The sequence below is a fragment of the Sorex fumeus genome, unplaced genomic scaffold (assembly GCF_029834395.1).
Source record: "Sorex fumeus unplaced genomic scaffold, SorFum_2.1 ptg000086l, whole genome shotgun sequence".
NCBI lineage: Eukaryota > Metazoa > Chordata > Mammalia > Eulipotyphla > Soricidae > Sorex > Sorex fumeus.
The window spans coordinates 6,615,633-6,687,721 of record NW_026606143.1 but is presented as its reverse complement, the minus strand read 5'-3'; the positions used below and the strand labels follow the sequence as shown (position 1 = coordinate 6,687,721).

The 72,089-nt window shown below is 42.5% G+C and overlaps 1 non-coding gene across 1 annotated transcript; it reads left to right on the top strand.

The window, feature by feature from the left end:
* The first annotated feature begins 18,359 nt into the window (after positions 1-18,359).
* LOC130039490 (U6 spliceosomal RNA) lies at positions 18,360-18,463 on the top strand. Its single transcript, XR_008794909.1, has one exon. It is a non-coding gene; the product is annotated as a U6 spliceosomal RNA (small nuclear RNA).
* Positions 18,464-72,089: the final 53,626 nt, after the last annotated feature.

Below are 72,089 nucleotides of genomic sequence, written 5' to 3'. Positions count from 1 at the left end.
CATAAATATGGCGGCATTAAGAAGAATGACGAAGGAGAGGCCAATAAAATCTAGGGCCGACCTAGGCTGCCAAAACGAAGAAGGACAAAAATGACTGTACTTTCAATGCACATATGCTGGCATCAGATGCATCCATTGAGGACCTGATGGTGCAAGCGCAAAAGATCAAGTATGACATCATTGGTTTAACTGAGATGAGAATATGTCAATCACATTACACCGTTTTCGACACTGGGGAGGAACTGTTCCTCGGAACATGTGACAAAAGAGGTGCGGGTGGTGTCAGTGTCCTTGTCAACACAAACTTGGTCATAAACATTGATTCATTTGAATGCCTAACAACCCGAATCGGATGATTACACTTGAATAGATGTGGCTCACTGCCGACAGTTTCTATCTTCATTGTCTATGCACCAACATCCAATTATGATGAAGGAGGAATTGAGAAGTTCTACATGGAGATGGAGAAGTTCTATAAAGAAGACCAAAACCTTCTACAAGATCATTGTCAGTGATTTTAATGCCAAGATAGGATGGAGAAGATCAGCCAAAGAAATCCACATTGGGCCCCATGGCCTAGAATGGAATGAACAGGGTGAGACACTGTCCGAGTTCATCATGTCAACTAAGACCATCCGTGGAAACACACAATTCTAGAAGGCCAAATATAAACGTTGGACATGGGAGTCTCCCGGTGGACGGTTCTACAACGAAATTGACCACATCATATTCAATCGACAGTTTTGCCTGACCAATGTTTCTGTTGTCCCAAAATTGCAAACGGGATCGGACCACTGTCTCCTTTGTGCAAAATTCTACCTCAAAGAGTGGGGAGAAAGAGTTTCAAAGGTTAAGAAGAGAACTGCCAGAATGACCACCAACTGGGAGCTCTTTGGCACTATTGCGGCAACATGGGAAGATGCCGTCATTGACAACATTGATGAGGAACACATTCGACTGGTTCAGCACCTCCATGATTGTGCGAAGAACGCTGAGAGTGATAGCCCAAAAAGACGACTGTCTTCGAAAACTCTGGAGCTCATTCGCCAACGTGGCTTGGCACAAGCCTCAGGCAACTTCAAGGGAACATCCAAGCGTGCAAAGCAGTGCAGAGAAGCGATAAAGGAAGACGTCAAAGAGAGAAGAGCAGCAGTGCTGGCAGATGTGGCAGAAGCTGGGAAAAGCATTCGCAATACCGCCTGTCCTTGGCCAACTACAAGATCAAAATGTCTGCCCTCCGACATCCTGATGCTATCACATCTTCTAGAAGGGAAATGGAGAAGATTATCCATGACTTTTACTTGAATCTTTTCAATAGCCACGTTCACCTGCCCACATAGCAAATTCCGCAGGATGGATATGTCAAAAGATCGCGTGGACACCCACCTACGAGATGGTCAGACTTCTTCATCAAGACCCTGAACAATCAGTTTGAGGGTCTTCATGTTCCTAGAATGAGCAGATGCCATTGGGCTATGTTAGCACGCAAAAGGAATGATTGGAGACGTTACTGGAGCCCGCTCAAGCAAATCAATGAGTAATACGATATCAAGTGATCAAGTGATCAGTTATATCTCAATAAAAATAAATTAAAGTGACCAGGAATTTTATTACAGCAATTAAACTATGTTTAGTCAACCTGAGAATATGCACACTACTATGAAATTTGCTTTTTGAAGCCAATTAAATAATTCATCCATGCCAAGTAGTAGAATAGGATGTTAAAGCTTCATTAGAAGAAAACTTTAGTTCAAATGAGGGAGATTTCACCTTCCCTTTGGGGTTACTATTTTCGTGGTTCATCATCTTTCAAAAGTGAATACACTCCGTGCCATATTCTCACATACAGATACCACCATGATTAGAAATACCAAAAAATTCTACCTGTAGATTCCTTTTCTAACACAGTTGTGCAGTTACTTCAAAAAGAGATATAACAACCCTGTGCCTTCACTTCATGTTCAAGGAACAAGAAATGTGATGATTCCATGCACAGAAAAATAACAGTAATATCTAAGTAAGAAATTTGCGTGGTTTCAGACCCATGGGACTCTTTTCTGCTGAGCACCACGTTGTTGCTGTGATATCAATAGAGGAGCTAGCAAAAATGTTCTTCACACACAATAGGGGTTCTATGCAGGCTAGCTCCCTGCCCTCTCTGAGGTTTGAGTGGAGAGCATTTTCTCAGAACAAGAGCACCAGACTCTTTTCTCTCTTCTATCAACAGAGTCAACAGGGGTTGTCTCAGCCTTAACTTCTGGGAAAATGGGACAGGCAAAATTGCAGTGAAGTTGCCACCATGTCTAGGCTTAAATACCCATTGGTCTGTCACAGGAAATAAAGTAAAGGAGGGCTCTCCTAAAAGCTAATTAACAGGCAACTATGCTCATCTGTGATTTGAAAGAATAAAAACAAAGCACAAGCTGCCATTGATCTTTTCCATCTTCTTTGAAACAATGCAGCAAAGAGGAGTCCATCTCTTTTTACTATTATGGAGGAAATGAAGCTTCAGCTAATTCATGTGGCTCACTCACAGCCACACCAAATGAATGCAGAACTAAGGCTATACCCCATAGATCCTGTTTAGCTTCTGTATCTACTTCATGAACTTGGGAGTTTTCTATCAGTTAAAGGGTTTCCCTTTCAAACATCTGGAAGCACTGTTGACAAAATTAATAATCACACCAAACTCTGTTGGGAATTTTTATAGAAAAATAGTATATTTCACAGAATCAAACGAATGGTTAACTGATCTGATGAGCTAGACCTGGAACACTTCAAGGGCCCTTGAGAACAGGCATTCATCTAGATTTCCCCTGAAAATCAATGATATCCAGGGACTTGAAGTCAATACCTCGCCAGTGTTATCTGCTCTGTGTTCTAAAGTCCAAATTGCTGAGAGAGAGAGACAGAGAGAGACTCGCCTACCCCAAATGGATTAGAGTTTGTGCCTTCCCAAAAGTCAGTCATGGCTGGGAACAAGGGCACAGAGTATAGATCTTGCTATGGAAGTCTCCCCCGAGGTTAAGGACAGCTCTCGTAAAAGGGTGTTCCTGGTATCCTGGAGAGAGCATGAGACTGAGCAGCATCTTGGCCCAGAGAGGCCACTGAGACCAATGACCCAGATAATTTGAAATAAATGCATCCTGGTTCCCATCAGAGAGTTGAGATACAGGGCTGATAGATAGACACAATGTATAGTGCTCTAGAAACTGGTTTTAGGTCCCTCATGAGCACGGAACTGTAATTAATGGGTGGTAAATGGTTAAGGATCATTCAGTGTGTCACAAATAGCATATGTTCAAGAGCTTCTTGCTGTCAGGCCAAGCACATGGAATTTGGGATTCGACAGAACAGAGAAAGGCAAGTTATAAAGAAACAGAAACAAATTCAATCAAAGCAGTATGGGATTTTGCGAAACATGTGGGAGCTTTGTGTCTCATAAATCAGTGTTCCTCAAGCTGTGCCATATCCTGCGGATATGTTGAGGTCAATTTTGATGTGAGCTTTGAAGGAGTTTCTTTTTAACTTATAATAATTTAAGTAGCAATGTTTAAGGATAGCTTCTTAAGTATAAAGAACAGATATGAATAAATATACATCCCCTCTAATAACACCAGGGTCACACACATTCTCTAGTGGGAGAGAAAGGCTTGGTGGTCACGCTCCCTTATAAGCCTGCGCAAGCCTGAAGGAGTATATCATACATGTGGCTGTCATATGATATGATTGTTTTACATGATGTAATTGCTAATCTACCAAGACTAAGGAAGTTTTAAAGTGTACAGGGACCTTTGTGCTGCTTCAGATTTTGCTTATTGTTCAGAAAAATGACACCAAACTGGGAACTAAAGCAAATAAACTATCAAATTTGCTTTTGAGGTCACGTCACCCTCCTCACCCAAGAATTATCTAATTGGACAGGACAATGGACTTTTTCTTGGAGCTGCATTTGAGGTCTCTGGTGGGAAAACAGAGACTGTGAGATTAGATGTTAATTCTCATATATTTGTCCAGTATAGAAAAGGACCCCATGTGCTCCAGTTATATCATCTCAGAAGACTGTAATTGCCAGTTTTGTCTTTATTGCAAATTCATTTCAGCATTACTTTGATTATATATAAATATCTGTTCTTTGAACTAGCCTAACTGCCTTGTTAGTTTCCTCAATAATAAATGAGATGAATAAATTTTTTAAGCAATGTTCATTCTAACTTGGGGGGATTCATTGTTGTTGCTGTGGTATTATTGCTGGGATTGAATCCAAGGCCCTACTTGCTCTATAAATGGCAAATGTTCTAGAGATGCATCACTTGATCACTTGACATCCCGTTACTTATCGATTTGCTGGAGCGGGTGCCAGTAATGTCTCCATTCATCCCTGTCACGTGCTAACCTAGCCCAATGGCATCTGCTCATTCTAGGAACACAAAGAGCCTCAAACTGATCGTTCAGGATCTTGACAAAGAAATCTGACCATCTCATAGGTGGGTGGCCACGTGATCTTTTGACGTCCTATGGAATCCAGTCAGGAATGGCTCTAGTCCAGTGGTCATCTCCAAATCTCATTACATGTCCAGACCATCTGATTTTTGATGCCTTGGTAAACAAGACAGAATCCCTGATTCTTGACTGTAAATGAAGGTTGGAACTCTGGATTCTTTCTCTCATTTGAGTGAACAGTGATACTCCAAGCATAGCTCTTTCAATTCCTCTTTGGGAGACCTGAATAGCGTTCTCATCTTGTTTTTGTAGGGCCCAAGTGTCTGAGGCATATGTTAATGCAGGAAGAACAGTGGAATTGAAGAGATGTGCATGGAGCCGGAGCTTCTTCGTCCTCTTGACTATTTCTTTGACGTTCTTGAAGGCGTTCCAAGCCACTCTCTTCCTCCTGACGCAACTCAGGTGTCAGGTCATTTGTCATGTTGACTTCTCGACATAGGTGTACATAACTGTTGCTTTCAGAGATGGTCATTCCGTTGAGAGCAAATGGAATGTCAGGAACAAGACTGTTTCTCATAAACATTGTCTTCATGAGATTCAGCTGTAGTTCGACCTTTCCACACTCACAGTCAAAGTCGTCAGCTTTTGTGCCGCTTGGCTGATGTTTGATGTTATAAGAACTATGTCATCAGCAAAGCGGAGGTGGTGTAGTTGCCAACCATCTGTCTTCACTCCCATTCCTTCCCATTCCAGTCATTGCATGATGTTCTCGAGTGTGGCACTGAGGAGTTTCGGAGAAATGGTATCACCCTGCCAATTCCCTCTCTCGACGTCAATGATCACCTCCCTGTAGAATCGTGAGATTCTGGTAGTAAATCCACAATATAGGCCACGGAGGATCCTGATGTATTGAGTTTGAATGCCCTCTTTGGCTAGGGCCTTGATGACCGCTTCTGACTCAACAGAATCAATGGCCTTCTTTAAATCAATGACAGAGCGGCATCTTGAACTCACAGGAAACCTCAATGAGCTTAGTTACCGTGTGGATATGGTCGATGGTGCTAAATTCTCTGCAGAAACCGGCTTGCTCGCATGGTTGTCCTTCATTTAGTGTTCTTGTGAATCCTGTTCAGGATGACTCGAGTGAACAGCTTGTAGATGACAGACAACAGGCAGATTGGGTGATAGTTGCCAATGTCGTGGATGTCTCTCTTCTTGTACAGTAGTATAATCCTGCTGGTTTTCCACTGGGACAGAATCTTGCAGTCATACAGGTAGCGTGTGAAGAGCTGAGCCAGTGTACTGATGAGTACTGATGGTAGGTTCTTCAGGTATTCAGGTCTGACCTTTCTGGGCCAGGTGATGTTCGCTTCTTTATCAACGAGATGGAATGACATATCCATCCTGCGGAATTTGGTATGTGGGCAAATGGACGTGGCTATTAAAGAGATCTGAGCACAAGTCATGAATAATCTCCATAACCCTTCTGGAAGATGTGATAGATCTATCAGGACGTCGAATGGCAGTCATCTTGGTATTGTAGTTGGTGAAGAACTGGAATACAGTGTTATATTAGTTTCAGGTATATATCAAAATAATTTGATATTTGCATATATTGCAAAATAATCATCATAATAATTTATTTCTTATCTCCTATATATTTTGTAACATAACCACAGCACTATAATGCTGTAGCACTGTCCTCCTGTTGTTCATTGATTTGCTCAAGCGGGCAAAAGTAACATCTCCATTGTGAGACTTCTTGTTACTGTTTTTGGCATATCAAATACGTCACGGGTGGCTTGTCAGGTTTTGCCATGTGGGCGGGATACGCTCAGTCGCTTGCCAGGCTCTCAGAGAAGGGTGGAGGAATAGAACCTGGGTTGGCCAAGTTAGCCACGTGCAAGGCAAATGCCCCACCAGCTGTGTTATTGCTTCAGCCCATAATAACAAATTTTCTTGTTATGAGGACTTACTCTTCTAGGAACTTACAAATATGCAATGCAATGTTATTAACAAAAAGGACCATGCTGGAGATTATATATCAGTTATTTACTTATAACTAGAAAATGATAACTTTGAATATCTCCCTTCATGTATTTTACCCCAACCTTAACACTTCTGTGGCCCTCATCCTCTGACAACCACCAATTTGTTATCTTCTGTCACTTGATCACTTGACTTCCCGTTAATCGTCGATTTGCCTGAGCGGGCGCCAGTAACGTCTCCATTTGTCCCTGTCGCCTGCTAGTCTGGCCCAGTGGCGTCTGTTCGCTCTAGGAATATGAAGAGCCTCAAACCGATCGTTCATGATCTTGATGAAGAAGTCTGACCATCTGGTAGGTGGGCGGTCACACGGTCTTTTGACATCCCGTGGAATCCAGTGAGTAACAGCTCTAGTCCAGCGATCATCTTTAAATCTCATTACATGACCAGCCCATCTGATTTTTGACACCTTGGCAAACAAGACAGCGTCCCTGATTCTGGATCGTCAACGGATGTCGGAACTCCGGATCCTTTCTCTCATTTGAGTGAAATGTGATATTCCAAGCATAGCTCTTTCAATTCCTCTTTGGGAGACCCGAGTAGCGTTCTCATCCTATTTACGTAGGGCCCAGGTCTCTGAGGCATATGTTAATGCAGGAAGAACAGTGGAATCAAAGAGATGTGCCCAGAGCCGGAGGTTGTTCGTCCTCTTAGCTATTTCTTCGATGCTCTTGAAGGCTTTCCAAGCCGCTCTCTTCCTCCTGCGCAGCTCGGGTGCCAGGAAATTTGTCATGTTGACTTCTCGACCGAGATATACATAGCTGTTGCATTTGGAGATGGGGGTTCCATTGAGAGCGAATGGGCCATCAGGAACGAGGCTGTTTCTCATAAACATTGTCTTCGTAAGATTCAGCTGTAGTCCGACCTTTCCACAGTCATGGTCGAAGTCGGCCAGCATTTGTGCCGTTTGGCTGATGTTTGGTGTTACTAAAACAATGTCATCAGCAAAGTGGAGGTGGTGTAGTTGCCGACCATTCTACACTCCCATTCCTTCCCATTCCAGTCATTGCGTGATGTTCTCAAGGGTGGCACTGAAGAGTTTCATTGAAATGGTATCACCCTGCCGAACCCCTCTCTTGACATCAATGATTACTTCTTTGTAGAATGGTGAGATCCTGGTAGTGAATCCGTAATACAGCTCATGGAGGATCCGATGTATTGAGCTTGAATGCCCTGATTGGCTAGGGCTTCAATGGCCGCTTCAGTCTCAACAGAATCAAAGGCCTTCTTTAAATCAATGAACGTTAGACAGAGCAGCATCTTGAACTCCCAAAAAAACTCAATGAGCTTGGTTATTGTGTGAATATGGTCGATGGTGCTGAATCCTTTGCAGAACCCGGCTTGCTCGCATGGTTGCCCTTCATCTAGTGTTCTGCCAGTCCTATTTAGGATGACTCGAGTGAACAACTTGTAGATGACAGACAATAGGCAGATCGGGCGATAGTTGCCAATGTCATGGATGTCTCCCTTCTTGAACAGTAGTACAGTCCTGCTGGTTTTTCACTGGGACAGAACCTTGCATTCAGCCAGGTAGCATGTGAAGAGCCGAGGCAGTGTAATGATGAGTACTGACGGCAGGTTCTTCAGGTGTTCAGGTCTGACCTTGTCTGGGCCGGGTGCTGTTCGTTTCTTTACTGACGAAATGTCGTGTCGGATTTTGGAAGGAAGAACATTGGAACGACATATCCATCCTGTGGAATTTGGTATGTCGGCAAGTGGACATGGCTAGCGAAGAGATTTGAGTAGAAGTCACGGATAATCTTCTCCATTGCCGTTCTGGAGGATGTGATAGATCCATCAGGAAGTCGGAGGGCAGTCATCTTGGTCTTGTAGTTGGCAAAGGATAGGCTGGCATTACGAATACTTTTCCCGGCTTCTGCCGCATCTACTAGCACTTTTGCTCTTCTCTCTTTGAGGTCTTCCTTGATCACATCTCTGCACTGCTTTGCGAGCTCGGACGTTAGCTTGCGGTTGCCTGAGGCATGCGCCAAACCACGTTGGTGAAAAAGCTCAAGAGTTTTCGAAGACAGGCATTTTTTTGTGGCTATCTCTCTCGGCGTTCCTCGCACAATCATGGAGGTGCTGAACCAGTCGATTGTATTCCACGTCAATGTTGTCAACAATGGCATCTCCCCATGTTGCCTCAATTGTGCCAAAGAGCTTCCAGTTGGTGGTCGTTCTGGGAGTTCACTTTCTAAACTTTGCAGCCCTTTCTCCCCGCTCTGTGAAGTAGAATTTTGCACGAAGGAGACGGTGGTCCAATCCCTTTTGGGACCAGATAAATACTACCCCTACCGGGACCAGATAAATACTTCACTGGCAGACCTTTACTACCAACACTACCTCCACTACCCAGCCACCGCCACACTCCAGGACGCTTTCTGGACCTGCGCGGATGCAAAGCGTCCACGCAACACATTATAAGACACTAAATAACCATCTTCCGGAATTGCCGTATCATATTTGATAGGGTTCAAATATAGTAACATCTACGAAGGCAATTAGAAGTCCCCCCAAAAGCCTTTAGCCCTCTCGGAAAGCCTGGAAAGCTACCGAGAGTATTCTGCCCACACGGCAGAGCCTGGCAAGCCATCCGTTTTGTATTCGATATGCCAAAATCAGTAATCACAATGGGTCTCATTCACCTGACCCTGAAGGCTTCACCAACATGGCAGCATTGAGAAGGATGAGAAAGGAGTGGCCGATAAAATCTCAAGGCTGAACTAGGCTGCTACAACGAATAAGACAAAAATGATTGTCTGTACTTTCAATGCACGTACGCTAGCATCAGATGAATCCATCGAGGACCTGATGGTACAAGCGTGAAAGATCAAGCACGACATCATTGGTCTGACCAAGACAAGAAGACACCAATCTCATGTTTTCGACACTGTAGAAGAACTGATCCTCGGAACATGCGATAAAAGAGGTGTCGGAGGCGTCGGTGTCCTTGTCAACACAAACTTGGCCAAGAGCATTGATTCATTCGAATGCCTAACAACCCGAATCGGATGTTTACATTTGAATAGATGTGGCTCACTGCTGACAGTTTCTATCTTTGTTGTCTACGCACCCACATCTAATTATGATGAAGGAGAAATTGAGAAGTTCTACATGGAGCTGGAGAAGTTCTATAAAGAAGACCACACCTTCTACAAGATCATTGTGGGTGATTTTAATGCCAAGATAGAACCGAGAAGATCAGCTGAAGAACTTCACATCGAGACCCATGGCCTAGAATGGAATGAACAGGGTCAGAGACTCTCTGAGTTCATCATGTCGACCAAGACCATCCATGGTAACTCACAGTTCCAGAAGGCCGAATCTAAACGTTGGACATGAGAGTCTCCCAGTGGACGATTCCACAACAAAATAGACCACATCATATTCAATCGACGGTTTTGCCTGACCCATGTCGCTGTTGTTATCTTCTGTAAGTTGTGTTTTTTGTTATTACTACACATTTTTTAGGTTCTTCATATAAGTGGAAGCTTACAGTTTATGTCTTTCTGACTTTTAAAAAACTGAGGCCTAAGCTCTTATGATTCATACATGTTGCTTCAAATGGGAATATTTTGTTATTTTATAGTAAATAATATTCTATTGCATGGATATACATGGCAACTTCTTAATTCATTGATTGATCAATGGATTCTTAGGTTGTGTCCCAATCTTGTCTATTTTAGATAATGCTGATGCAATGAACACTAAGAAGAGGCAACTAACATTTTCACTGTCATTTGTTAGTGTTTTCATTTCCTTTAGGTGAATATCAAGAAGAAAAATTACTGAATCTTCAGTTTTAAGTTTTGAGGAGAATTCCTATTGTTTCCATAGTGGTTGTACCAGTTTACATTGCCAGTAGCATCCCAAACAGTGCACAATTGTTTTTAGTTTCTCCATATCCTCCCACACTTCATTATCTTTGTCATTTTATAATAATCATTATAAAAGTGTGAAGTGATATGTCATTGTGATTATATTTGTATTTTTCTAATGATAAGAGATGAAGAATACCTTTTATTGTGTTGGCCATCTGTCTTCTTTGGGGAAATACCTATTTATAGCCTGTTAGAGCTGTCAAAGTACACAGTATATGTACCTGAAAGTTTTTTAGTATTATAAATATTATCTCAGGAAGAAAAATATAAACAGCTTTCAAATGAGGAAATATTGTTGAGATACATGAAGAGGTCGAGTGAGGATGGAATAAGATCTTGTGTTTTTGGCTTCTGACTACTCTGACTACTCTGTAGAGCCATTAAACCATCAAGAGGAACTTGAATCCAGGACTCTTGGGGTTCATGGCTTACAACATTCCACACTTTTTTCTATGTGGGAAAATTTGATTCTAAAACGAAGCTAGATCAGGGGCACGGGAAAAGTTCAGGATTCAGAGTCAGTTCCTAAATATGCCTGATGAGTGCATGTCTCTCTCTTCCATACTGCCACATATGCCTATTTCTTTGAGAACATGTATATAGATTTAAAGAGAATTCTACTAGGCTAAAAGAAATAATACAGTAATGTGAAAAGTATGCTTATTAGGAGATGTTAGTTCTGTAAGCAATTCTTTTCCTCTTACACTTTTTCTTGAAAAAATAAACCCATTGAAGTATAATTTGCATATAATAAAATGTATCCTTTTTTTAAATGTATCCATTTTAAGTTTGATTTGTTTTGACAAATGGATATATCTGTAACATTATCATAAACATCAAGTTAATAAGCATCCCAGAAAATTCTGTTAAACTCTTTTTGCCTCCCAACCCTTAGGTAAACACTGATCTGCCTTTTATCACTTGTAGACTCTGTTTTAGAATTTCATATCCCTGAAGCCATACAGTTCATACTCATTTGTTTTTTGTTTCTTTTACTAAGTTTCGAAAGTCATCCATGCTGTTTGGTGTTGTCAGTGGTTTATTCTATTATCTTTTTTTTTGCTTTTTGGGTCACACCTGGCGATGCAAAGGGGTTACTCCTGGCTCTGCACTCAGAAGTTATTCCTAGCGGTGCTCAAGGGACCATATGGGATGCTGGGAATCGAACCCAGGTCGGCCGCGTGCAAGGCAAACACCCTACCCACTGTGCTCTCTCTCCAGTCCCTCTATTCTCTTGTTGTCTAGTAAATCCTTGTATGGAGATGCATAGTTGTTTTGCCATTCACCCTGATGGGTAATACAGAACCATCTTAAATTTAAGCAACTGTGACATTCTCTCAGCTGTGGACCTTAAAGGAGCTTTCTCTGGGCTTCTTTCAGACTTCTTCTTCCTGAGGAGGGAAGTGGCCATCCAGAACCATTACATGGTTACTCAGAACTTAATCCCTTGCTGAAATGGCTCTGAGCATGCTCTGCACTGAATATACAACCCCTTGCTAATTTCTTTGTTGAAACTTCTTTAATGTCATTAGAGGTGGAGCCTTTGGGCAGCAATTAGGTCATAAGGGCAGAATCATCATGAATGAGACTAGTATCTTTATAAAAGAATCCCAGAGAATTCCTTCTCTCTTTTCTTCATGTGAGCATAGAGACAATTGTGTACAATTAGGAAAGAGGTCCCCACCAGATAATGAATCTGACAGAGACTTGCTCTCATATTTTCTAGTATCCAGTACTAGAGAAATACATTTGTGTTTTTTACAATCCACCCAATTTATAGTGTTTTGATTAGGCTACTCCTAATGCATTGAGGCAACAGTTTGAAGGATGGTGATCTGCAGACATCAGGGTGGGGAGTATGGGGGCTTCAGTGTGCAGGGAGATTACTTAGACCTTGTACATGAGGGTTGAGCTGCCCAGGCACACTGTTCATGAGTGCAAACGTACTTATGTAAAATGAAAAGAGGCTATTGCGGAGCAGAGTCTATTTATATTCATTCTGTAGCTCACAACTGATAGGAGCAGTTATAGCCTTGGGAGAAGGAGCACAAGCAAAAAGAGTCTTGCAAAGAATGAAAATTTGTAAGGGGACACCCCCTAATTTATTTTATTTATTCATTCATTTGGTTACATACATCAGTGTTCGGGGCCTAGTTCAGACTCTGTGCTCAGGGATTGCCCTGGTGGTTTACAGAGGATCATGTCGTGTTGGGGATCTAACATATGCCTTTCACCTGGAAAGCATTCACACTAGGTCTTTGAGTCATCTCTAAGGCACGTGGCCCCAATTATAGAGGTCACAGAATAAGAAGCTTTAGAATTGGAAGTTATTTTATTTTTAGTGTTCTTTCATTCTTTACTGTCACTGATGAGAAAACTGAGACCCAGAAAGGTTAAGTGACTGCTCTAAGGTGGCAGAGTCAAAATAAAAAGCGAGATTGTTGAGCTCTTAAGAACTCTTTCAAAAATATATGTATAAACAGTGATACTCAGATTCTTCTTGCATATCTCTTAAATTATTTTTGTTAAACTGAAATTCCCATTATATATCTTGAAGTTAACTTTGAAAATATTTAATCATAAACTTAAGTTGTGCAAATAGTTTAATTTCCAGTATATTCAAGCATTGTATTTGTAAAATAAAGCCATATATCCTCCTTCTTAAGTGGAATCTAAATGCCATAGCCATTTGCCACAAATTATCATGCATTACAAACATAGGCAAAACATCCTTCATTGATTACTTGATCACTTGACTTCCCGTTAATTGTCGATTTGCTTGAGCGGGCGCCAGTAACGTCTCCATTTGTCCCTGTCATGCGCTAGTCTAGCCCAATGGTGTCTGTTCACTCTAGGAACACGAAGAGGCTCAAACTGATCATTCATGATCTTGATGAAGAAGTCTGACCATCTGGTAGGTGGGCGGCCACGTGGTCTTTTGACACCCCGTGGAATCCAGTCAGTAACAACTCTAGTCCAGCGGTTGTCTTTAAATCTCATTATGTGACCAGCCCATCTGATTTTTGACACTTGGCAAATGAGACAGCGTCCCTGATTCTTGATCATTGACGGAGGTCGGAACTCCGGATTCTTTCTCTAATTTGAGTGAAATGTGATATTCCAAGCATAGCTCTTTCAATTCCTCTTTGGGAGACCCGAATAGTGTTCTCATCCTGTTTATGTAGGGCCCAGGTCTCTGAGGCGTATGTTAATGCAGGAAGAACAGTGGAATCAAAGAGATGTGCCCGGAGCCAGAGGTTCTTCGTCCTCTTAGCTATTTCTTCGACGCTCTTGAAGGCATTCCAAGCTGCTCTCTTCCTCCTGCGCAGCTCGGGTGCCAGGTCATTTGTCATGTTGACTTCTTGACCTAGGTACACATAGCTGTTGCGTTCGGAGATGGTCATTCCATTGAGAGTGAATGGGGCGTCAGGAACGAGGCTGTTTCTCATAAACATTGTCTTCGTAAGATTCAGCTGTAGAAGATTCGTAAGATTCCTTCCTTGATAGAAATTTGGTTTTCTCCTTGAACTTGAATTTTCCTCCCAGATTCCCTAAGGAATTGTGCCAGAAGATGTATTCTGGGATGATTTTTATTTATTATTCTGTTTTATTTATTATTCTGTTACAGTTTTATGCATATACACACATATACATATTACTTGATCACTTGACATCCCGTTACTCATCGACCCGCTTGAGCGAAAATGGCGTTACTCGTTGATCCATTCAAGTGTCGAAAACGGTGTGATATGATTGATGCCTTGTCTTATAGGTCAGACCATGATGTCGTACTTGATCTTTTGTGCTTGCACCATCAGGTCCTCGATGGATGCATCCAATGCCAGCATACATGCATTGAAAGTACAGACAGTCATTTTATTCCTTCTTCTTTTTGACAGCCTTGGTCAACTCTGAGATTTTATGAGCCTCTCCTTCCTCATCCTTCTTAACGCTGCCATATTGGTGGCTCTTTCAGGTCAGGGGAATGAGACCTATTGTATTTACTGGCTTTGACATATCGAATACACAATGGATAGCTCGCCAGGCTCTGCCGTGTGGGCGGAACACTCTCTCGGCAGCTTGTTAAGATCTCTGAGAGGGATAGAGGCTTTTAGGGCAACCTCTAATCATCCTTTCAGGTGTTCCCATGGTTCAAGCCATATTTGAAACCCGTATTACTGCAATGTGGTGTGGTAATCTTGTATTAAGTGTTTTATGATGTGTCGTAAAGCACACATGGAGTGTATCGACGGCTGGGTAGTGGAGGTAGTGGAGGTAATAGAGGTCTGCTGGGAGCAGGCAGACACATATACATATAGAAATTGGAATTCCACATTGTCATCTCTGTGTCTTAACATTAAAACATTAATTTATTAAACAAATATCTCCTGAATACTTAGATGTTCTTCTAGGTGAGGAAATAGACAAATACCTTTTGTCATGTAGGTCATTTTGTGGTGAGTAAGACATTCATGCACACGATGCATGAGAAAAATATACATGGATATTAAACAGTTCTGCAATACAAAGCAAAGAAAGGAGTTATGTAATGTTAGGTGGGAGGCAGTATTTTTGTATAGGGAGGCTTCTCTGGAAAGGTGGCTTTTGCAAAAGATTTGAAGGTTGTAAAAGACATGGGTAGTTGGGGAAAGAGCATGTTACTTAGAGGGTACAGTTAACACAAGTACTCTAAGACCAGATTATGCCTATCATGTTTAGAAGACAAGAAGGCTGGCATGACTGGCATGAATCGGAAAGACGGAGACCCTAGAGATGAGCACAGAGGTTATAGTTAGTCAGATTATGTAGAGCCTTGCAGGATATTTTAAGGATTTTGAGTTTTTACGTGGACTGATCATGGAGGGTTTTGTGCAAAGACATGATATCATCTGACTTAAGCTTTAACAAGATCTTTCTATCTGCCGGGTTGAAAATAGACTGCAAGGGGGTATCAGCCAAGGCAGAGTGAGCTGTTAGGCAGGGTGCTGGTTATTTTCATTTGCTCTTTAGAGTCACTCTTACTTTCCTCCACCCTGCTCAGTACCCCAGGAAGCTGACCTCTATGGATTACATCAGTGGGTTTCTTGCTCTCTGGCTTCCAATATATTCAATTAATAAGGTGAGAGGGAGAGGGGGGATGAGATGGGGACATTCATTCTACTTTTTTCCTTCTGGTTCCTTTCCTTCCAGCTGGGTCACTGTAGGTTGGCTGTGTCCCTTCACCTTAAGCCACAGCTCCTGTGAGGTACTATTCCCTTTACAGCTACCACCCCCACTTCCTTTTTTTTAATTCTGATAACTGCTCTCCTCTACTGCTCCTTTAACTCCTAGAGGTGGATGTAGCAGCCCATATTGTGTCTCTGATGTTTCCTCTTTTCTTGTTAGTTTCTATAACTCTGGTTATATCTTTGCAAATACAGTCCCTTAATTAAGTTCTCTCTGATTATTCTTCAGCATGACATATGTCTTCTGTGGGGATCCTGACTCTTTTTGGTTATTTCTTGCTATGTAATAAAACTTACTGCCTCAAACAAACCACAATTGTTCTTTAGCTCTAGATTTTATGATTTAGGCACAAACTCCCCTTAGCCTCATGTGGCATTAACTAGGGTGGCCAGGAATGGAAGATTCTCTTCAAAGATGGCTCACTTATGGCTGGCAAGTAGGTACTAGCTGTTGTCTGGGAGCTCAGCTGGGGCTTTCAGCTGAGGGTTTTGTTTCTCCTCCAAGTGGGCTGTTAGTGCTTCTACACAGCAGGGAGGCTGGCTTCCAAAAGGCAGGAAGAGAAGTTGCCAGTTCTCTTAATGCCTATGTCTGGAATTGTTACAGCATCTCTTTTTCATGCAATTGGCTAAAGCAGTCAGGGGCCAAGGCGAGATCCAAGGGATCTGAAAGGAGGGCAATGAATATATGGCCTTCTTTAATTCGCCATGCCAACTGAGACAGGGGGCTGTCGTCATAATCCTAGTGAGAAATAATCATGGATTGAATCAGGGTGATGGTGGTAAGAAGTTATTAGATCCTGGCAGAAGTTTGAAGAGAACTAATAGGGTTTTCCTTTTGGATATCAGGTTGAAAGGGAAGATTTAGACTAATCTGTGTCTCTTGAGGTGCAGATGCTCAGACAGAAATAAACATGTAAGGATTTCATTTGTCTTTTTTCCTTATGGAAGGTAATTAGAGAGAGGTCAGGAACTTTCTGGAAAACCATCAGGTCTAATGAAAATTTCACTCTGATTGAATGTGAGAGGCAAAAAGTGTGAGTGGGAGGGTTCAAGACCACCACGAAAGAAAGGCTTAGCAAAGTCCTTGGACAGTTCTTGGGCCAAAGTTGACCAGCAGAGTAGTCTCATGTCTTCCCAGAATAAAATGATCTTAGTATCCCTGGTACATTCACATGCACATGTTCATAGAAGAAGGAGCCTCAATGCAAATATGCTCATGAATTGCCAGCACAACAATAGGGCTTGGTCAGTTACACATCCTATATGTGAGGTCTGTGAGGAGTTTCTTAATGACTGCCTCAGCAGTTAAGGAAATTTATATTTTTGATCTGAGCACCTAAAGGAAGAAAGTACCTTTACTGATTTGTGGAAGCTAGCAGAAAGAGCTAATTTGAAGAATACCACCTGAAGTATGGTTTAAACCTACTAAGAAATACCTATTCTACATCTCTAGGGAAGTATTAAATAGGCAACTGGATAAACATGTCTGAATTTGGGGAGAGATATTCTAAGTGTAGATGATAGATTAGGGTAAAACAAAGTGTTTCTAAAAATATTTTTGATGAAGCTATATTTATTAATATTATTGGTACTGAATTAATCCAAATGGCATAAATATATCTCAAAATTGGGAAAAAGGTATTTCATTAAACATTAAAGTAAAATTATATTGGACATGCATCTCTTTACAAGATATAACTGTGGCTGATATCACTTATTTCTAGAAAGAAACAGAATTCAGGATTCGCTATATTTCCATTTTCATATTTATTGATTTAAATATCCTGAATTTTTACCCATAAATTTGCAAATTAGAGTAGAAAATATTAACATTAGTTGGTTCTTTAAACACCTTCTGCAAATGTGTGCCAGAGATCCTATAGTGGATTATCATTAAGCACATAAGATGTGAAGTGTCATTCACATCTCACCTCTTAATATGTGTACTTTCATTCCTTCATACTTTAATGTTGGGATGTGTGCTGGGGTTTTATCTCCACCCTGGAGAAAACCTGTATTCTCTCTTGCTCTTTTGAGTATGTTATTCTCTCTCTGTCTCTGTCTCTCTGTCTCTGTCTCTGTCTTTGTCTCTGTCTCTCTGCCTCTGTCTTTGTATCTATCTCTCTGTCTCTGTCTCTGTCTGTCTCTTTCTCTCTCTCCCTCCTTTTCCTCAGAACTTCCAAATAAGTTTTACTTATTCTTTATACTTAAAAATATCTTTAGGGAGTCAAAAAGATAGTACAGGATTTAAAGTGTTGGTCTTGTGTGTGGTTGATCTCAATTCGATCTTGGGTACCACATGGTTCCCGAGTAGTGCTAGCTGTGATCCCTGAACATAGAGTCAAGAGTTGCCTCTGAGCACCTCTAGGTATAGCCCTCACATCACCAATGTTTTTAATTATTAGCTGGAACTTCAGGAAGTCTTTTTGCAGTTTGGTGAAAGCAAAGAATTGAATACCACCTGGCCTTCAACAAGAGTTGTTACTGAATGATTAACATTTGCTCTGTCAATACCTCCAACCAAATTTGAAATGATCCCTCCTCTTGATACCTAAAGTATTTTTGCTGTCAATAGTAGAAAATCAGTTGAAGATTCTAGAATAATAAGAATAGACCTTTCCAGTACCTGGCAGAGTGTTACTGGTAGCAAGAGTGGATCTGCATTTACATAACATGTATGTCCTTAGATTTTAGGAAAGAGGATCTGGAAGTTGAATTGCGTGGGATCCTCTTGCATAATTTTTTTCTCAAATAAAAAATGTTCGTGCTCGCTTTGGCAGCACATATAATAAAATTGAAACGATACAGAGATTAGCATGGCCCCTGCGCAAGGATAACACGCAAATTCGTGAAGCGTTCCACATTTTTCACTCTTTATAATAGCCAGAATCTGGAAAAAACCTGAGTGCCCGAGAACAGATGACTGGTTAAAGAAACTTTGGGACATTTACACAATGGAGTACTATGTAGCTGTTAGAAAAGATGAAGTCATGAAATTTACATACAAGTGGTACTACATGGAAAGTATCATGTTAAGCAAAATGAGTAAGAAAGAGAGGGATAGACATAGAAAGATTGCACTCATCTGGGGAGCATAAAGAAACAAAATAGGAGACTAACACCCAAGAATGGCCGAGATTAGTACCAGGAATTTTGCTCCATGGCTTGGAGGCCAGCCACACATGCTAGGGGCAAAGGCAACTCAGATAGAGAAGGAAGCACCAAATAAAGGGTGTTGGGAGGATCCTCCCAGGATGGGAAAATCCTGCTGAAAGTAGACTCTAGACCAAACATGATTGCCACTCAATTCCTCTTTTGCAAACCACAACACCCAAAAGGAGAGAAGAACAGAGGGGAATGCCCTTCCACAGAGGCAGGATGGGGTAGGGGGGATGAGGGGTGGGAGGGATACTGGGATCCTTGGTGGTGGGAAATGGGCACTGGTGGAGGGATGGGTATTTGATCATTGTATAATTGAAACCCAAGCACAAAATTTGTAAGTCTACAACTGTACCTCATGGTGTCTCACTAATAAAAATTAAAAAATAAATAAATAAATAAATAAATGTTCTCTAATTTCAGTTTTCACAGTACGAAGCACAGTCATTGAGAACATCCTCATATAAGGTTTTGGGGTTTATTTATAAGACCATTTGAGTAGCCCTCAAAGTTAGAAAGACAGAATGGATACTTTGGAGCTGATGTGAGAGGCCCTATTTGGGAAAGGTTTTACTCTTTATCTGGTGTTTCAGAACATGTTGAGGAATAAAACCCTAAATTTAGACCAGGAGCAGAGGTGGTAAAGTTTAGAGACAGCAAACTGTCATTAATGATAAGAGAGTGCCTTAATAAAAACTGAGGAGGGGCAGCAAGATGGAGAAAACCCAAGTTCAATTCTCTGCACAATCACATAGTTGCTTGAACACTATTCTGGGTGTATCCACTGAAGACTGCTAGTTGTGGGTCCCAAAACGAAATAAATCCCAGAAGTAAGTTAGGCTGATCTAAGTCAGTTAAAAATTGAGACTGGATGTGTAGATAGGGGATGGATTTGGTTTCAGAAATAACCCTGAAAAGTCTTGTGATGGAAAAGAACAGTTGGAAATGGAGATGGAGAAATTGTTTAATTTATAAAGCTCTATCTGTTTAGGAGATACCTATTCTCCCCTTAGGTGCCATAAAGTACTCTCCATATAAATGTCTTGCAATCGATTGTGGTGTCTCTCTGACCAGGTTTCCTGATATTTATGTTGTGAATCAGAAGACCCCAGTTAGATTTGGATTTATCCCTACTAGGTGTGTGGTCATTGGAAAACTCTATTCTGAATCTTGTTTTTGAATCTTATTTTTCTTATTTCAAACAATCAAAAAATTTGGAATGAAACTATTTTTATTTTTCCTCTTTATGAAACCATTTAACTTCTGCTAATTTTCCTGTTGTAAAAATCAAGTGGGTATCTGGGAAGTATTTTCCAAATCCAGATACATTGTAACAACTAAAGTCATGGGTAATTTGATTCAGTATCAGTGATTACCTCCTATGGACCAGGCACCACAGAGTTAGGGAGTTAATCATGGAGGACAGTCTGAGGGAAGAAGCTGCCTAGGATGAGAGCTGGGTGTGGACAAAACTCATAATAAGGGAGAATGAAATAGAGATGCTGGATGCACTGGCAAAGTGAGCTGAAGTCTCAGAGGGAGGTGGTAATGAATTTCAACTCAGGGGATCGAAGAAGGAAATCTATAGACAGCAGAGTTTGCTTGGGTCTTAAATATTGCCTGGAAATTTTCTTGATAAAAAAGTGGGACAAAGATGTCCAGAGGTACTAGCAAAATACTAATATGAGAACACATTTCTTGGAAATGCTGAGAGAACTATGGACATTTAAGATGATTTAGGTTTGATGTCTCTTTATTTTTTTCTATTTGAATTATTATTGCTATAAGCAAACATACATAATTACTTTATGGATTTCTCTATTTGTTTTCAAAATATAAATATCTATATATTCTCGAGCACTCAGGTTTTTTCCAGATTCTAGCTATTGTAAACAGTGTTGCAATGAACAAACAAGTGCAGATGTCACTTCGACTAAAATTTTTTGCCTCTTTGGAGAGCCCGGCAAGCTACCGAGAGTATTCAATATGCCAGACACAGTAACAACAAAGTCTCCAATGGAGACGTTACTGGGCCTGCTCGAGCAAATCGATGATCAACGGGAGGGCCTTTACTTTACTTTCACTTAACTTAATCACTTAACTTCCCGTTAGTCGTTGATTTGCTCGAGCGGGCGCCAGTAACGTCTCCATTTGTCCCTGTCGCGTGCTAGTGTAGCCCAATGGCATCTCTTTGCTCCGGGAACATGGAGGGCCTCAAACCGATCGTTCATGATCTTGACAAAGAAGTCTGACCATCTGGTAGGTGGGCGGCCACGCGGTCTCTTGACATCCCGTGGAATCCAATCAGTAACAGCTCTAGTCCAACGGTCGTCTTTAAATCTCATTACGTGACCAAAGATCCTTGATCGTCGACGGATGTCAGAACTCCGGATTCGTTCTCTCATTTGAGTGAAACGTGATATTCCAAGCATAGCTCTTTCTATTCTTCTTTGGGAGACCTGAATGGCGTTCTCATCTTGTTTGCGTAGGGCCCAGGTCTCTGAGGCATATGTTAATGCAGGAAGAACAGTGGAATCAAAGAGATGTGCCCGGAGCCGGAGGTTCTTCGTCCTCTTAGCTATTTCTTCGACGTTCTTGAAGGCGTTCCAAGCCGCTCTCTTCCTCCTGCGCAGCTCGGGTGCCAGGTCATTTCTCATGTTGACCTCTCGACCTAGGTACACATAGCTGTTGCATTCGGAGATGGTTGTTACATTGAGAGCGAATGGGGCGTCAGGAACAAGGCTGTTTCTCATAAACATTGTCTTCGTAAGATTCAGCTGTAGTCCTACCTTTCCACACTCACGGTCAAAGTCGGCCAGCATTTGTGCCGCTTGGCTGATGTTTGGTGTTTTTAAAACAATGTCATCAGCAAAGCGGAGGTGGTGTAGTTGCCGACCATCTATCTTCACTCCCATTCCTTCCCATTCCAGTCGTCGCATGATGTTCTCGAGGGTGGCACTGAAGAGCTTCAGTGAAATGGTATCACCCTGCCACACCCCTCTCTTGACATCAACGATCACTTCTTTGTAGAATGGTGAGATCCTGGTAGTGAATCCGCAATACAGCTCACGGAGGATCCTGATGTATTGGGCTTGAATGCCCTGATTGGCTAGGGCATCAATGACCGCTTCCGTCTCAACAGAATCAAAGGCCTTCTTTAAATCAATGAACGTTAAGCAGAGCAGCATCTTGAACTCCCGAGAAACCTCAGTGAGGTTTACTTTACTTTACTTTACTTTACTTGGGATATATTCCCAGGAGTGGTATTGCTGGGTCGAATGGGAGCTCAATTTCTAATTTATTGAGAATCATCCATACTGTTTTCCAAAAGGGCTGAACCAGTCGACATTCTCACCAGCAGTGAAGAAGGGTCACTTTCTCAGCACATCTGTGCCAACAACGGTTGCTTTTGTTCTTTTGAATGTGGGCCAGTCTCTGAGATGTGAGGTGGTATCTCATTGTGGCTTTGATCTGCATCTCCCTGATGATTAATGATGTAGAGCAATTTCTCATGTGCCTTTTTGACATTCAGATGTCTTCTTTGAGAAAGTTGCTGTTCATTTTGTCGCTCCATTTTTGATGGGGTTGGATGTTTTCTTCTTGTGGAGTTCAACCAGTACTTTGTATATCCTTGATATCTACCCCTTGTCAGATGTGTATTCGGGGATTATCCTCTCCCATTCTGTAGACTGTCTTTGTATTTTGATCACTGTTTCTTTGGAGGTGTAGAAGCTTCTTAGTTTAAGATAGTCCCATTTGTCTAGCTCTGTTTTCACTTACTTGGCCAGTGGTATCCTTGAAGATACCATTAGCTTCAATGTCATGGAGGGTTTTGCCAACTTTGTCTTCAATGTACCTTATGGATTCCAGTCTGATGTTGAGGTCTTTAATCCATTTTGATATTGCTTTTTTTACATGGTGTTAAGCAGAGATCTAGGCCCACTTTTCTGCATGTAGCCATCCAGCTTTGCCAGCACAATTTGCTAAAGAGACTTTCCTTGCTCCAGTTCACATTTCTTGCCCCTTAATCAAAGATGAGATGAACATATGCCTGGGGGGAGATGTCAGTATATTCAACCCTGTTCCATTGGTCTGTAGCTCTGCTTTTGTCCCAGTACCATGCTGTTTTAATTATTTCTGCTTTGTGGTAGTGTTTAAAGTTAGGGAGGTTGATTCCTCCCATTTTCTTTTTGCCAAGAATTGCTTTAGATATTCGTGGGTGCTTATTGTTCCATATGAATTTCAGGAGTGTTTGCTCCATTTCTTTGAAGAATGTCATGGGTATCGTAATAGGGACAACATTGAATTTGTACAGTGCTTTGGGAAGTATTACCATTTTAACAATGTTAATTCTCCTGATCCATGATCAGGGGATATTTTTTCCATTTCCTTGAGAACAAATGACTGGTTAAAGAAACGTTGGTACATCTACAATGGAGTACTATGCAGCTGATAGAGAGAATGAAGTCGTAAAATTTACATACAAGTGGTACTACATGAAAAGTATCATGCTAAGCGAAATGAGTCAGAAAGAGAGGGACAGACATAGAAAGATTGCATTAATCTGGGGAACATAAAGTAACAAAATAGGAGACTAACACCCGAGAACAGCCGAGATAAGTACCAGGTGATTTACTCCATGGCTTGGAGGCCAGCCTCACACTCTAGGGGTAAAGGCAGCCCATATAGAGAAGGGAGCACCAAATAAAGGGTGTTGGGAAGATCCGCCCAGTATGGGAGATGCATGCTGAAAGTAGACTATAGACTGAACATGATTGCCAATCAATTCCTCTTTTAAAAACCACAGCACCCAAAAGGAGAGAGAGAACAAAGGGAATGCCCTGCCACAGAGGCAGGGTAGGATGGGGGATAGGGGGTGGGAGGAATACTGTGATTAGTGATGTTGTAGAATGGGCACTGATGGAGGGATGAGTACCCGATATTTGTATAACTGAAACCCAAGCACAAAATTTTTTTTGTTTATTTATTGAATCACTGTGGGAAAGGTTACAAAGCTTTCAGGTTTAGGTGTCAGTCATGCAAATATCAAACACATTTCCCTTTACCAAAACTTATTTTTTACCATGAAGAACCCCAATAAAACCCCACCCTCCACCCCTCCCAGTCACTGTGAGGCAGATGAATTCTAGTTACACTCTATCTGCTTTGATTAGATTCATTGTTTCAATAAAAGATTCACCACTATTATTTAGAGTTTACCCCCGCCCCCAAATCAGACATGCTGAAAAAGCATTGTGAAGTGATTTGCTTTCTACAGCTGGGTTCAAGAATTAAATGTTGGTTTTGGATTTCTGCTATTTTACTTATTGACCCTGGAAGTATTTCTACTGAAAGTCAGATAGTTAAGAAATTGGTTTCTGTGCTCTGGAGTCGTGGCCGTGACGGAGAGCCGCTCTTGGGGGGCAACTGGTGGCCTCGGTAGGGCGTGAAGGGCGGACCGGAACGCCCCCCTTCTCATGAGGTTTTAGTCGCCCCCACACCCCCGGCTCATACCTGCTGTCCACAAGGCTCCCATGCGGCCGCCATCCTTTCCAGAGAAGAGAGGGAGAATGGGGCAATACCCTTTCCCCTCCGGGCAGACATGATGGCCTGGATTAACGCATAGTCCGTTCACTTTTCTGCTCCAAGCTGCTGGATTCTGCATTAAGTCCTTGTGTTTCTGGGGCTGTGGCCGTGCTCCAAACTTAACTCTGATTTTCAGCGAGAAACGTTGGGTGGTTTACTTCCCATGGATCACTTTGTATATAGAGAGATGTCGCGCGGCCGCGTAAGCGGCCACGTGGTTTTGAGGAAAAGTCCTAGTTCCCACATACTTGAGCTGTGCTTGTAGAGGCTTCTGGTCACCGGGGTTCCATCTGGGGGAGGCGGGATGCGGTACCTACCCCATCTGGGACTTCCCGATGATCTCGGCTCTTTTTGTACCTGTTTTTTTTTTCCTCCGGGGGCTGTGGATCCCGCCCTCCATGTGGCCCTTCTCTTCGGCTGTTTGTTAGCACAAAAATTTTTAAGTCTACAACTGTACCTCATGGTGTTTCACTAATAAAAATAAAAAATATCTATATAAATATCTAAAAATATCTAATTTTATTTTTTATTTATTTTTGTTTATTTTTTTGGTCACACCTGGCGATGCACAGGTGTTATTCCTGGCTCTGAACTCAGGAATTACTTCTGGGGGTGCTTGGGGGAACATATGGGATTCAGGGAATCAAACCCAGGTCGGCCACGTGCAAGGCAAGTGCCCTACCTGCTGTGCTATCACTCCAGCCTCTAAATATCTAATTTTAGATCAATGACTTAATAAGGCCCTTTGAGGTATTAAATTCATAGAATTTATCCTTGCTAATTGTCAGACCAAACTTTTCTCCTAATTCTACAATAAATTATTATTATTATTATTTTATTTAAGAGTATTGCTATTTATTCAGCCACTGATTGGCTGATGGAATTGTGCATGAACTCCACCTTACTTTTTTTTCATTTTGTATAATTTTATTTATTGAATCACTGTGAGAGCAGTTACAAAGTTTTCGGGTCTAAATCTCGGTCATACAATGAAACACCCATCCCTTCACCAGTGCTCATTCTCCACTCCCAAAACCCCAGTATATCCCCATCCAACACCCTACCCCTACCTGTGGGGCAGATGATTTCCACTTTACTCTCTCTCTACTTTCATCACATTCAATATTTTGACACCAGGCCCACCATTATTATTTGAGATTTTACCCGAACACTCAGATCTGCTGAAAAGGCAACAGAAGACAATTTGTTTTCTATTGCTGGTTATCAATAACATGATGTCGCATGGCTGCAGTACTGGCCTCGCGATTTTGAAATTCTGAAATTTTAACACTTAAATGTGGAAGGATTTCTTCCAAAACCTGCTGAGTTCCGAGATTTGTTCCTGAGTCTCTGGGATCATGGCCGTTAAGCAGCTTGATCAGGAGCCAGAAAGGCCATTCGTGGGCGATGACTTGGGGTCTTGCTGGGGTGTCGAGGACAGGACTGGCTCCACCCCCATCCCATGAGGCCCAAAATGTCTTGTCACTGGGGGCCCAAACCTGACTGTCCAATGGCCTCTGGAGGATGATGGCCACCGAGCCACCAGGGGGAAGCATGCGGAGGGACAACACCCTTTCCTCCTTGAGGTGGCCTGACAACAGTAACCTACTCCGTGGTCCGGATGTATTTCTGCCAAAAGCCGCTGGGTTTCAAGATTTGTTTCTGAGTCTCTGGGATCATGGCCATTAAGCAGCTTGATCAGGAGCCAGAGAGGCCATTCATGGGCTATGACTTGGGGTCTCGTTTGAACGGGGAGGACAGGACTGACTCCACTCCCATCCTGTGAGGCCAACAAGTTTCATCACTGTGGGCCCAAGCCTGACTGTCCAATGGCCTCTGGAGGATGATGGCCACTGAGCCGCCAAGGGGGAACAGGTGGAGTGACAACACCCTTTCTCCCCTGGGGTGGCCCCGTGACAGTAACCTACTGTGGGGTCCGAACGCATTTCAGCCAAAAGCCGCTGTGTTTCAAGATTTGTTTCTGAGTCTCTGGAATCAGGGCAATTAAGCAGCTTGATCAGGAGCCAGAGAGGATGTTCATAGGCTATGACTTGGGGTCTTGTTGGGGTGGGGAGGACAGGATCGGCTCCACCCGCATCCCGTGAGGCTCTGCGTGTCTCGTCACTGCGGGCCCAAACATGACTGTTCAGTGGCCTCTGGAGGATGGTGGCCACCAGGCCACCAGGGGGAACAGGCCAAGGCACAAAACCTATTCCCACCTGGAGTGGCCCAGCACCGGTAACCTACTTCATTTCTGCCAAAAGCCGCTGGGTTTCGAGATTTGTTTCTGAGTCTCTGGGATCATGGCCACTAAGCAGTTCAATCAGGACCCAGAGAGGACTTGCCTCCAATTATATAGCTGAGCTGTAGATGGTTTGTGGGTGTGTTTCCCACATACCTAACTTTTGGCCATTTACTTTCTTGGTAAACTTTGCCCCATGTTTTTGCGGTTTGGCCAAAGTCACAGCAGCAATTTTGGGGTATCTGTAAATCTGAAGGCACCATCAGGCTGCTGATGCACTCGCCTCACAGGTAAAGATTGACCTGCTGGCGGCACCATACCCCCTTAATTCTACAATAAATTATTTTAAATTTTTTAATTTTTGCACCAAACTTAGCAGTGCTCAGGGATTATTCTTTGCTCTGTACTCAGGTATCATTCCTGGACTCAGAGTACCATGTGGGGTCCAGGGAATTAAACAAGTGTTACCACATGCAATGCAAGCATCTTGCATACTGTCCTATTTCTATGGCCCCTATAGTTAATTTTGCATGCCAACATAATGGCATAACAATTTCTGAGGATGGTGTGTGACTCCTGATGTACGACTTAACCTCAAAACTTCTATTCCATCTTTTTTCTCCATCTAGGAGTCAGTATTATGTCGTAATTAGTGTATGGGTCTAAAGGATCCTGCACAGTACGATTTCATCAATTTGTACATGTACCGATTATTCACGCAAAGGTAATTAAATCTCTCCACAGCCAGTTCCTCATCCCTGGAAATGAGGTTTGATGAAAAAATAATTGGGAAGCTTACTTTTGGTTTTCATTTTTCTATGATTATCATATATAATATGATATATATCATATATAATATGATATATCATATATAATATGATAATAGAGTCTCCTACCCTGTGCCTGACTATCCTCGCCAGGGCCCAACAAGTGAAGACCTCCAGGCCCCAGCCAAGGTCATACTGAGGCCACTCTCCACACACTTGGATAAGCCTCAGGCATAACAGAACTGGCATAGGAACCCAGGTGTGTGGGACCCGGGGCTGAGATCTCCAAGCCTGCACGGTTTGGGATTGGACCTGTCAGTAGCTAGACAGTTACACCCTCCAACTGCCGTGTAACCCCAACAACGGCCAGGATCCAGAGATTATCACAACAAGCTCCCGGGAGAGCACAAGGCAGAGTCTACTACCCTATGCCTGACTATCCTCGCCAGGGCCCAACAGCTGAAGACCTCCAGGCCCCAGCCAAGGCCATACTGAGGCCACTCTCCACACACTTGGATAAGCCTCAGGCATAACAGAACTGGCAGAGGAACCCAGGTGTGTGGGAACCGGGGCTGAGATCTCCAAGCCTGCACGGTTTGGGACTGGACCTGTCAGTAGCTAGACAGTTACACCCTCCAACTGCCGTGTAACCCCAACAACGGCCAAGATCCAGAGATTATCACAACAAGCTCCCAGGAGCGCGCGCGACTATTTATTTACTTTTCTCTAAGTTTTCAGGGTACCTTTAAATATCCCACTCGCACGGCAGAGCCTGGCAAGCTATCCGTGGTCTATGCCAAATAGACCAAATTGATATGCCAAATCCAGTAATAAATGGATCTCATTCCCCTAAACCTGAATATGGCAGAGTCGAGAAGGATATGGAAGGAAAGGCTGATAAAATACCAAGGAAGAAATAGGCTGCCAAAACGAAGAAAAACAAAAATGATTGTCTGTACTTTTAATGCTCATACGCTGGCATCTGCTGCATCCATTGAATACCTTATGGTACAAGCGCGAAAGATCAAGTACGACATCATTGGTCTGACCGAAACGAGAAGACATCAATCACATCATGCCGTTTTCGACACTGGAGAAAAACTGTTCCTTGGAACATGTGATAAAAGAGGCGTCGGTGGTGGCGGTATCCTTGTCAACACAAACTTAGCCACGAGCATTGACTCATTCGAATGCCTAACAACCCAAATCGGACTATTACACTTGAATAGATGTGGCTCACTCCCGGCAGTTTCTATCTTTGTTGTCTATGCACCAACATCCAGTTATGGTGAAAGAGAAACTGAGAAGTTCTACATGGAGCTGGAGAAGTTCTATAAAGAAGATCACACCTTCTACAAGATCATTGTCGGTGATTTTAATGCCAAGATAGGACCAAGAAGATCAGTCGATGAACTCCACATCGGGACCCATGGCCTAGAATCGAACGAACAGGGTGACAGACTGTCTGAGTTCATCATGTCAACCAAAACCTTCCATGGTAACTCACAGTTCCAAAAGGCTGAATCTAAACGTTGGACATGGGAGTCTCCTGATGGACGGTTCCACAATGAAATAGACCACATCATATTCAATCAGCGGTTTTGCCTAACCGATGTTGCTGTTGTCCCAAAATTCCAAACGGGAACAGACCACCATCTTCTTCGTGCAAAATTCTACCTCACAGAACGAGGAGAAAAGAATGCAAGGGTTAAGAAGAGGACTCCCAGAACAACCACCAACTGGGAACTCTTTGGCTCTGTTGCGGCAACATAGGAAGAAGCCATCATTGACAACATTGATTAGGAATATGATCGAATGATTCAGCACCTTCATGATTGTGTGAGGAATGCCAAGAAAACCACAAAAAAACGCCTTTCTTCGAACACTCTTGAACGTATTCGCCAACGTGGCTTGGCACATGCCTCAGGCAACCACAAGTGAACATCCGAACTGGCAAAACAGTGCAGAGAAGCCATCAAGGATGACCTCAAAAACAGGAGAGCAGCAGTACTGGTAGATGCGGCAGAAGCTGGGAAAAGCATTAATAATGCCCGCCTGTCCTTCACCAACTACAAAACCAAGATGACTGCCCTCCGACATCATGATGGATCTATCACATCTTCCAGAAGGGCAATGGAGAAGATTATTCATGACTTCTACTGAGATGTCTTTAATAGCCACGTCCACTTGCCCACATACCACATACCACATGATGGATATGTCGTTCCCAATGTTCTCCCTTCCGAAATCCAACATGCCATCTCGTTGGTAAAGAAACAAAGAGCACCTGGCCCAGACAAGATCAGACCTGAACACCTGAAGAACTTACCATCAGTACTCATCAATACATTGGCTAGGCTCTTCACACGCTACCTGTCTGAATGCAAGGTTCCATCCCAATGGAAAACCAGCAGGACTGTACTACTATACAAGAAGGGAGACATCCACAACATTGGCAACTATCGCCCAATCTGCCTATTGTCTGTCGTTTACAAACTGTTCACTCGAGTCATCTGAATAGGATTAGCAGAACACTAGATGAAGGACAACCATGTGAACAAGCTGGATTCTGAAAAGGATTCAGTACCATCGACCATATCCACACAATTACTAAGCTTATTGAGTTTTCTCGGGAGTTCAAGATGCCGCTCTGTCTAATGTTCATTGATTTAAAGAAGGCCTTTGATTCTGTTGAGACGGAAGCGGTCATGGAAGCCCTAGCCAATCAGGGCGTACAAACTCAATACATCAGGATCCTTCGTGAGCTCTATTGCGGATTCACTACCAAGATCTCACCATTCTACAAAGAAGTAATCATCCATATCAAGAGAGGGTTTCGGCAGGGTGATAGCATTTCACCAAAACTCTTCAGTGCCACCCTCGAGAACATCATGCGACGACTGGAATGGGAAAGCATGGGAGTGAAGATAGATGGTCGGCAACTACACCACCTCCACTTTGCTGATGACATCGTTCTAATAACACCAAACATCAGCCAAGCGACACAAATGCTGAACGACTTTGACCGTGAATGTGGAAAGGTCGGACTACAGCTGAATCTTACGAAGACAATGTTTATGAGAAACAGCCTTGTTCCTGACGCTTCATTCGCTCTCGACAGAACCACCATCTCCTAATGCAAGGTATATATATATATATATATAATCCTAGGTATATATATATACCTAGGTCGAGAAATCAACATGATGAATGACCTGGCACCTGAGTTGCGCAGGAGGAAGAGAGCAGCTTGGAATGCCTTCAAGAATGTTGAAGCAATAACTAAAAGGACAAAGAACCTCCAGCTACGAGCACATCTCTTTGATTCCACTGTTCTTCCTGAATCAACATATGCCTCAGAGACCTGGACCCTACGAAAACAGGATGAGAACGCTATTCGGGTCTCTCAAAGAGGAATTGAAAGAGCTATGCTTGGAATATCACGATTCACTCAAATGAGAGATAGAATCCGGAGTTCTGATCTTCATCAATGGTCAAGAATCAGGGACGCTGTCTCATTTGCCAAGACATCAAAAATCAGATGGGCTGGACACGTAATGAGGTTTAAAGACAACCGCTGGACTAGAGCCATTACTGATTGGATTCCACGGGACATCAAAAGATCACGTGGACGCCCACCTACAAGACAGTCAGACTTCTTCGTCAAGACCCTGAATTATCGGTTTGAGGCTCTGCATGTTCCTAGAATGAACAGATACCTTTGGGCTATGCTAGCACGCAACCGGGATGAATGGAGACATTACTGGCACCCGATCGAGTAAATCGATGAATAACAGGGATTAAGTGATTAAGTGATCATATATTATGTGTATTTTAAAAGAAGATAAAGTGTGTAAGATAAAGTGTGGAAGTGTGACCAAAGGTCACAAGAGTGGTGATTTCTTTGGATATAGAGTAGGCTTCATTGAGACAATGAATCCAAGAAGGTTGGCAGAGCTACATGGATGAAAATACTCAGAAGTGGGGGAGCAGGTGATGGCTGGAACTTACATGCTGGTCAGACAGTGGAGAAGGGAGTCAGATATAAGAGATCAATGGATAAAGGAAGGAAAAAAGATAAAACTTCTAGTCAGAATATGAGTAAATTATGAATATAGCAGTTACACACAATGGTGACTATAATTAACAGTACTGTATGATGTCTTTGAAGGCTATTAAGAATATATATTAAAAGATCTCATCACAAGAAACCTTATCTATGTAGTAACTAAACTTATAGCAGAGAACATATCATGGACATATGTCAATGTCCATAGTTTGACTTTGTCCAACTATGTCTTATACCACTTGAACTAATACAAAACAAACAACAAACACTGTCCTCCCGTTGTTCATCGATTTTCTCGAGCGGGCCCAGTAACGTCTCCATTGTGAGACTTTGTTGTTACTGTGTTTGGCATATCAAATACATCACAGGTAGCTTGCCAGGCTCTGCCGTGCGGGCAAGATACTCTCAGTAGCTTGCCGGGCTCTCCGAGAGGGGCGGAGGAATTGAACTCGAGTTGTCCATGTTGGCTGTGTGCAAGGCAAATGCCCTACCGCTGTGCTGGCTGGAGAGATAGCACAGCAGGTAGGGCGTTTGCCTTGCACGCGGAAGACCCGGGTTCGATTCTCAGCATTCCATATGGTCCCCTGAGCTACCACCAGGAGTAATTCCTGAGTGCAGAGCCAGGAGTAACCCCTGTGAGAACTAATACAATGACAACTATATTTCAATATACGTGGAGAACATATTCCAGTATAGCTAAATAATATACACTAAATATTTAATTTTTAATATTAAAAATAATATAAAGGGCCTGAGAAATAGCTCAATAGGTTGAATACATGCTTCACATTCAGGAGGCCTGACTTCGATCCCTAGCACTGCTGGTGTGACTCAAAAAATAAACAAAAAGTAATAGAATGGAAACATCAATTTTTAATCACAGAGATGGCTAGCAGACAAGGACTTGATAGGGTCTGGAGGGGGTTTGATAGATTGTTAATGAGTGGCTCAAGATTATCTTTTCAATATGCCTGGCGCTGCCCTCTGCTCACTCTCATCCAATTAGGGAAATGCTACAGCCCCTTTTCACTCTGACACTACCTGTAGTGAAAATTTTGGGCTTGTTCAGCATGCCAGTAAGACTTAACTTTTATTGTTAGTTCACTGCACTGGTGGTTTTATCCAAGTTTTGAAAAGGTTCTTTTAACCGCAAAGGTCATTTTAATGCACTTACCTTTTTCTTGTTCTCTCCCTTCACTTTTCTTAATTCTTTTATTACTGTGTCACTGGAAATGTGTCATGGTAAACACTTTGGCAGGTGATTTGGGTGACCTGTGAAAGGGACACCATGAGGGATACAGAAAAAAGAAGAAAGCTCAAATCCTTCCTCGTTTTGTTCCCAGAGGAAGATCCCAGCATGGCCATAGCAGGATAAAAAGAGGCCATTGGTTGTAGAGTGCCTCCTGCCACATGTCCGGTAGTGCACCATACACTGCACATAAATTTACTTGTTTAATCCTCTCAACACTCATTGTGGTATTATGATCTCATCTCATAGATGAGGCAATTGTAGTTTCTAGAGTTTCTCTACCTGGTGCAAGGCAGTTTTGAAGGTGAATCTGTTCAACTGACATTTGTCCCTATTTTGCTCTCACTATCTTTCTATTCATTTACCAAGCAACCATAGAAGTATACTCTTGCTGTTCCCCTGCTGTTCTCAGACTCTTTTGCCACCAATTATTCTTAGGTGAGGAATATGGAAGTGATGTGAAGAGCAGAGCTCTTGTTCATGATCCTATAATCTGTGTCCTCTGAAAGGAGCCGTGAACATTTATCTGGGTCACAAGAGTGGTGATTTCTTTTGAAATAGAGTAGGCTTCATTTAGTGGCTTCTGATGCCACCCTCCACTGGATCACATTGATAATCTGACTGGATTTCCTATAGCATGAAGAAAGCCAAAGTGGGCTCATTTTTTTTCTTTTTGGGTCACACCTGGTGATGCACAGGGGTTACTCCTGGCTCTGCACTCAGGAATAACTCCTAGCAGTGCTCAGGGGACCATATGGGATGCTGGGAATTTAATCTGGGTCTGCCACATGCAAGGCCAATACCATACCTACTGTACTATTGCTTCAGCTCCCAGAGTGGGCTCTTAAGGAACGTGAGGGTCTAGCTTTCTGTGGCAGCCGTTGCAGCTATGGCTTCTGTGTTTGTTAGAAAGAATTTGGGTATGTAGAGAAATGTGATGATTATGGGAAATGGACTGATTAAAGGATATCAGAACTGAAGGGAAGTTAGCGGTCACATTCTGGGCCCATTCTGTTTTATCAGTGGTGTGTCTGCTTTCAAGTTGCTGTTGATTAGCCCTCTGGAGAACAGATCAAGCTTAGCTACTCCGTAGCAGGCTGAGGTGTCCCCCAGGACAGCCTGGAAGGCTCTAGTTGCTAGGAGTCCTGAAGTGGTGGCTGCCATGAGGACGACAAATCACCTCATCCAGACTGTGTTCTGTACTCTGGGGATTTGGGGAGTCCCAGCCTGATCATCTGATACCCTAGGAAGTTGTGTTTCTTATGGAAGAAAATAAAGATATTTCCCTGGTTCTCAGCTCCACTGAGGTTGGCAGAGATTTTTAAGACTGTACATCCCTTGAGTCCATCCCGGAGGAGAGCTCCAGGAAGCTGTCCTGGCAGGCTGAGCAGTAGGCTTCCCTCGGAAGCCATAACATGATACCCACAACTTCTGCCTGCACTTACCTCATTAAGTTGAAATGATCTACTAGTGGGATTAAGGAAAAATCATAAGAGGTTGGTGCAGAGACTTTCGCAAGCATCTAGCATGGTGCCTTCTGCACACGAGACCCTCTGGACTGTTGAGTTAAGAGAATCCCTGAGTTGCTCTCAGGTGTAACAGATTCTTTGCACCTTGTGGATCTGTGTGTCCTTATCATTGAAAGATTTCTAGTTCTTTATCTGAATATATTATTTTCATAAAAGTACTTCACATTAGTTCATTAGATTGCTAGTTCTTGTTACACTTCATGTCCACATTATAAAAGGACAAATTGAGAAAGAGGAAAGAGAAGCACTCTATCAGATAAGTGAGGCTTTCCCAGAAATCTCTTGCAGATCAATTTATGTGGCCATCTCTGAAGGATGAGATTGGGCGCATTTAGGATGGTATGGCGGGCCAGAGTGATAGCATAGCAGATAGGGCGCCTTGCACGCACCGGCCCGGGTTCGATTCCTCTGTCTCTCTCGGAGAGCCCGGTAAGCTACCTAGAGTATTCCGCCCACATGGCAAAGCCTGGCAAGCTACCTATGACGTATTCTATATGCCAAAAAAACAGTAACAAGTCTCACAATGGAGACATTACTGGTGCCCGCGCAAGCAAATCGATGAACAATGGGAAGACAGTGTGACAGTGCTACAGTGCTATATCTGAAGGAGCAAAAGAGTCTAGAAAGGTAAAAGTGTTTTCCTGGCCTTGACTTCTAAGGCAAAACCAGGATTATTTTAGTCAGTGTTGGAAGGCATTAGTTTCCTAGTTTTCCCAACAAAGTGCTACAAACTAGGAGGCTTAAGTGACAAAAACATAATGACTTACAGTTATGAGGGCCAGAAGTCTGAGACTGGAATGTTCACAGAATGGATTTCTTTTGTAGACCAGTAAGGAAGGATCTGTATCTCATATAATTTATGGTATTTTGTTGACAAACTTTGACATGCCTTAATGGTTCTTTGGTATCATTCCAATAACTGCCTTTATCGTTGCCTGGTTCTCTCCCTTGTCGACATGTTTTTGTGCTCAAATTTCCACTTTTCACAAAGACAGTCATAATGGATTAGGTAAGGGAGGCCCATTCTAATGACATCTTCATTTGATCATCTGAAAAGAGATTATTTCCAGATAAGTTTATATTCACAGGTAGTAGGGGTTATGATTTTAATATTTTTGGGGAGGGGAACTCCATTTCATCTGTTAAGGGCAGTTTTAGCATATGGCCTCCAAACACATCAACATCAAAAGATGAGGTCTATGGTAGACCCCTTGAATCGTTTCATAACTATGTTGACTGTAGAGTATGGAGGAAGTGACTTGCAGGGCTAGGTCATCAAAGGTCTAGTAGCACCTACTTCACTTTCAGAGTATTTGGGGATGCTATGGAAGAAGCCAGGTGCAATGTTAGAAATATGACTATAGTGAGTTTGTCCTCTTGGACATGCTGCTTGCTGGTGCTCCAGTCTTTAGCCCTAACTGAACTCCTGGCTAACAGCTTGCATTGATGCCTGCCCTACGTCTGTGCCATTTTGGGCATCCATCCCATTCAAGCCTTCAGATAGTTGCAGCCCCATATGACATATGCATATGCTGGCATATGACAGCAACCACATGAACTGTTTTCAGACAAGAACTTCTTCCTGGATTCGTGACCCACAAAATCGTGAGCAAAATCAAGCTTCTGTTTTTAAGCCACTAAATTTGGCAAGTTGTTGCCCAGCGATTGGAAAGCTAGAAATATCAGTAAGTAGAACATGAATTCTGGTCAGCCAATAAAATCAGTAGGGTCTTGGAGACTTGAAAGATCTCTCAAGAGGAGGCTGTTAATTTTCATGAAGACCCTCCATGGAGGTTTAACATATGTAGGTTTCCACAGAGAGAAGATCTTCTTCCAGACTTTATTCATGCTGAGATACTTGGTTGAAATGAACCTACTTGATACTTGATTGATACAAATTGTGACATCATGTGAATGTTCAAAGACTCATTTTTATCTGAGAAACTGTGTCAGGGTTAACTGGTAACTGATCACTGTTAACTGGCTTGCAGAAACACTGACCAGCTGCTTTGTCAGAACTGTCATTTATAATGACACTTCTTATCATTAGAAAACATGGTAATAGCTTCTATATCTTCTGTTTCATCAAGAAGCATATACTGCTCTTCTCTTCCAACTCCCATTTTATGGGTAAAGGTTCTGTGGGTAGTGTGTCTCATAGACTCTGAACTCTACACCATGGTTTTGGGTCTTGGTTTATTTCAGGGGCTCTGGGGTTTAACTCTACCTTTGAAATGATAAGAAAAAATAGAAATGTGATAGAATTTTCTAGACACATTTACGGTCATTTCTGCGCTGACTCTGGTATCTTATTCCACTATTTTTCTACCCTTGGTTCTCTGTTCCTCTGTGTGCTTGACCAGGTATTGGGACTTATCATTTCTCTTAGAGAGCTTCTTCATACTGAGCCTAATGTAAATACTTGCTGTGTTTGATCTTTATTCTATTTTCCTTAACTCCTTCACATTCACCTTCCTGCTTTACTCAACCAATAGCAGTTGCCTAGTAACTTCTTTCCCTTCTTTTGGCTCCTTCTAGAATTCCACTGTCTCATCAAGTCCTTTGCTCAGCCACACTACACCTCTCATTTTTGTTTCCACTGGGTTAAATCTATAGATTCTAAATCAAAGGGTTGTCACCTGGAGTGGGGTTTCAAAGTAGTTAGGATACAGGCTTTGTCAGAGAAGCCTGGATTCAAATTCTAGCTCTGATACACATTAACTGTGTGACACAGAGCAAGTTCATAACTTTTCAGATCTCAGTTTCCTCATCTTTAAAATGGGTATAGCAACTTAATATTTATTTTCAAAAGAGACCCCAATTTCTCTTGCCTCACAAGTTCTTTTAGCCATTATTTTCTCAGAAGACATGCCTTCCTTTTAATCCAGATGACTTTATGACTTGCCTGCAACCAATTGAATGCAGTGCAACTTATACTGTGAGTCTTCAAAAGGTGAGTCAGAAAGGGTGATGAGCTTTCTTGCCTTGCTTGCTGGAGCATTCACCAGAGCACTGAGCTGCCATGTCGGCTCTCTGGCTGCTCAGAGTCCATAAATCTGTGAGGAAGCCCAAATAAACTTGCATAGGAGGTTACCTCAACATGTTCTGAAAGTGCAGTTTATACTCATTATTGGTAAATTTTATATTAGTGAATCACTGTCACTGTCCTCCCATTGTTCCTCGATTTGCTCGAGCGGGCGCAGTAACGTCTCTACCGTGAGACTCGTTGTTACGGTTTTTGGCATATCGAATATGCCACGGGTGGCTTGCCAGGCTTTGCCGTGCGGGCGAGATACTCGGTAGCTTGCCAGGCTCTCCAAGATGGGTGGAGGAATCGAACTCAGGTCGGCCATGTTGACTGCATGCAAGGCAAATGCCCTGCCCGCTGTGCTATCGCTCCAGCCCTATATTAGTGAATCTTTTGCTTATTAAAGTTTAACTTCCAAATCAATACTTGCAGTGTTTTCATGATTCTTTGGGGGCAGGCACAGAGTTATAAATAATCTGAGGCACCTGATGCATATGTTTCCAGCTAAAGTTGAACAAGGTGATATTGCCTTCTTTAATGGGATTGGGGACCTTCCCAGAATTGCTGGGAGATCCCTGCTCTGGCCAGCAATGAGGTACTGCATAAGTTTCGTAGTTCTGTGGTGGTGGTGGTGGTGGGGTCAACAGGATTATTTCAGTAGTGTTCAGGGTGCAATATGGTGCTAGGAATCAAACTTGAGGCCTTTCACATACAAGAATTGTGCTCCAGACTATTCAGTTTTATTTTCTTAGTTTTGACACTCTGACATGCTGTTTCATCTCTTAAACAAAACAATTGTCCTTTTGTAGCTTTTCTAGTGGCATGGTTTTTGTAGGTGCTTGTGATTTTGCTGTTAAATGGTCCCCAAGTATATAACTGAGGTGCTATGTGATATTCCTAAGGGTAAAAAACTGTGATATGCCTTCCTGAGAAAAGTCCTGTGTTAGACAAGATTCCCGCAGGCACAAAGTATATTGCTGTTGTCTTTGAGTTCCTTGCTAATGAAACAACAATATATATGAAATAAGTGTCTTGAAGCAGAAACACACACAAAAAACTGAACCATATGTTGATAAGTTGATGAACATTTTGAGCCAGAAGCTAGTAAGAACCTAACCTAGGTATTTCCTCTAAGAGAAATGGTTCATAATTTGCTAATTGAGTATTTTCAGTGATTCTGGGGAAACATAACAACATACAGTAAGAATAGACTGTATATGGGCAGAGAGGGCTGTGCAGCCAGCCCTCAGCTGTTCCAACCTGAAAGCAGTTGTGCAAAATCTTTGAGACAGATAGACCAGGAGAGCCTCCTATATTCTTGATATCACCTCAGCAACTGTGGTATAATAGTCTGGATTTCAACACAAAAATTTTAAATGTCTTTTCATCATTCTATGTTTCTAATATGCATAGTATTATTTGTAAATATTTAAAAATATTTACAATAATTAAAATTATATAAAATTTAAAATATTTAAAATAATTATGTTTTGGGAGATAGTATTTGGTCCATAACTGGCAGTGCTCAGGGCATGCATCTATCTCTGCTAAGGGATCACTCCTGGAAGTTCTTGAGGGACCATATGTGGTGCCATGGATCAAATCTGGGTCAGCTGTGTTCAGGGCACATTCCTAACGAACTATGCCATCTCAGCCCCACTCCCCCAAATGTTGTGGCTAGCCTAAACAGTAACTAGAATGAGTGAATCAATATATTAGTCATAAGGTTGAAGAGAAGATTAAATGAGAGGATTTACATCATGTCAGAAAAACTAAACTATTTTAAGTGACAAACAGAAAGCTGCCATGAATATTATGAGTCTTCTGTACTCCTATTTATTTTTTAGAAATACAGATTACTACAGCTAGAAAGAGACTTTATTTTTATTTATTAATTTAATTAATTACTTTTGTCTTTGGGGGTCACACCTGGCGATGCTCTTATGTTACTCCTGGCTTTGCACTGGCACTGGCAGTACTCAGGATGCTGGGAATCAAACCCAGGTTGGCAGTATGCAAGGTAAATGCCATACCTGCTAGACTATTCTGTCCCTATTTTGGGGGGTTTGTGAGCCCCATATGGTGGTACTCAGGGTTTATTCCTGGCTTTGTGGTCAGTGTTCACTCCTAGCGAGATTTTGGGGACCATATAATGAGATGCTAGGGTTCAAACTTGGGTCAGCCACATGCAAAACACGTGCCCTACCACTGTATTATTTATTCAATCACATGGAAAGAGACTTTAATATCACTCAACTAACTCCTGTATTGGAGCAAGTATGAAGACAGAGGCCCAGAGAGAGGAACTGTCTGTATTGCACAGAATGTTGACTTTCTCTTAGAGTATGAGTTAGAAGTAAAGCTTTAGCTTTATGCCCAAAAGAAAAACCTTGTTATTGTTTCCTTACATGTTTCAATTATAGACATGCTTTGAAAAAGCACAACAGAGTAGGACATAAATACACAGAAGCCTTGGATTTTAACTTAGTCTTTTAATAATAGAGTCACAGGTGAGATAAACTTTTATAATTGGTCTTCACAAAGAGTTGTTCAGAGGTATGGGGGTTGTGCCCCAGAATATGGCTCAGTAGATACCATTGTTATTACTGGGTTTTTATTAAGTAATTGAATGAGAACTTGGTCGTGATAGCTTCTATTATGTAGCGAAAGTCAAGGGCATCAGTTTCTGGGAGATCTGGAGGTTGAGGAAATTGATGATGTCTGTAGACATAGTCTTGTAACTCTTGATTTCAGATCATGTCGATGGCAGCAGAACTTTGGACATAGTTCTATGATATACTGCAAAAGAGCCATTTTAGGGTGATACAGACAGTAGACTTTTGGTTCTATATTTCTTGGTTTAAAAGTTTTATTTTGGGTGACACAAAAGAATGTCAACAAAAGCTCGTAAATATGTATGTGTCTGGGCTCTGGGCTAGGCTGTTGAGTACCAATGATGTCATATGAATGGCTGCACACTATCCAGTTAAGGAATTCCAGGTACCAGAAAGGAAATCAGAAACTTGGAGTCAGAAGAGGTAAGGGTTCTTTCATCCTTGCAAAATATTTTTAAAGTATCTTCCCTGTAATAGCATTTGGACCTATATTCCTTACCTGCTGCATTACTAATGAATATACTATTGGCATATCTCCTTATATAACTGGCACAATCTATCATGTTGAGAAGCAAGTTGTAAGACTATATAAATTTGAAGTAATGGAATATTGTTTAGGATAAACTTGAAAAATAGAGCCAAATGCAAAACAAAACCACTAAATGGCCTTATGTTTTTTTTAATCTCGTATGACTGACTGGCCCTTAAAGGGCTTTATGAAAACTTTACGAAAATTCATCAGGCCACACAGCTGCTGGAACCACATACAAAATAGTTGCTGCTTTTGACTAACTTTCTCATGCTCTTCCAGAAATGTTCTCTTTCTTTCTGGATCCAGGTGTGCCCCCCACCTTCCACCCTGTTGATCCAGCCCCAAAAGAAATACATTTCAAATTATGGCGTTTAAGACATTGTAGAAGGAAGAAACTATTTTGGAAGACAGATCTTCTTAGGATTCCTAAATTATACCATGAACTACATTATTCTTACTGGGTGCAATTTTTCCAAACACAGACATTTGAAAGGGTAGTAAAAGTATACTAATAGGACCAAAGACCCCAAGCTAAGCATAAATTCCAAAAACATAGGCAGAATTTATTAAAATTAAACAGAAAACAATCCAGAAACTATCCCCCCTCTTAGAGTGACATGTGTAATATGAGACAAGAAATCTAAGAAGGGAGTATTTTTTTATTTTAAATTAAAATTTTTTTTGATTTTTTTATTAGTGAAACACCATGAGGTACAGTTATAAACTTATAAATTTTGTGCTTGGGTTTCAGTTATACAATGATCAAGTACCCATCCATCCACCAGTGCCCATCCTCCAACACCACGGGTCCCAGCATCCCTCCCACCCCCCAAACCCCCTGTCCCACCCTGCCTCTGTGGCAGGGCATTCCCCCTTGTTCTCTCTCTCTTCTTTTGGGTACTGTGTTTTGCAAGAGAGGCATTAAGTGGCAACCATATTTGGTCTATAGACTACTTTTAACATGCTTCTCCCACCCTGGGAGGGTCCTCACAACACCTTTATTTGGTGCTCTCTTCTCTATTAGAGCTTCCATTTCACCTAGCACGTGTGGCTGGCCTTCAAGTCATGGAGCAAAATTCCTGGTACTAATCTCAGCCATTCCTAGGTATTAGTCTCCCATTTTGTTGCTTTATGTTCCCCAGATGAATGCAGTCTTTCTGTGTCTATCCCGCTCTTTCTGACTCATTTCGCTTAACATGGTACTTTCCATGTAGTACCACTTGTATGTAAATTTCATAACTTCATCTTTTCTAACAGCTACATAGTACTCCATTGTGTAAATGTACCAAAGTTTCTTTTTTTTTAATTTTTTTAATTTTTATTTATTTATTTTTTTTAATTTATTTATTGAATCACCGTGGGAAAGGTTACAAAGCTTTCAGGTTTAGGTCTCAGTCATGCAAATATCAAACACATTTCCCTTTACCACTACTTATTTTTCACCATGAAGAACCCCAATAAAATCCCACCCCCCACCCCTCCCAGTCCCTGTGGGGCAGATGAATTCTAGTTAACACTCTATCTGCTTGATTAGATTCATTGTTTCAATAAGAGATTCACCACTATTATTTAGAGTTTACCCCCCCCCCCCCAAATCAGACAAGCTGAAAAAGCATTGTGACGTGATTTGCTTTCTACAGCTGGGTTCAAGAATTAAATGTTGGTTTTAGATTTCTGCTATTTTACTTATTGACCCTGGAAGTATTTATACTGAAAGTCAGATAGTTAAGAAATTGGTTTCTGTGCTCTGGAGTCGTGGCCGTGCTGGAGAGCCGCTAGTGGGGGGCAACTGGTGGCCTCGGTAGGGCGTGAAGGGTGGACCGAAACGCCCCCTTCCCATGAGGTTTTAGTCGCCCCCACTCCCCCGGCTCATACCTGCTGTCCACAAGGCTCCAATGCGGCCGCCATCTTTCTTTCCAGAGAGGAGAAGGCGACTGGGGCAACACCCTTTCCCCTCCGGACAGACATGATGGCCTGGATTAACGCATAGTCCTTTCACTTTTCTGCTCCAAGCTGCCGGGTTCTGCATTAAGTCCCTGTGCTTCTGGGGCTGTGGCCCTGCTGGAGAGCCGCTCGTGGGGGGCAACTAGTGACCTCGGTAGGGCGTGAAGGACGGACCAGAACGCCCCCCTTCCCATGAGGTTTTAGTCGCCCCCACACCCCCGGCTCATACCTGCTGTCCACAAGGCTCCCATGTGGCCGCCACCTTTCTTTCCAGAGGGAGGAGGGCGGAAGGGACCAACACCCTTTCCCCTCTGGGCAGACATGATGGCCTGGATTAACGCATAGTCCTTTCACTTTTCTGCTCCAAGCTGCTGGGTTCTGCATTAAGTCCTTGTGCTTCTGGGGCTGTGGCCGTGCTGGAGAGCCACTCGTGGGGGGCAACTGGTGACCTCGGTAGGGCGTGAAGGACGGACCAGAACACCCCCCTTCCCATGAGGTTTTAGTCGCCCCCACACCTCCGGCTCATACCTGCTGTCCACAAGGCTCCCATGCGGCCGCCATCCTTCTTTCCAGAGAAGAAAGGGCGAATGGGGCAACACCCTTTCCCCTCTGGCAGACTTGATGGCCTGGATTAACGCATAGTCCTTTCACTTTTCTGCTCCAAGCTGCTGGGTTCTGCATTAAGTCCTTGTGCTTCTGGGGCTGTGGCTGTGCTGAAGAGCCGCTCGTGGGGGGCAACTGGTGACCTCGGTAGGGCGTGAAGGACGGACCGGAACACCCCCCTTCCCATGAGGTTTTAGTCGCCCCCAAACCCCCGGCTCATACCTGCTGTCCACAAGGCTCCCATGTGGCCGCCACCTTTCTTTCCAGAGGGAGGAGGGCGGAAGGGACCAACACCCTTTCCCCTCCGGGCAGACATCATGGCCTGGATTAACGCATAGTCCTTTCACTTTTCTGCTCCAAGCTGCTGGGTTCTGCATTAAGTCCTTGTGCTTCTGGAGCTGTGGCCGTGCTGGAGAGCCACTCGTGGGGGGCAACTGGTGACCTCGGTAGGGCGTGAAGGACGGACCGGAACACCCCCCTTCCCATGAGGTTTTAGTCGCCCCCACACCCCCGGCTCATACCTGCTGTCCACAAGGCTCCCATGCGGCCGCCATCCTTCTTTCCAGAGAAGAGAGGGCGAATGTGGCAACACCCTTTCCCCTCTGGCAGACTTGATGGCCTGGATTAACGCATAGTCCTTTCACTTTTCTGCTCCAAGCTGCTGGGTTCTGCATTAAGTCCTTGTGCTTCTGGGGCTGTGGCCATGCTGGAGAGCCGCTCGTGGGGGGCAACTGGTGACCTCGGTAGGGCGTGAAGGATGGACCGGAACGCCCCCCTTCCCATGAGGTTTTAGTCGCCCCGCTCCCCCGGCTCATGCCTGCTGTCCACAAGGCTCCCAGGTGGCCGCCATCTTTCTTTCCAGAGAGGAGAGGGAGAATGGGGCAACACCCTTTCCCCTCCAGCAGACTTGATGGCCTGGGTAAACACATAGCCCGTTCACTTTTCTGCTCCAAGCTGCTGGGTTCTGCATTAAGTCCTTGTGTTTCTGGGGCTGTGGCCGTGCTCAAAGCTTAACTATGATTTTCAGAGAGAAACGTTAGGTGGTTTACTTCCCATGGATCACTTTGTATATAGAGAGATGTTGCACGGCCGCTTAAGCGGCCGCGCGGTTTTGAGGAAAAGTCCTAGTTCCCGCATTCTCGAGCTGTGCTTGTAGAGGTTTCTAGTCACCGTGGTTCCATCTGGGGGAGGCGGGATGCGGTACCTACCCCATCTCGGACTTCCCGATGATCTCGGCTCTTTTTGGAAACTGGTTTTTTTTTTTCCCTTCGGGATCTGTGGATCCCGCCCTCCATGTTGTTCTTCTCTTCGGCTGAATGCTGTCAAGATGGCGCTGGGGGGTGCGCTGTGGGAGTGACTTCCGGAATCTGAGGTTACCTGGGAGGTGTAGTCCCGGCATTTTTGAGGAAAAGTCCTAGTTCCCGCATTCTCGAGCTGTGCTTGTAGAGGTTTCTAGTCACCGGGGTTCCATCTGGGGGAGGCGGGATGCGGTACCTACCCCATCTCGGACTTCCCGATGATCTCGGCTCTTTTTGGAAACTGGTTTTTTTTTTTTCCTTCGGGATCTGTGGATCCCGCCCTCCATGTTGTTCTTCTCTTCGGCTCCTAAAGTTTTTTTAACCAGTCATCTGTTCTTGGGCATTCAGGTTTTTTCCAGATTCTGGCTATTGTACAGAGTGCTGCAATGAACAAACAATTGCAGATGTCACTTCGACTATACTTTTTTGCCTCTCTGGGATATATTCCCAGGAGTACTATAGCTGGGTCAAATGGTAGATCAATTTCTAATTTTTTGAGAATTGTTCATACTGTTTTCCAAAAGGGTTGGACCAGCCGGCATTCCCACCAGCAGTGAAGGAGGGTCCCTTTCTCGCCACATCCGTGCCAGCACCGGTAGCTTTTGTTCTTGTGGATGTGGGCCAGTCTCTGTGGTGTGAAATGATATCTCATTGTTGTTTTGATCTGCATGTCTCTGATGATTAGTGATGTAGAGCATTTTCTCATGTGCCTTTTTTGCCATTCGGATTTCTTCTTTGCGAAAGTTTCTGTTCATTTCCTTGTCCCATATTTTGATAGGGTTGGGTGATTTCTTCTTGTGGATTTCAACCAGTACCTTGTATATCCTTGATATCAACCCCTTGTCGGATGTGTATTTGGTGAATATCCTTTCCCATTCTGTAGGCTGTCTTTGTATTTTGATCACTGTTTCTTTTGAGGTGCAGAAGCTTCTTAGTTTAAGATTTTTCCCCATTGAGAATGATGTTTGCTGTAGGCTTGTGGTATATGGCTTTAACTATATTGAGGAAAGTCCCCTCTCACCCCATTTTGGCAAGAAAACTACAAATCATCATGAATGGTTGCTGGATCTTGTCAAATGCTTTCTCTGCATCTATTGATATGGTCATATGAATTTTATCTTTTCTTTTGTTGATATGATGGATTATGTTGATTGATTTTCGAATGTTTAACCATCCTTGCATCCCTGGGATGAATCCCACTTGGTCATGATGTATGATCTTTTTGATGAGTTGTTGAATTCTATTGGTTAGTATTTTGTTGAGAATCTTCGCAACCGTGTTCATCAGGGATATCGGCCTGTAGTTTTCTTTTCTTGTGGTGTCTTTGTTTCCTTTTGGTATTAGAGAGATATGGGCTTAATAGAAACTGTTTGGGAGAGTTTCTGTTTTTTCAATTTCCTGGAAAAGCTTGAGAAGAACTAGCAATAGGTCCTCTTTAAATGTTTGGAAAAATTCGCTAATAAATCCATCTGGGCCTGGGCTTTTGTTTTTGGGAAGACTTTTGATTACAGTTTCAATTTCCTTGATGTGAATAGGTCTATTCAGGTACTCTATATCTTCTTGATTCAGCTTTGGGAGATGATAGGAATCCAGCAATTTATCCATTCCTTCTAGGTTCTTGTGTTACGTGACATACAGACTTTCAAAGTAGTCTCTGATGATCTCTTGAATTTCTTTAGTTTCTGTTGTGATATCCCCATTCTTATTTCTGATTCGATTTATTAGGGCTCTCTCTCTCTCTCTGTTTCTTTGTGAGTGTTGCTATTGGTTTATCTATCTTATTTATTTTCTCGAAGAACCAGCTCTTGGTTTCATTGATGTTTCAGATTGTTTCTTTGTTTTCTATGTCGTTGATTTCTACTCTAAGTTTTATGATCTCTTTCCTTCTGCCTGATTTAGGCTCTTTCTGTTGATCCTTTTCTAAGGTCTTGAGCTGTGAGGTCAAGTTGTTTTTTTGCATCGTTTCTACCGACCTATGGTATGCTTGCAGAGCTGTAAATTTTCCCCTTAACACAGCTTTCGCTGCATCCCATAAGTTCTGGTAGTTTGTGTCTTCATTCTTATTTGTTTCCAGGTATCTTTTGATTTCGTCCTTGACTTCATTCCTGACCCACTCATTGTTCAGCATCGAGTTGTTCAATTTCCAGGTGTTTGATTTGGTTCTCCGTGTCTGTGTGTGATTCACTTCTATCCTCAGCGCATCTTGGTCTGAAAAGATGGCTGATACTATTTCTATCTTCCTGATTCTGTTGAGGTATGTTTTATGTCCTAGCACATGGTCTATTTTGGAAATGTTCCGTGCTCACTGGAGAAGAATGTGTATTCTTTCTTTTGGGTGTGTAAGCTCTGAATAGGTCTATAAGCCCTTTCTCTTCTATTTCTTCTTTCAAAGCCAATAATTCCTTGCTGGGTTTTGTTCTTGTTGATCTATCCAGAGGTGATAAGGCGACGTTGAAGTCTCCAAGTACTATTGTGTTGGTAGTGATGTCCTCCTTAAAATCTGTTAGCAGTTGTTTTAAATATTTAGCTGTTCCCTCATTAGGTGCGTATACATTTGAGAGTGTGATTTCTTCCTGTTGTACGTATCCCTTGATGAAGAGAAAATAGACTTCACTGTCCCTTCTAATCTTTTTCAACGTGAAATTAATGTTGTCGGATACTAGTATGGCCACCCCAGCTTTTTTGAAGGAGCTGTGTGCTTGCAGGATTGTTTTCCATCCTTTGACTTTGAGTCTGTGTTTGCTCTGGCTGTTGAGATGAGTTTCTTGTAGGCAGCAGAATGTTAGGTTCTGTCTCTGTATCCATTTTGCTACTTTGTGTCTCTTAAATGGTGAATTTAGACCGTTGACATTGAGAGAGAGAGAGTATGGTTATGGGGGTTTTGCGTCATGTTTCTGTGCGGGTGTATTGTGGTTGTAGGGTTTGTCTTGTCTTATAGTAGCCCCTTTAGGCCTTGTTTTAGGTTTGGTTTTGAGTCTATGAAGTTCCTGAGCTCCTGTTTATCTAGAAAGTAGTGTACCGTTCCTTTAATTTTGAGTGAGAGTTTAGCCGGATAGATTATTCTTGGTGAATCATTCATTTCCGTGAGTTTTTGACTTTATCTCGCCACTGCCTTCGGGCTTGGAGGGTTTCCTCTGATAGGTCTGCTGTGAAACTAAGGGGTGCTCCTTTGTATGTGATTTCCTTCTTTGCCCTTGCTGCTTGCAGTATTGTGTCTCTCTCGGCAGCATCGATCATTCTAACTATGATATGTCTTGGAGTATTTTTGTTCGGGTCTCTTTTAGCTGGCACCCTTCGGACTCCTTGAACCTGAATGACTGCATTGTGGAGCTTTGGGGAATTTTTCAGCAATGATTTGTTTGACGGTGTTTCTTTCGTTGGGATTGTTTCCCTGAGCTTCAGGTAGTCCCATTATTCTTATGTTGTTCCTCTTGGAATCATCTACTAGGACTCTGATTCTCTGTAGAGCTATTTTGAGGTCCCTTGCCACTGTTTGCTGTTGTGTGTTGACTTGGTGCAGCTGATCTTCCAGCTCACTGATTCTCTCTTCAGCTGTGGTCATTCTTTCAGAGCATCTCCAGGAACACCTGTCTCCTCAAGTGTCCATGTGTCCACTAACCCCTAAGAAGGGAATTTAACGAAACAGCAAACATTTAGTTTTACCTAGCTCTCCCAATGTTTTTTGGGGGGATGGAAGAAAACAGTGATACAACTCAAATGAGAAATGTATGTTCTTTTGGAATTTAGGTATGCTTAAGATCAAAGGGATTGGTGCCTGCTCTTCACCTGGAGAAGTCAGAAATGAAAGGTTAGCTGGAAGTGTCTAAGACCTCTACAAAATTAAGGGGAGCAGCAGAAGCAATCTATTCTAAGACCATATAATGGGCTGCGATACAATTTCTTGGTGAGGAGGGCAACAGTACTGTGGGCATGGTAGTTGGAATTATCTTTCAGAGTAGAAAAGCAAGCAGGGAAGTGTATAAGCTTGGGTTCAATGAGAGTAGAACTAGGATTAGTGGTAGGGAGTAAGGGGTTAGATCATTAAATTGTGGAAGCTGATGGGAAATCAATTTTTGTGGAACATTGCCTCTGTGACTGGTGTTGGGGTGTATGTCTCTTAGGCCAGCCAAGTCAGACAGTCATGAAGAGAAGATGGATGTGAAATGAGAAAGAGTGGGCCAATCAGGAATATGTGAGGACAAACTAAACTGGATATGTACCCATACCTGGCACAGAAATTAGAGAAGTTGAAGGAACTTCATGGCTGAATTTTCTCTATACTGAGCCAGTGTTTCAGCAGAGATACATGTGAGTTGCTGGGGAGCCGAGATCCCTATTCCCACTGCTTCCTTTTATTCTAATTTTCTCTGCCCAAACTCAGATCCATCGAGGAAATAAATTCTGGAAAATGTAGTTGCAAAATAATTTGGTGAAAGAGGGTCTAATACTGGCTATGAATTGCCTCTAAGTTGAAAGTACTGACTGAGATAGAATTCGTAAGTACCAACAAAGGTTTCTGTTTTAAAGTGAACTCAAATTCACCAGACTTGTCTAAAACGTTTTCAAGAGGCAGAGGTAATCTAGTTTGATATAGCAAGGTAGAAGGTGATGATGAATAAACTACTAACAATCATATCTTGTTTATACCCAGTTAGGTTTTAGCCTATTTAATAAGCCAGCCCCACAGATCCTCCACTTGGGTGAGTTCAACATCGCTGCATTCTACCGTCTTAGTGAGCCATTATCACATACTATTGGAAAATACATAAAATTCAATTCACATATACTCTTTATTAAATATTCTACACCACTGTATTTTTATATGTGCATATAGAAATTCACATTGATATATAGGAATGCACTTTATATACATCACTTGCAGTCTTCTTAGTGGAGACTTTATAGTGTTTTTCAAGGGTTATTTGCACAATATGAGATATTTGCCTTGTATGCTCATTGCAGAAATTAGCACTCTGTATAAAATGAAGATGTTGCTCTTCTGTACACCAAAATTCAAGGCCTAATAGGAAGAGGATAGATTGAAGAAAGCAAATGGTTTAAAAATTCATCACTATATCTAGCCCATACAACTCATCTAGCTCCTTCTAGAAAAGGTGGGTTTTCACCTTATAAAACTGTAACATGTTAGAGATGAAAGTGGACATAAAGGTTTTTATTCATCCCTCAGTTTGAGGACAAATACAGCCTCTCGAGGGTAAAATAAGGTGCCCTGGGTCATATAGTATCTTGTCATCAGGTTCAGAACTAGAAACTAAATCACTATCACAAACACTACCACCCTGTTGTTCATCGATTTGCTCAAGTGGGCGCCAGTAACAACTCCATTTATCCCTGTCACATGCTAGTGTAGCCTGATGGCATATTGGGGGCTCTTTAAGGGTCAGGGGAATGAGGACCATCATTGTTACTGTTTTTGGCATATCAAGTATGCCACAGGTAGCTTGCCAGGCTCTGCCGTGCAGGCGGGATAATCTCGGTAGCTTGCTGGACTCTCTGAGAGGGGTGGAGGCTCTTGGAGAAACCTCTAATCACCTTTACAGGTGTTCCCAGTTAGGCATATATGCAGGCAGGATACTCTCGGTAGCCTGCCGGGTTCTCTGAGAGTGGGAACTAGATAATAAGAGGTTGCACGCGGCCGCGAATGTGGCTGTGCGCGCTTCTGGCAGCTTGGTTTTATAGTTGCTAGATCTTGGCCATTGATGGGGTTACATGGCAGTTGGTGGGTGGTGTAACTGTCTAGCTACTGGAAGATGGGGGGTCTGGAACCTAAATCATCCATCAACAAATGAACTTTCCCTCTGTCTGCCACACTACCCTTCATTGTGTGAATCTAGCAGGAATGGTGAGTCTGACTTCATTTTAAGCCATCTAGGGACTGAGAAACACAAGTTGGACCTAAGCCATAATACTTGGTTCATTCTGGGACAGATAGGGAGGGAGAACTGATGTTAGGAATGACAAAGATTATTTTGTTTCAGAGATGGTTTCTCCTGCAACACAAGATTCCTAGGGTGGATCGAATCTCTTTTCCTTTCATTTATCCCCTGGGGAATATCCCACACCTCTTACTAACATGCACACATGGCTTTACTAAGCTGCTGTGGTCAAAGGCTCCAGACCGAAGCTCATATGTTTCCCACTGTCAGGAAGCTACATTGTCTTTTTAAGCAGAGTTTGCTGGGCACTCTGATCTCATGAATTTGAACTCACTCTGGGAATCAGCTTTCTCCTAAGACTCCCCTGGGGCACCCATTTCAGGGCTTGCCTCTGTAAAAGGTCGCTAAAGAGTTCTTTGTGAATGAAAATGATCATGTTCATCCACCTCCTCCTGGCCCCTGTGATTCCAGGGGAGATAGCACTCATAATTTTTCTCAGTCCTTTTGGGACAGCAGATACTGAATGTTCTTCTTCCCCCATCAGATATTGCCTTGATTTTGTAGCTTTTCCTTCTAGAGTTTCAAAGCAGGTAAAATTAAGCCTTCCTGTGACATTTGAGAACCCAGTTGCTCAGCCCCTTTAATGTACATCACTTGGTAAAATGAGAGCAGTCTCCTGATAGTTCCAAATTTCTAAGCATCTGGTTTTAGACACAGAAACTCTAGACCCCTATTTCTTTGTACCAGTTACTCAGTGTCTTACAACTCCACTTCCATGCCCAAGCAGCCCTCAGCTTCTACATTTTCTAGCCTGGAAGAATTCATTGGCATTCTCTATTTCCCCTGAAGATGATGTAAAGTCTAATAAAGTTTATGCAAAGAGCCTATGATTAGGGCGATGTTTTTTTCTACTCTGAATCAGCTTGAGGTATTTCCTGTTAAGTTGCTTTTGGAGGCAGACCACATGAAAGCCACACAAATGGTCCACTAATTGTAAGTAGGTCTTCCTCCTGGAACACTCATTTGATGCATGCTTTCTGCTCCTTCCTGTGCAGCCCAAATCCCATGAGGATAATATGACTGGCATATAAATCTCCTCACACAGAGCAGGGGAAACACTTCAAATGACTGGAGAGCATGATTTGCGTATGGAAGCCCCAGTTTGATCCCAAACACCCCATACTCTCCCCAAGAACTCTGCTGGGAGTGGCTCCAAGCACCTCTGTGTGTATCCACCCAAGCCTGCAAAGTTAGATCTTCTCATACTGAGAGCAGGGAATAAAAGTGGAGTATGCAGCAGGCCTCCAGGGGCTGTGAGATAAAGGGAAGCAAACAGTCACAAAGTCAGAAAAGAGTGAAGGCTGTGTTCTTCCAATGTATTTACCAGTGTGTGTTCCAAGTGTGTGTATATGGGGGAGGGGGTAAACCCGAATCTCTGGAGAAGACATCTTCCTTGAATATTCCTTTTTGTGTCTTCTGAAGTATCCTTAGGACTTGGGAAGAGGCCAGGGATGGCGGTGAATCTATTTCAACACACATGTGTTTCTATGTTGTTTTCCTAAGGACCTCAGGGGAATTCAGAAGGTGGAGATTCAGCCTTTGATCACAATATACTATCAAAAAGGATTTGCGCACTGATTTAATAAAACACTTGGAAGCAAATGTCTTTTCCTGTCTTCAGCTGGACAAGTCCTAACAAAATGGGTAAATGGGGATCATAAAAAGTCAGTTTGCAGAAGTAATTTTTCCTTTGGATCCAGTTTCTCAGGCAAAAGGTAAGCCCGCATGTTCCAAACTCCTGCATATATGGAATTAGACAGCTGATTCTGGAGATATGGCATATAGCAAACAAGTCATGTTAAGTATACTGAAAGATATAAAGAACTTTTAAAAGATGGGTATGTCCCATGGAGAAGGAAATGACTCAAAGTGTTGGTGCACATGCTTTAAATGCAGGAGCTCAGAACCAACTCCTGGAACCACATGGTCTTTGATCACTTCTGAGCATAGCCCTGAACTATACTAGGTGTGGACACCCCCGAATAACATTTATAAAGAAAGATGTGATAATTCTAGGCTCTTATGGATTAGACACTTCTATATAGTATATTTATATACATAAATATATATAGTGTTATGTAGATTATCATCCAACCAGCTTCTATGTTCAAACAACTGGGTATTGTAAAGAACAGCTAGTTGTTTCTAATTTTCTACCTTTGGACCTGTGGTTCTCAGAGCATGGTCCAGAAACTTCAACATCACGAAGAACTTGTCATATACTTGGATTCTTGTAGGATAATATTGATTTGTACTTGCTGCAGGACAAATAACCCAATAAACCTAAGCTTTATGTTTATTGGGTTACACCCATCACAGTGCTCCCGAGACCCTCCATTCCTGTGTGTTTATCTTTAACTTCTCCTCTGTGCTCTGCTTCCTCTTTCTGTTAACTACTTATATCCCCAAATCAGACCCTGTGACTTGTAAGATCAGATCCCTCTCAGAACTCTGGATTTTGTATTTGTAAGTAAAATATTGCTTTTCTCTTTCCCTTATGTCCTTCACATAGTTTACTTTAGAGCAATTTCCTTTTTGTATAGACACAGAAAGACAGTTAATGCTATGATTTTGTAACTTGGGAGTTAATTGACTCCAGATAATATTTATTCATGGACATCTGTAATATTTACTCAACTTATTCTCAGTTGCCCTTAGTTCCTAGCACCCCCAAAGCTGGGTCCTGATGAAGGGACGGGATGGACCCAGACCAAGCTGTAAGCTAACCTGGCATCAAAACGAGACAGGCCAATTGCCATAAAACTTGTAATAAATTAAGAACACGGTTGTGGACAAATTCTGTCATGACCCAAACAGAAGTGACTGGACAAGGACTCTGTAGGGTCTAGGAGGACTAATCTGGTCTGAGGACTATAGTCTAGGATCTATAGCGAGATGTCCCTAGGAGAGCCACCCTATAAACTTAATACAACTCTTACTGTGTCCATACAAATGGCTAGAAAGATTATTAAGAAGTAAATCTAAGATGATTGTTTATCGACTAAGGAAAGGAGAAGCATGTCCTTAGATGAAAAGCACACCCTTGAGAAGATCTCCTAGTAGAAGGAGATCTTTGCTTCATAAGAGCTTCCCCAGAAGGAAGGGATTTGCATATTCTTATTGTGCTATCTGACCTATGTGTAATTGCTACCCTCAGTATTGGTGGTTGGGTCTTTGACTGAGGCTGCAAGACTGGGCGTGGGGAGACTAGCATGAGGGACAGAAGGAGACGGGAATGAGGAGCAATGTGAGACTGGAATAGGGCACTCAGTGAGATTGGAATAGGCATGCATGGAGAATGGAATAAATGGTGGGACAAATATTGGAATAAATGGTGGCTGATCACCAACCAGCTTTGCAGCCCTGTTCCCTCCTTCAATGTATCTATTGATGGCAGCTGCAGGTCAGGGTGGGGAAGCAGCTCATGGCCACCGAACGCACATGGCAAGATAGCACACTCACTTTGTGAATACACAGATTCTCAGGACCTCGAGAAACCCTGGCATGAGTTACAGAAGTCAGTAACTTACTTGGTCCTTCAGGAGATTTGGGTGTGTGTCCAAGTTTAAGCACCACTGTTTGAGGAGAATTTGTATTCCATGCTTATTACCTTCCCAAAATAAACACCATCTGGGTCAACTGAAAATCAGGTGGAACACTCAATCTGAGAACAGAGTACACATTTCACATGTGTTCACTTGCCAAGGTTGCCTGGGTCTCTTCTCGCAGCTGGTTGTGAAAGTGGTAGCATAGAAAAAAAGAACTAACGTTGGGCACAACAACCTGAGAGATTTTTAAAAATAATTTTAATCCTGGTGAACCTTTGTTCCATGAATAATTCACCTTTTCTTTGGTTTTGGAGAATTTATTTCTTAGTAAAAAATGTTATAGTTATAAAGGGGTCTCATATTAGTTTTCTAGCAAGATAAAAGGAACATAAGGAACAGATTGTCTTATAAGATATAGTGCTGTATTGAATTGAATGTCAAGTTAATGATCAACTTTCTTTGAAGTTAGGGTTATGGAAAAACTTGAATCAAAATGATTCAATGAGGTAGAAAGGCAGCAGATTCCTTTTAGTGATTTACCTGGTAAATTGGAGTAATTCTCTTGCTGGCTGCCTCCTATACTTTCCCTACTTCCAATAACAGACCTGTAGATTATGCTTGACATTGATGATGATCACTATCTAACATTTTTTAAAAGTGAAATTTTTGGTGAGAAGCATTTTGGTTTATGTTAGACAGAAAAAATCCTTATTATTGGGAATTACGATTCTTGCATGACCTTCTGCTCAAGGAAAGAGAATTTCCCATTGTGCCAATGGATGAACACTGTACCCATGCCAACTCTTTGCCTAATTGGATCCATTAATCTCTGCTGATAAGCTAGCCACTGTAAAACCCTGACCAGTAAATACAGGGAGTGGATCAATAAACATATGTTGAAGATCAACTGGGTGTGAAGATGCTAAGAGTTTAGGGTTCATGGAAACGGAGATGCATTGCATGTGTTCCTGATTTTGAAAGAACTGAAACTTTGAACAAATATGCCCTTTGAAAAAGACCAACAAGAGGGACAAAACTTGTGGGCATTGAAGACAAGATGGAAATCTTGAGTGTGTTCTGCAAAACGTTCCTTGACTTCCATGACAAACAGCAAAAAGAATCCCCTTTCCTTATGTGAATGTCTTGCTTCTCTGTAACCTTTATGGTTGCATCAGCCTCCTACTTGCTTCTCATTCACTTTCTAGTTGGGGAATCTTCAAGGCATAAGCCCACCTCCTTGATCTGGTATTTCCTGTGCTCTCTGAATAGACTGCTCCTCTTTATACATGCTTTCCTAGCACTACCCTCTCCACATTTGTATCCTTACATGTAAGATGTGATCACCAATTAATATAGACCATATTTTAAAAAATAGATTTTAGGGGTATGGTGCTTCCAGCAGGTCAATCTGTGCCTGTGAGGCAAGTGCATCAGCAGCCTGATGGAACTGTCAGACTTTCAGATATTCCAAAATTGTTGCTGTGCCTTTGGCCAGATTCCAAAAACTTGGGGCAAAGTTTACCAAAAAAGTAAATGGCCAAAAGTTAGGTATGTGGGAGACACACCCACAGAACACCTCCAGCTCAGCTGCATAATTGAAGGCATGGCCTCTCTGGTTCCTGATTGAACTGTTTAACGGCCATGACCCCAGAGACTCAGAAAAGAATCCCGGAACCCAAAGGCTTTTGGCAGAAATGTGCCCTGTTCCTGCAGTAGGTTACTGGGGCTGGGCCACTCCAGGTGGGAATAGGTTTCGTGCTTTGGCTTGTTCCCCTTGGCGGCCCAGTGACTGCCATCCTCCAGAGGTCACTGGACAGTCAGGTTTGGGCCTGCAGTGACGAGACACACAGGGCCTCACCAGATGGGGGTAGAACCGGCCCTTTCTACCCCATCCCAGCAAGAATCTGAGTCGCCATCTACAAACAGCCTCTCTGGCTCCTGATCAAACTGATTAATGGCCCTGATCCCAGAGACTCAGAAACAAATCTCGAAACCCAGCGGCTTTTGGCAGAAATGTATCTGGACTGCATACAAGGTGGCCACCGCCTCAGAGCTTATTGAAAAGCCAGGTATGAGCCAGCGGTGACAGGGCTATTGCAGTCTCATGAGAAGGGGGACAGTACCGGCTCGTCCTTCACGCCCTATTGAGGTTATGAGTTGCCCCCCGTGAGCAGCTCTCCCACACGGCCATGGCTCCAGAGGCAAAAGAACTTAGTCCAGAGCCCGGCAGCTTGTGGCAGAAAAGTGAATGGACCAAGCATTGAACTACAGCGCCATGCCTCCCCAGGAGGGAAAGGGTGTTGCTCCCTTCCACCTCTCCCCCAACACCCCCCCCCCCGGCAGCAAGGTGGCTGATGCCTCAGAGCTTATAGGAAAGCCAGGTATGAGCCGGCACTGACGGGAAAACTGCAGTCTCATGGGAAGGGGTGCAGTACTGGCTTGTCCTTCACGCCCTACCGAGGTCACGAGTTGCCCCCCACAAGCGGCTCTCCAGCATGGCCATGGCTCCAGAGGCAAAAGGATTTAATCTAGAGCCTGGCAGCTTGTGGCAGAAAAGTGAATGGACCATGCATTAAACTACGGTGCCAGGCCTCCCCGGGAGGGAATGGATGTTACTCCCTTCCACCATCCCCCCATCCCCCGGCAGCAAGGTGGCTGACATCTCAGAGCTTATTGAAAAGCCAAGTATGAACCGGCAGTGACGGGGCAACTGCAGTCTCATGGGAAGGTTGGTGGTACCAGCTGGTCCTTCATGCCCTACTGAGGTCACGAGGTGCCCCCCACAAGCAGCTCTCAGGCACAGCCATAGCTCCAGAGGCAAAGGGACTTAGTCCAGAGCCCGGCAGCTTGCGGCAGAAAAGTGAATGGAAATGTGTTAAACTCCGGCACCATGCCTCCCCGGGAGGGAAAGGGTGTTGCTCCCTTCCGTCTTTCTCTCCTCCCTGCCCCCACCCCGCCGGCAGCAAGGTGGCCGCCGCCTCAGAGCTTATAGGAAAGCCAGATATGAGCCAGCGGTGACGGGCAACTGCAGTCTCATGGGAAGGGGGCGGTACTGATTCGTCCTTCACGCCCTACTGAGGTTGCGAGTTGCCCCCCACAAGCGGCTCTCTGGCACAGCCATAACAACAGACACAGAAACTAATCTCATAATTATCTGGCTCTTTGCAGAAATACAAAATCATCATATGATTTATATAATGACATTATATGATTCTCCTAACCAACTATAGAAAACAAAGTATTTCACAATGCCTTTTCAGCAATTCTGATTGTTGGGTGGGGGGGGATTCTAAACAATAATGGTGCATCTTTTGTCGAAATAATGAATGTAATCAATGTAGAGAAGAGTTAAGTGGAAATCATCTGCCTCACAGGCATTGGGAGGGTAGGGAGGGGGGTATATTGGGGTTCTTGGTGGTGAAAAATGAGTACTGGTGAAGGGAGAGGTGTTTCATCATTGTATGACTGAAACTTAAGTCTGAAATCTTAGTAAATTTTCCCACAGTGATCCAATAAATAAATATAAGAAGAACAATAAATAAATAAAACTATGAAAGAAAAGTAAGGTGGTAAGGTGGAGTTCATGTCCAAATCAATCAGCTAATCAGTGGCTGAATAAATAGCAGTACTCCTACATTAAAAAATAGATCTTACTATTTGTGCTTCCTTGCAGGATGCAAAGTCAATAGGGCAGGATTTCTGCTTTTATTCAGACAGTGAAAGAATTAATGGGTACATTTGTGTCAGCCAATGGGTCGAAGACAGTTTTAAAGGTCTCTCCTTATATCCCCAAAATGAGTGCAATTATTCAATGTCTGTCCCTCTCGTTCTGATTCATTTCACTCAGCATGATATTCTCCATGTTCATTCATTTATAGTTAATTTTATGATTTCATTTTAAGCCTCATAGTATTCCATTGTGTAGATGAACCAAATTTTCTTTATCCAATCATCTGTTCTCGGGCACTCGGTTGGTTTCCAGATGCTGGCTATTGTGAATAGAGCTGCAATGAACATAAAAGCGCAGAAGTTGTTTTTACTGTGTATTTTTGTGCCCCTGGAGTATATTCCCATGGGAAGTATTTGCTAGGTCATATGGAAGCTAAATTTCTAGCTTTTTCAGGAATGCCCGTAATTGTTTTCCAAAAAGGCTGGACCAGTTGGCATTCCAACCAACAATGAAGGGTAGTCCCTTTCTCCCTGCATCCATGCCAACACTGCTTGCTCTTTTTTGATGTGAGACTAATTCCCAAAAACAGTAGAAACAAGAAACAGGAGAACTGGTCCATGCTTGGATATCTCCTTCAAGTGCTGTGGGAGAAAGTTTGGGATAGAGAAGGACCACTGTGACAAAGATAGTTGTTAATGATCACTTTGCTGAAAGTAGGTAAAGGAACAAGTATTATAACCTCTCAGTATTTATCTGTATTGAAAACCATAATATCAGGAGGAGTGAGCTAGAGTGAGAGAGAGAGAGAGAAGAAAGTGCCTGCCATAGATGCAGGCTGGGGAGGGGGTGACAGGAGGGAAATTGGAGACATTGGTGGTGGGAAATATACACTGGTGGAGGGATGGGTATTGGAATATTGTATGACTGAAATCTGATTATGAAAAGCTTTGCAGTAGTATCTCATGGTGATGTTTTTTTTTAAAGTTCTCTTCTACTACATACCTTTTTACTGGACTATGGTAATATACAGAAGGTTGGGACCAATAAGTTAAACTTATTTTCTTTCAGCATAACCTTACAAAAAACATTGTACTTTGCTTCTTATGGTGCTGTAGAAGTACATGTAAAACAGAGCTAATATCACTGCTTGAAGGAGACACAAACTACAGTAATTAAAGTTAAAAATGTGCCTATTAAAGAGGCAGGTAGGTGGGTAAGTGGGAGAGAACCTTGGGAGATTGGTGTAGGGAAGATGAATTAATTTTGAAATTATAAATTTTAAAAGTTCATCCAATTTTTGGAGTAATTTTGTTGGTTGTACCTCATGCCAGGGTTTCTCATTCAATACATCTGATGGAGGTCCTGGGAATCTCAGTTCATGGCAAGTTCTTTGTGATGCTGATGTTCCTTGACAATGCTATAAGAACCACTGAGAACCACTGGACCAAAGGTAGAAAATTGGAAACATATTGCTGTGCTTTACAGTACCTAGCTGTTTGGACATAGAAGTGGTTGGATGAGAGTCTGCATAACACTATATATGTATAAGGTATAAGGTATAAATAACATATATATAAATACAATTTAAAAATTGCTATGCTCCTCAAAAGACACTGATAATGGGGCTGGTGTTAGAGTACTATGCCTGAAACTTTATTATGAATAACTTTGTAAATCATAGTGCGTTAATTAAAAATATTTTTAAAAGAAAAAGAACCACATAATCAGGGTTAGAAAGATTGTGTGCAGGCACTAAGATCCATACTTTGCATGTGGTCAATCCCACTACAGTCCCTATGAACCCTCAACAATCACAATATAGTTCTAGATCCCTGAACATCATTGTATCTGGCTCTGGAAGCCTATCAGCACTACTGAGATGTTCCAAATATCACTAGTCCATAGGGCCAAAGTGGTACTACATTATTGGGTCTTACATTGAACCACTTGTATGGCTGGCTGAGAATAATTGAGCATAGGTTGGGAGCTCCCATGACTCCAAAACTTTTTTGGCTGTTGTTTTTGGGTCACACCCAGCTGTGCTCAGTGTTTACTCCAGGTGATGACAACATTTTTTACTAAGGAAATAAATTAATTCCAAATTACGATAGCACAGTGAGTAGGGTGTTTGCTTTGCACGCAGCTGACCCAGACAACTCGAGATCGATTCCTCCAGCCTCTCGGAGAGCCCGGCAAGCTATCGAGAGTATCTCGCCCACACGGCAAAGCCTGGCAAGCTCCCTGTGACATATTCGATATGCCAAACACAAGTCTCACAATGGAGACGTTACTGGGCCTGCTCGAGCAAATCGATGAACAACGGGAGGACAGTGCTACAGTGCTACCTATTTCCTATTTTAGGAGATGATAAGTATGATGGAGGAAAGTAAGAACTGTTTACAATTCTTATTTTAAGGAATTTTTATTTATCAACAGAGTAATCAAAGGCCTCATGATTTGGGTCAGAGCCTTGGAACAGTTGAGTGAGTGAACCATGTGGATCTCTGGAGAAGAATTTTCTATACAAGAGGAATAACGGTTGCAAAAGCTCTCAGGTGAGGCATTGCCTAACTTGTCTGAGGAATAGGAAGAACACAAGCCTGGCTAAAGCAGAGCAATCAGATGAAAGAGTGGTATGAGACCATATTGGTAGGAAAAGTAGGATCTTCAAAGTGACATTGACTTCTTCTGACTGAGTTCCTAAATCATTGCAGGATTTTGTATAGAATATTGACACTAACTGACTTGCATTTTTAAACCATTGTACTGCTTGCTTGAAAACACACTGAGCTTTTGCTAGATAAACACAGGGAGACCACAAGTAAGACTATTTTAGTTTCGAGGGAAAGGTGATGGAGGCCAAATCCCCACTATTTATTTATTTGTTTATTTATTTATTTATTATTTTTTAATGAATCACCGTGAGATACAGTTACAGACTTACACACTTTCATGATTACGTTTCAGTCATACAATGATCGAGTACCCATCCCTCCACCAGTAGCCATTCTCCACCACCAATGTTCCCAATATCCCTCCCGCCACCTCCATTCCATTCCCCTCTCTGTCCATCTGTGTGGCAGGCACATTCCCTTTTTCCCTCTCTCTCCTTTGGGGTGTTATGGTTTACAATACAGGTATTAAGTAGCCATCATGTTTGGTCTGTAGTCTATTTTCAGCACACTTTTTCCATCCCGAGTTATCTCTCCAAGCATCATTCATTTACTTACTATTTTAAAGGTGAAACCAGCAGACAGGGCAATTAAATGTGAAGTGTGAAAGAATGAGGTGAGTCAAGAAAGGATGTGGCCTCACACTCAGGATGCAAGTTTTATTGGGAGGAGAAGAATGGAAAAGAATTGGTTTGGAGTGGATGTTGGAACCAGGAATTTAGTCCGGTATTGGCAGGTTTAGAAATGCTCATTTGGCATCCATCTGGCAGTGTAGGGTAGGTAGAGAGATGGATTGAGTCACATTTCTTTTATTTATATAGAATCACTGTAAAGTTACAAAATTATTAATATTTAATTTTCAGACATACAATGTTACAACATCAATCCCTTCATCAGTGTCTACTTCCTTCCACCAATAACATTGGTTTCCCTCCCACCTCATAGTCTGCTTCTATGGCAGGCACTTCTCCCTGTCCCCCTTTTAGGCACAATGGTTTACAATACTGTTACTGATAGGGTATCATGCATATCACTTTAAGAGTCACATTTCTAACCAAAAGAGCTGGTATATTTCAGAGTAATATCACCTCCTTACTCAGAGGGAAATTAGGTCATACCTCATCGATTAGGCTACTATTTTAAGCATATTACTTCGTTGGTATTTGAATGACATTGGTGGCATCTGGAAACCTATGATCATTTATTTTGTCAAAACATCACATTCCATCCCTTTTTCTATTATGGTCAGGAGGCCAGCACTACTGCATGAAATTTTTACTAGGAATATGTTAATTGAAGTCAACTTTTTTTCTGTTTTACACCCATTTCTTCTCTACCAATTGGTTGTGCATGTCTTAATTTTTATATTGTCAGTGAGACTCTTGAGCTGTTCACTATTCAACATATGTTAAGGAGCTTTTAATGTGTGGTGCAAGATCTGGAGAAAAGGATAGCTTGCTGACTTCTTGGGGTGTATCCAAGGTGAAAAACACCTCAACTACAAGGTCACCACAGGCTCTCATCTTAGACTTGCAATAGGTAGGTGACATAGAGCAAACCTCACCAATTTCTATGTCTTTTTGATCGTGCTTGCTAGAGGTTGCTGGCTGGTATGACAGAGAATACACAAAGTTGTTAACAAGATTTGGACCATAAAGACATTTTACATTTTTTAATCGATAATCTATGATCTTCAATACTGGAATCCTCAATGTTTCCAACACCACACCCATCACCAATTTACCTGTCTCTCTTCCCCAAAGACTCAAATACTCTCCTCTCATTCCACCCTGCTCAATTATTTGGATCTTTTCTCCCATGAAGTGAGGCATTAAGAATTTTTAAGGAAACCACTAGCGAGCACATCAATACATAAAACAATATCTTTACCCAAAGATGTCTACATATCACAAAAATATCTATATCTGTGACTACATTGTCTAACACTATAAAGGAACTCTGCATATCTGATTAAGTTAAGGACCTCAGAAGAGTGATATGAGTAACTTTCTGAGTTAACATGAGAATGTTTGTGTGTGTGCACATGTGTGTGTGCGTGTGTGTGTGAAACCTAAGACTCTGCATGCAAAGGGGCAGAATAATCAGAAAACATTTCTCCAGGGCTTCAGCAGCACATGCGTATCTTTTTCTTATCAGAAATATGCTAAAAATGACTTTGCATTTCCCTAACATATACCAGTCACTGTAGGTATATGTTACAAGGTCGATGTGAGGGGAGAGCTAGGTAAGGATATCAATTTTGCTATTGGTGAACCAATAGCTGCTGGTCATCCACCACCTGAGGATAAGTAAGAGTGGACAGACCTCTTACAACTTGTCATGTCTTATTGATACAGTTATTTAATTATTTATTTCCCTTTTTGGGTCACACCCGGCATTGCACGGGGGTTACTCCTGGCTCATGCACTCAGGAATTACTCCTGGCAGTGCTCAGGGGACCATATGGGATGCTGAGAATACAACCCAGGTCGGCCACGTGCAAGGCAAACACCTGACCCGCTGTGCTATCGCTCCAGCCCCTATACAGTTATTTTGCCAGTTTTTTCCCCACTAGAGATAAGATCTCCTTATACACAAGAAACTTTTGCACATCTAGCACTCTGCCCCATCCCAGCCTGCCTGACATTTCCCAGTACTTTTTCCCATTCTTGCATGTAGTTGCTTATGTTTCTGCTACTACATCCAGCCTCTTGGTTCTGTTATACTTAGTACCTTATATCATGGCCAGTCTTCCCTGCCCGTCAAAGAAGGGGTGGGGGAGGGGTAACCAGGCTGACTTTATCCAGTGTCCTTTTTCCAGGTTGTCTCACAAATGCCTGTTCTAACTTTCAATGACATGTTTCAGTTCAATCCCATTCTGAGGGGAAGGCAACTACATTTGTTGATTCCCTAAACCAGTCTATGATTGGTTACAATATCCCTCTGGGGATGCTAACATCCTAGCACTTCCTTCTTGCCAGTTTCATTTTAAGTTTCTTTCCATTAATTTCAGGGGGATTGCTTGCTCTTTGAGGCAATCTTTGTCAACTTTACACCACGATTGTTTGCAAGAAGAAGCTCTGAATATGACTTTGAATCAAGATCCACTGAGGAGATATGGGTGGCTGTGACAGAAGCTAGCATAGTCCAATAATTATAAGGGATTCACTTACAGAGCTTCCTCTTTGACAATGTTTTTTTAAACTAGGCCTATGATGCTTGCCCACCTCCTAAGAGTGCTTTTCAGGCACTGTCTTAGTTCATTAATATTACTATAAAAAAAGTACCCCAGGCAGGGGCCAGAGCGATAATACAACAGGTATGGCATTTGCCTTGTATGCAGATGACCTGGGCTCAATTCCCAGCACCCTATATGGCCCCCATGTCCTGCCAGGAGTGATCCATAAGTACAAAATCCAGGAGTAACCACTGTGTACTGCCAAGTGTGGCCCCAAAACAAAACAAAATAAAACAAAACAAAAAGTACCCCACACTAGGGAGCTTATAAGCAACCAAGATTTGTTTCTCAGAGTCTGGTGATGAAAGAAATCTTAGATTTGGGCCAAAAGATTTGGTGTCTTGTGAAAGTCCACTTGATCCTGTAGGGCACCTTCTTGTCCTGTCTTCACATGGAAGGGGCAAGGAATCACTCTGGGATCTTTTTATGAGCACACTAATCCCAGTTGTGACACATGATCCTTAAGGTTTGATTACCTCCCAAGAGTCCTACCTCTCAATACCCATCATCTCAGGGGTTGGATTTACCAGATAGGGTAGTAGCAGGGACAGAAACATTATATCCATAGCAGAGAGTAAATCACCTAGTGAGTTACCTATAGGTATCATGTGCAGGGGTTGGACCCTCACTCCAGCAGGCTTCTCACCCTTACTAAGGATTGAAATGATTTCTGTGGGTTAGACTTGGATATTCTCCAAATCCTCCAGCATTGTTAAGCTTGTCTAGAACCTGGGCTTCTTGAGAATGGAGACTTTTCCTGTTGATGCCTCAGCTTAGCACATAGTTTGCAGGTAATATATTTCGGTAACATTTAGGAAAAAAAATTACTGCACAGCTTGTTCTACACACAAAAGCTAAATGTTAATGCAGTGTTTTACTAACTGTGCTAAAATAAGCTAGCCAGCTGGTGAATTACCCAGAGGCCCTTTACTGTTGAGACTCACATGGGGTTTTGTAGCCAGCCTGAATGTCCTTTATGTAAAATCTCAGTAGTGATGTCAGGCAGATGCTCTTCAGCTTTATGACTGGACTGGGAAGATTAGATATTTACATGTTTCTCCCCCTTAACCCCTGCCATGTTCCCTTTCTCTAATCCTGCCAGGTATCATGTGCAGGGGTTGGATGTGGTTGCCATGTGTAGAGCCTAGGGCATGACTGAGCTACACCAAGATGCTAGCCAGGAAGCGTTCCTATTCAGTGGGTTCTTCGTTATCAGAAGGAGCCACAGATGTACAATGAAAGTGAGAGGCTCAGCGTTGACATTCAGTCAGTTTGGCTTCTGGTTGGAATGTAGAATAGTGCCAGGGTCAATACCAGCATGGTTGTCAGCAGTAGGGAATCAGATACTGATGGACTGGAACATTAAACTGGATCTCTGGGTTTGAGTTTTGACCTCAAATTTATTTCTTGCTATGATTTTCCATGTGATTATTATAAAGGTAAAGGTAAAGGTAAAGGCCCTCCCGTTGATCGTCGATTTGCTCGAGCGGGCCCAGTAACGTCTCCATTGGAGACTTTGTTGTTACTGTGTCTGGCATATCGAATACTCTCGGTAGCTTGCCGGGCTCTCCGAGAGGGGCGGAGGAATCGAACTCGGGTCGGCCATGTTGGCCGCGTGTAAGGCGAACGCCCTACCCGGTATTCTCACAGAGTTCTGGTTTGTTTGTTGTTTGAATATGAAGAGAATATATTTTACATTTTTGCATACATTGGCACCGAAATGCATGTTCATTGATGTATTCCTTCATTTGCTATTCCTCTGGTGTTTCCTATTGTAGATGTTGGGAATATAACTAGCAATGGAAAGAGTCTTGACCAATTCTACCTTCTTGTGCTGGCCAGATGGGTGAAATTGAAGTTGTGTTTTTACTGACTTATGGGCATATAGGTCAGTTCTCTTGCGAGGTGGTAGTTGTTTCAACAAAAGAAAATTCACTAATTTCCTGGAGGCTTGGGAAATCCTTATCACTGGAAAGGCGAGGTCTTGGAATAATATGGCTCTTGTTTCTTTTTGTTTGTTTTTAGGGGGATTTTAGGGCCAAATGTGGCAGTACCTAGGGATTCAGCCTCTGTGCTCACGAATCACTCCTCTCGGGTTCATATGCAGAACTGGGAATTGAATTGAGATTGGATGCATGAAAGACAAGCACAAGTGCTGGCTGTACTATCTCACCAATGCTCTTGTTCCTGTTTGTTCTTTAGCACATATTAAAATGAAGTCTGATCTGTGAGTTGAAATATTATTCTCCTGCTGACAAATATTGCTTATGATATCAAACCATTATTCTGTTTAACTGAATGATCACTGACCTGGGTTGTGGTCATTATTCTCTCTGGTCCATGTTCTGTGGTTGTTTCCAGAGCATTCAACCAAGAGGAGTGAGCATATGTGGATTTTAAACAAGATCACTTGATCACTTGACATCCCGTTACTCATCGATTTGCTTGAACGGGTGCCAGTAACGTCTCCATTCGTCCCTGTTGCGTGTTAGTATAGCCCAATGGCATCTGCTCCTTCTAGGAACAGGAACAGCCTCAAACCAATCGTTCAGGGTCATAACAAAGAAGTCTGAACCTCTCATAGGTGGGTGGCCACTCGATCTTTTGACGATCAGCGGTCATCTCCAAATCTCATGTTTCCAGCCTATCTGATTTCCAACACGTTCAAATGAGACAACATCCCTGATTCTTGATCGTCAATGGAGGTCGGAACTCTGGATTCTTTATCTCATTTGAGTAAAGAGTGATACTCCAAGCATACCTCTTTCGATTCCTCATTTGGGAGACCTGAAGAGTGTTCGTATCCTGTTTTCGTAGGGCCCGGGGTCTCTGAGGAATATGTTAATTCAGGAAGAACAGTGGAATCGAAGAGATGTATGCGGAGCTGGAGGTTCTTCTTCCTTTAGCTATTTCTTCGACGTTCTTGAAGGCATTTCAAGGCACTCTCTTCCTCCTGCACAACTCAGGTGCCAGGTCATTTGTCATGTTGATTCTCGATCTAGGTACACATAACTGTTGCATTGGGAGATGCTCATACCATTGAGAGCAAATGGAATGTCAGGAACAAGACTGTTTCTCATAAACATTGTCTCTGTGAGATTCAGCTGTAATTTGACCTTTCCACACTCATGGTCGAAGTTGGCCAGCATTTGTGCTGCTTGGCTGATGTTTGGTGTCATTAGAACGAAGTCATCAGCGAAGCATAGGTGGTGTAGTTGCCGACCATGTCTCACCATTCCCATTCTTCCTATTCCAATCATTGCATGAAATCCTCAAGGGTGGCACTGAAGAATTTCGGTGAAATGGTGTCACCCTGCCAAACCCCTCTCTTGACATCAATGACCACCTCCCTGTAGAATGGTGAGATCCTGGTAGTGAATCCGCAATACAGCTCAAGGAGGATTCTGATATATTGACTTTTAACGCCCTGTTTGGCTAAGGCCTCGATGACTGCTTCAGTCTCAACAGAATCAAAGGCTGTCTTTAAATACGTTAGACCGAGCAGCATCTTGAGCTCCCGAGAAACCTCAATGAGCTTGGTTATCATGTGGATATGGTTGATTGTGCTGACTCCTTTTTGAAAACCGGCTTGCTTGCATGGTTGTCATTCATCTCGTGTTCTGCCAATCCTATTCATGATGACTCGAGTGAACAGCTTGTAGATGACAGACAACAGGCAGATTGGGCGATAGTTGTCAATGTCGTGGATGTCAGTCCTGCTGGTTTCCAATGGAAAACCAGCAGGATGGGGCCTTGCATTCAGACAGGTAGTGTGTGAAGAGCTGATCCAGTGTATTGATGAGTCCTGACGGCAGGTTCTTCAGGTGTACAGGTCTGAACTTGTCCAGACCAGGTGCTGTTCACTTCTTTACGATGAAATGGCGTGTCTGATTTCAAAAGGGAGAACACTGGGAACAACATATCCATCCTGCAGAATTTGGTATGTGGGCAGGTGAACGTGGCTATCAAAGAGATCCGAGTAGAAGTCATGGCTAATCCTCTCCATTGCCCTTCTGGAAGATGTGATAGATCCATCAGGACGTCGGAGGGCAGTCATCTTGGTCTTGTAGTTGTTGAAGGACAGGTGAGCATTGTGAATGCTTTTTCCAGCTTCTGCCGCATCTGCCAGCACTGCTGCTCTTCTCTGTTTGAGGTCTTCCTTTATGGCTTTTTTGCACTGCTTTGCAAGCTCAGACATTCGCTTGCGGTTGCCTGAAGCTTGCACCAAGCCACGTTGGTGAATGAGCTCTAGAGTTTTCGAAGACAGACGTCTTTTTGTGGCTGTCTCTCTCTTGGCGTTCTTTGCACAATCATGGAGGTGCTGAACCAGTTGATCATATTCCTCGTCAATTTTGTCAATGACGGCCCTATCCCATGTTGCCGCAATAGTGCCAAAGAGCTCCCAGTGGTGGTCATTCTTGGAGTTCTCTTCTTAAACTTTGCAGCCCTTTCTCCCCGCTCTGTGAAGTAGAATTTTGCATGAAGGAGACAGTAGTCCGATCCTGCTTGGAATTTTGGGACAATAGTGACATCTGTCAGGAAAGACCATCGATTGAATATGATGTGGTCAATTTTGTTGTGGTACTGTCTACCAGGAGACTCCCATGTCCAACGTTTATATTTGGCCTTCTGAAATTGTGAGTTACCATGAATGGTCTTGGTTGACATGATGAACTCAGACAACCTCTCACCCTGTTCGTTCCATTCTAGGCCATAAGTCCTGATGTTGAGTCCTTCAGCTCATCTTCTTCCTATATTGGCATTAAAATCACCAACAATGATCTTGTAGAAGGTGTGGTCTTCTTTATAGAACTTCTCCAACTCCATGTAGAACTTCTCAATTTCTCCTTCATCATAATTGGATGTTGTTGCATAGACAATCAAGATAGAAAATTCCGGCAGTGTAATCATCTGATTCGGGTTGTTAAGCATTCGAATGAATCAATGTTTATGGCCAAGTTCGTGTTGACAAGGACACTGAGCCCACCGACTCCTGTTTTGTCGCATGTTCCGAGGAACAGTTCTTCCCTAGTGTCAAAAACAGCATGATGTGATTGATGTTTTCTCGTCTTGGTCAGACAATTGATGTTGTACTTGATCTTTTGCACTTTCACCATCAGGTCCTTGATGGATGCATCCGATGCTAGTTTATGTGCATTGAAAGTACAGTCATTTTTGTCATTTTGTCTAGTTTGGCCGTGAGATTTCATCAGCCCTTCCTCATCCTTCTTAATGCTGCCGTATTGGTGGCTCTTTCAGGGTCAGGGGATTGAGACCCATTTTATTTACTGGTTTTGGCATATCAAATATACCACGGATAGCTTGCCAGGTTCTGCTGTGCTGGCTCTGCTGTGCTGTTAGCTTGCCTAGCTCTCTGAGAGGGATAGAGGCTTTTAAGGTGGCCTCTAATTGTCCTTGCAGGTGTTCCCATTGTTCAAACCATATTTGAACCCCATCAAAAATAGTGCAGTAATCTTGTATTAAGTGTTTTATACAAGATTTGATTTGTTTCATGGCCACAAAGTGTGAGTCTCTCCCTGAATGTCCAGAAAGCATCCTGGAGCGTGATGGCGGCTGGGTAGTTAAGGTAGTGGAAGTAATGGAGGTCTGCTGGGCTGCTGGGAGTAGGCAAAGGATCTCTGTTCCTGGGTCCGTTGAGCCTGGAGTCGAAGGTCACAGAGTTCCACTTCCCTGGTTCTATAGGGCTTCACTTGTGCGTGAGTCTTGGGCCCGAGTGTCCGGAAAGCATCCAGGAGTGTGTCGGCAGCCTGGTAGTGGAGGTAATGGAGATCTGCCGGGCTGCTGGGAGTAGGCAGAAGATCTTGTAAACAAGAAAGAGATCTAAATGTGTGTCCCAAGACTATGTATGCATAGTACAAAAGAAGACACACTGTATGGAACACATTCCTCTGGAACTCAGGATTTCTCATCATTCAGGGACATTGCTAATATCTTTCTTCATAGTCTAAAGAACCAGTTATGAGGCTATTTCTAGAGCTACTTGATAGTTTCTTTGAGTTCTTGGCTATCAAAACTTTAAACATTTGGAAGCAACCTAATTTCACACTCCCATTCTACCTCTACTTGCCTAGAGGGGAATGGGATAAACAATACATTTCTTTTTGCTATTCATTTCATCCTAATGAAAATCTTTCCATGGCAGCTCAGCAGCAGGAAGCCAAGGTAATTTGTTTATTAATTGTTACATCTATTTCTTTAATTCACACTTTTTCTTCTTTGATTTGGAAAACTTGTTTCATTCAATACAAAACTGGAAGTAAAACAGAATCTGTTTGGTAATGGTTAAGGGAAGTTTAAGCTGTGGATGAGAAGCAGAAAGCAGAGATTAATGTAGATGTAGAAATGTCTGCTCTGCTGAAGGGTCAGTCAGATTGTCATGTGGTGTGGGATTATATCTGATTTTCTATTATTGAAGGATGGGGATATGGTCAGATTGTTGGCGTAATTATTATTATGCCTGGAATTAATGGAACAACACAAGGAGAGATCAGCAGATAAGATTTAACAAGCTATTATAGTATTTATGGGACAAGAGAAAGAGAGAAATGAGAGAGTGAAAGAGAGATTATGGCAAAGTATTATAGGAACGTCACAATACTACTATAGAACTCTTTGAAAAAGAGTAAGTGAAATAAAATACCTAAATATAAATATATATTTTACTGTTTATTTTTTTGTGGGGCCAGGTATTGAACCAGCTCCCATGTGTGCAGAACGTTTTACCACTGAATAATATTGCAGGCCCTGGTTAAATACCTATTTATTGAAAAAGGGCAGTGGCATATATTATGGCTAATATAAGGATAGGATTAATTTGTCATATGAGACAGTCAGCCTTCCAGATTTGCTAAGGGAATATCTGTAGCCATTTTAAAATAAATTAATTCTTCTGGTGGAAACTCATCATGGAGCATTTTCTTAGAGAGTTGGTCAAGTTAGAAACATTCCAATCACAAATCAATGCTTGAGGATCATAGGATCCATATAAGAAATCAGCAGAAATCAATCAGTTTTAGGTTTTTCTCTTACTGGGTGACCCAAGAGTGTCTTCAGTCTCACTTTTGCCTTGCCTACAGATTTTTATGGAACAGGAGCTCTAACAGTTAACTCTGTAAATATTTTCCAAACATTTCAGCACATCTTTTTACTAGGCAATTCAAAACATATCTTCCAAACATGGTGAAAATTCATTCAATTATTTCCATGCAATTTGGCAACAAGCAGACAGAAACTTGATTTTGATGAGAAACTTGACACTTTTTTACACTGTGTTTTGTGTGTTCAGAGTCTCCCAATATCTACCTAAAACTAATACTAGAAGAGTAAGGATTACCTCTTACCTTACTCTTAATACCTCAGCATTTCTCATCATTCAGAGACATGGTAATATATTTAAGCACAATGTGAAGAACAAGTTTTGAGGCTAATTATAGAGGTGAGAAATACTTGATAGTTTCTTTGAGTTCTTGGCCAACAAAACATGCTCGAGCACGGTCATGGTCCTCCCATTGTTCATTGATTTGCTCGAGCGGGCCCAGTAACGTCTCCATCATGAGACTTGTTACTGTATTTGGCATATTGAATACGTCATGGGTAGCTTGCCAGGCTCTGTTGTGCGGGCGAGATACTCTCAGTAGCTTGCCGGCCTCTCCGAGAGGCCTAAGAACTAAAAATAAAAAAAAAGATAGACAAAGAGACTTTAGACCAGAGCAATAAAAAAGAAAGTAGGGTGCTTGCATTGCACATGCCTGACCTGGGTTCATGGTTCTTTGCCCAGAGCGTTGAGCACCTGTGGGTGTGACCCTAAAACAAAACTAAAGTGCCCTAGTGAAGCACAGATATGTCTGATCTTCATTTTAGGAACTGTAGTTGCTCCAATATTGGTGCTGATGAGTTTAGACTGGAAATTAGTGGCCCTTCCTCGACATTTTAGCATTGCATCGCATCTCATCATTAACGATAAAACTCTAGATTAAAGACAAATTTGGAGATGAAATTGGTTTTATTAAGCAATCCATGAATCAGGCAGCATCTAATCTAGCTAACTGAAAGATCCTGTCTCAAATACTTTTATTTCAATTTACTCTTTTGTATCATAATGAAGTCATGGGAACTAAAGCGCCCTGCCAATATAAAAAAAAATTGAATATTAGATCATTTTAAACAACTTCCAGAAGTCATGGAGGAACAGATTTCAAATACCTATGAATTTTCTTCAGACTTGGGGAATTTGAGCTCATGTTTATATGAGGGTCTATTTCTGAAAAAAAAAAGTATTATTGGCAAACTTGGGTTTGTAGTGCGAAATTCACTCCAATTGAAGATATACTTGTATATGAGATTTTCTTCAAGGGGAAATTTTTAAACAATTAGATGGTACAGGGGTAAAATTTCTTGAGCATATTTCTTTATTTTTCAGCTAAACAGTGGTTTGAACATCGTTAGAACTGAAGCAAAGATCTTTCAAAAGACGAAGTCATGAAATTTACATACAAATGGTACTACACGGAAAGTATCATGCTAAGGGAAATGAGCAAGAAAGAGAAGGACAGACATAGAAAGATTGCATTCATCTGGGGAATATAAAGTAACAAAATTGGAGACTAACATCTTAGAATGTTCGAGATAATTTACAAGAGGTTTACTCCATGGCTTGAAGGCCAGCCGCACATGCTAGGGGAAAGGGCAGCTCAGACAGAGAAGGGAACACCAAGTAAAGGGTGTTGGGAGGATCCTCACAGGATGGGAGATGCATTCTGAAAGTAGA